General features: G+C 41.6%; 4 protein-coding genes across 8 annotated transcripts; 3 read left to right on the top strand and 1 right to left on the bottom strand.

The window, feature by feature from the left end:
- Positions 1-5,170: 5,170 nt before the first annotated feature.
- fgfr1a (fibroblast growth factor receptor 1a) lies at positions 5,171-28,435 on the top strand. Of its 4 annotated transcripts, none has more exons than XM_028415053.1 (18): positions 5,171-5,746; positions 9,335-9,515; positions 15,378-15,620; positions 15,829-15,918; positions 16,533-16,705; positions 18,481-18,604; positions 19,333-19,523; positions 20,628-20,772; positions 22,633-22,823; positions 23,123-23,268; positions 23,473-23,594; positions 25,143-25,253; positions 25,626-25,816; positions 25,958-26,080; positions 26,161-26,231; positions 26,326-26,463; positions 26,935-27,040; positions 27,125-28,435. In XM_028415053.1, exons 2-18 carry the CDS (start codon positions 9,362-9,364, stop codon positions 27,299-27,301), a joined length of 2,496 nt encoding a protein of 831 aa, XP_028270854.1. In that variant the 5' UTR covers positions 5,171-5,746; positions 9,335-9,361; the 3' UTR covers positions 27,302-28,435. The 4 variants fall into 4 exon arrangements, with proteins under 4 accessions (XP_028270854.1, XP_028270852.1, XP_028270853.1 ...); XM_028415051.1 differs by having other exon boundaries at positions 22,633-22,829; XM_028415052.1 differs by lacking the exon at positions 20,628-20,772 and adding an exon at positions 19,738-19,888.
- A 9,143-nt stretch (positions 28,436-37,578) lies between these two features.
- Positions 37,579-43,228, top strand: lgi3 (leucine-rich repeat LGI family, member 3). Its single transcript, XM_028414289.1, has 9 exons — positions 37,579-37,885; positions 38,497-38,568; positions 38,989-39,060; positions 40,326-40,397; positions 40,480-40,551; positions 40,673-40,842; positions 40,924-41,088; positions 41,794-41,884; positions 42,001-43,228. The coding sequence occupies exons 1-9, from the start codon at positions 37,689-37,691 to the stop codon at positions 42,728-42,730; spliced, it is 1,641 nt and encodes a 546-aa protein (XP_028270090.1). The 5' UTR covers positions 37,579-37,688; the 3' UTR covers positions 42,731-43,228.
- A 713-nt stretch (positions 43,229-43,941) lies between these two features.
- Positions 43,942-47,054, top strand: chmp7 (charged multivesicular body protein 7). Its single transcript, XM_028414262.1, has 10 exons — positions 43,942-44,508; positions 44,581-44,752; positions 44,825-45,010; positions 45,088-45,221; positions 45,435-45,483; positions 45,560-45,679; positions 45,757-45,855; positions 45,936-45,993; positions 46,061-46,276; positions 46,355-47,054. Exons 1-10 carry the CDS (start codon positions 44,246-44,248, stop codon positions 46,408-46,410), a joined length of 1,353 nt encoding a protein of 450 aa, XP_028270063.1. The 5' UTR covers positions 43,942-44,245; the 3' UTR covers positions 46,411-47,054.
- A 1,214-nt stretch (positions 47,055-48,268) lies between these two features.
- Positions 48,269-55,176, bottom strand: ccdc92 (coiled-coil domain containing 92). Of its 2 annotated transcripts, none has more exons than XM_028414733.1 (4): positions 55,014-55,176; positions 52,330-52,500; positions 51,759-51,800; positions 48,269-49,899 (listed from the first exon to the last, which is right to left on the bottom strand). In XM_028414733.1, the coding sequence occupies exons 2-4, from the start codon at positions 52,463-52,465 to the stop codon at positions 49,091-49,093; spliced, it is 987 nt and encodes a 328-aa protein (XP_028270534.1). In that variant the 5' UTR covers positions 52,466-52,500; positions 55,014-55,176; the 3' UTR covers positions 48,269-49,090. The 2 variants fall into 2 exon arrangements, with proteins under 2 accessions (XP_028270534.1, XP_028270535.1); XM_028414734.1 differs by lacking the exon at positions 55,014-55,176 and adding an exon at positions 54,261-54,415.
- Between the last annotated feature and the right edge of the window lie 16,032 nt (positions 55,177-71,208).

Raw genomic sequence — 71,208 nt, 5'->3', positions numbered from 1 at the left:
AAACCATGTAAGTAAATGGATCATGTTTTTCCTCCCCAGGGCTAAAACTAAAAAGGGCCAGGTTGGCTGAAAGATGTAATGTAATTACTTACATTACATTTTAAGTCAATACAGCTTATCATAATAAAGTGTGTGACATAAGAGCTCTGTCTAAATCAGTGATGTGATTATTTTTGAAACAATGTAGCCTACTATATTTATCTAAAGGGTGGAAACAGGTTTCCTAAATCACTTTTCAGTGTTTTTAACACAGAGAATATATTTAAGTGCTTTGAGAAAATTCTGATTGTAAAATGTTCCATTATTCTATTCTGCAGGTAAAGTAAAATAAGAGGCTTTATGAGGCTGATTACACACAAAATCATCTGCATATATAAATCTGATTAGATCATATAGATTCATAGTTGCTTCCAGGGGAGCATGGTGAGAGCAAACCAGGAGATCAGACTGCATTCAGTGGTGATACTCAGGCCCAACTGAAGCAGTGGAGTTCGCACCTCATTCGTTAAGAACTCCAGCATACTGTTCACAATGGTGCTGACAATGCTCCTATTCAGTGTGAATGACTGGGGAACGCAACACCGAGCTGCACGTGTAATTGAACAAGATGGTTACGCTGATGAACTAAGACTCATAGAGGCACGCCGTTTCTCTGTCAGCAGGTGCCCAGCACACACTAGCCCATTCATATGCGCATTCCTGTCTCTCTGCTCGCAGCCCAGCAGGTTCCTCCCCAGCCACGCAGGACAGGGGCTGACACACACAATGGGTCTTCAATCTGCCTCAGACAACAGCCAGCATAAAGGCCCGGAAAGCCACAACAGCATTATGTCAAAGAGTTGGCTGGGGGTGGTGAGCAGAGCTTGGGGGGCCCCGTGTAGAACAGGGGCACTGCTGATGGATGGATGAGGGCTGGACACAGGCAACGTAGTGGAAGGCCCGGCTGAGGTTTTTGTGCATAAAGGAAGATATTTGTACTTGCCCTGTAACAATGGAATGCAAACACAAAAAGGGAGGACAATAACGCCCAAACTTTAGGGGGGCGATGAAGAAGCTGCTAGGAAAATCACCATGCAAAGCAATGATATTGTTCACTCTGAGGATTGCATGACTCCGTGTTTGCTCTCATGCTGATATGTGGCTCAGCCAGCCTTCAGTTTGCTTTTGCATAAGGTATTCCTGGCTTTAACAGTGTCCGGCACATTTCCTTACGCTGAAAAGAAATGAGGAGTGATCAGAAATGCCCCACCTCATCCTGTGTTTGGCCTGAAGCTTTTGTCAGCTGCATCTAAGCAAAGGCCCAACTGACTTTGAAGACTACACAGATCTCAGATAATTTCTAATTACATTCTTTGTAGACAACCTGCAAACATTTTAGCATTACCCAAAAATAACTGAAAAATAATCATCTTCATGCCCTTATTTTTATAGCCCTTCTGTTTAGCCATGTCAGTAAACTCGCCTGCTTCTAGAGCTACCACGGCATGTACACATCATAAAGATGGGTTAAACATTAGTCAGACTTTTGTTTTAAATTAGCCCCTCACAGCCTAATATAGCTTTACTGCACTATGAGCAGTGTTAAAGCAACTATCTTCTTCATTTTGATCGAGTTTGCACCAATCTTTGGGACCCTTGTAGCCTCAGGCATTATTTCCAGTGTTTCTGTTAGAGCACAGTCTGTCATGTGAAAAACAAGAAGCAACCAAATAAATAAACAATAACCATATGTTGCAAATTCTGCCCAGACGTAGAAAATTAACAGCTCTGCGCCCTGCTCAGGGGAATTCTTTGTAAGTGACACAAAGAGAGAGAGAGATGTGTCTATAAAAATATCTGGTTCCACACTGCTGTAGCATCAAAGTTGTGTTTTCATGCTCAAAATTGTAAGATGTGGCTGATGGCAGCACATGCACGTCTAACTCTCACTATTAGTTACTCAATAAACATGCGTGGTTTTTCTCTGGTATGTGTGCGGTTGTCAGAGTCGTGCTGCATCTGCTGCATAGTTAGCAGCTCTCTTTGAGGATGAAAGTTCATTTGAGCTTTAAGTGCTTTTGACTTAAAGGCATTTTTGGAAAGTAAAAGTGTAACACAAAGTCAAGCTGTCTTTTTGGCCTCAGTCAATCACTGTAGGAACCATGAGCATGATTTTCATAAGATGATAGACATCACATGACAGTGCTGTTAGCAGGGCCGGCCCAAGGCATATGCGAAATATTCGGTCACTTAGGGCCCCCAAGAGCAACAAAAGTCCATGGTCAAATATATATTTTATATTTATATATAAATATATTTTATATTTTCAAAAATAACATTAATACAAACGGGATATTACACATTCAGTAGCGTGTTTTACACACAGTGCAGCCTATAGGATGATGAAGCATCTGAGGCTAAGGTGGTGGTATGAATGATTTGTATGATTTGGCTTAGGGCCCCATAAAGGCTTGGGCCGGCCCTGGCTGTTAGCAGTTGCAGTTCACAGATGACTAAAAAATAGCGACATATCTGTGACATTGTTTTGTCTAGTGATCAAAAAACAAAGCAAGATGCATTACCTTCCTTGTTAGAACCTGATGTCTTTATTACCCACAATACAGCTCAGCCACCGACTATAAGCTGACATTAGAAGCAGACTGAGGTCTGGTAAGCTTTCTAATGGCAGTCTTTTTTTTATTGTTTTTAACCGATATTGAAGCCTGATAAATTGCCTTAAGTGCCGCCCTTGAGGCAGTTTTATCAGACTTCATGCAGCTCCCTCTGGAGCCACAAAAGGTTTTATACAACTGTTGCACATATGGATTAGTACTCCCTCAATCCTATAAAGAGACTTTGATGTGTAAAATCAGTGGAGTGCCCTGTAAGAAAAGTTATTGAACTGAACATTGTAAGAAGTGACAAAGTAAGCACTGCTTTATAATATTCAGTCTGTTTACTGAGTGTTTGAGTATCAAAAAGATCATTTTAAGTCAAATAAAAACACACACACAACATACTGAAACTGCATTTGTGACTTAACCCTTGTGTGCTGTATTTATGTTACTCAGCCAGTGTTTATGGGTCGGGTAGACCTGCTGCATTTTTGGGTTTTTAATTCAACACAATCAAATAGATTCGTGTTTAAATACTAATTAATTACTTCATCCCAAGTCCTAACAATATAAACAGCATATGTTTAATATTTGCCCTTGTCCTTAGTGAATTAATAATTAAAGAGCTATAGTTTGTTTTTAATAAAATGTAAACAAAACCAACAAAAAGAAAGAAAAGTGGGGAAAAAACAACACATTTACAAATGAAGCAAGGTTTTTCATAACTTTTGAATTATTATCATATTGGAAATTAATTCAAAATGTAACCTATTACAGGTCAGTTTCCAACACAAGCTGAACATATACAGGAACGCCAGTCATGTACACAGTCCCATTGAACACATAGTTGATAAAGATTCTCAGTCATTCAGGTCATTTTCATTCAAGAGCTTGAAATGAGAAAACTGGACTCGACTTTTCATGAAGATGTTTTGCTGCTCCTCCAAGCTGCTGACTCTACAAGTCCAGTTTTGTTTTGAGCCCCATTGAACACATTGCCTTTGCATACCAGCCTATACAACACATGAGTGGCAGGGTTTTACAGTGTGTGTGTTGCAAATGTAATCCATGCACTAGATTATGTATTATGCATATGTATTGTGTTTTTCTGTCCATCTTGGGTCCACACACTTCCCTACATATAAGAACCCTAAAGGTCCATCTCCTTCGTCTAAATTAGTCCAATCCAGAATCTTTTTTCTGGATGAAATCTGGAATAAAAAACTCCAAAGGAGACAGAATTTGGCTGTCATATAAACTAATAACACAAGCTTATTTTTCTTAACCTCATACAAGGTTGCCATTGCATGGAAGATGAAAGGCTAACACATGTTGAAACACAAATCAGTTCTTTGTCATCCCATTCTTTAATCTAACTACCAAGCTGGGCTTCATGTGTCGGTGCAGCTTCAGTCGTCAATCATTTGTCCACTGTGACAGGAAATCAGAGACCACACGAACCCTTTAGATATGAACTATGTGTTTGATCAGACAGAGCAAACTTTGTGTTTGTGCTGAGCTGGCAGACACATTTGAAATTCTGATGCTCTTTGAAATTCTGCCAAAGCATATGATCTTCACAGCAGCTCGATAAAGTGAGATTTTATCATGGCCTTGAACAGGGAATTGATGAAAGTGCTCACTTTCTGGCAGTGAATTAGTATTCATGTTTGTTATCTGAAATAATGTTATCTTCTCTACACTGAAATCTTAATAAAGCATAACTAAAACCTCGACATTTCAGTTATGGTCCTGTGTCATCAAATGCACTTTATAGCTACAGATTATAGTGGATACGTCACCATTTTAAATCACAGCGCGGATGTATTCTCGTGCGGCCTGCGTGTGTTGTGATTGGACTCTGAGACTGAGACTGATGTAAACTACGTGTTTAATGGTCAAAAACAGGCGCGTGTGTGTAGTTCTCCGGTCACACAAAGAGCGCGGTGTTGGGAGTTGGTGGAGTTTTGCTCGTGAGGTGCTGTGGATGGCAGGGGGAGCCAGGTTCCAAAGAGACCCTGGCGTCTGGCATCAGGTTAGAAAGAAACAACCCAACTCATACCGGGACGCTGGGTGATTGACTTTCAAAATAAAACAGTAAAGTAAAGTAAAAGTCAAACAGATAAATGTGCAACAAATGTTCTAACTGTAATATGGTGCGCTGTATATTTCCGGTTTGCCATCTGATAAATACCCCCCCCCACTCCCATTCGTTTATTAGAAACATGCAACAAACGAAAATCAGTGTAAGCGCCAATAAGAGTAACACATGTTTTTTGTGTCAAGCCCTTGTCTAAAACATTTGGGTCAATCTATTTAAAAGCCAAAATTACACACTGTGTTCATCAACATATATGTCTATTTAAAGTAGAAACGTCAGATAAAGCATTATTATGAATTAAATATGCTTTAAGAAAACAATGGGCCTAAAACCGAAAACCACCAAACTGATGAATATTCAGCCCATCTGTTATTTTATTTGTCATGTTTACCTCCGTTTAATCCATGACTTTTATTTTGTAAGCGCACACCGGAAGTGGTCTGTGTCCTGCCTCCATGTGACTGTGGTCCGGAGGATGCGCGTACTCTCAGATTTAAGGGGGGAGGTTTGGAGCTGGACTCTCGGTTTACAGCAGTTCTCCGCCTGGAATAGTCATAGTACTTTCTACAATTGGTCTAAGTACGGATATTTGGTTGAAAACATAAACACTGGCCGACATTTGGTTTTCGGGTGTTTTGTTAGAGTCAGCTGACCAACTTTAAGTCTAGTTTTCGGAAGTGAGGAGACTACATTTCATCGCGAACGAAGCGGTTTGGGATAAAGGGACTACCGAAAACTACCACAGGCTGCAGTCGGAGTTTCAGACCAGTTGAGCTAGGTGAGATAAAAGAAGCTCGGAGGCGACAGAAAACCACGTAAAACCCGCTCTGTTGAACGTCTAGCGGCTTCTCAGTGGGACGAACATTCGTTTTCTTCTGTCTGATAAATTTGACAAAAAACATGCGCAGACCTGTTAGCTGAACTCAGCGGGTCACACTTTGAAGTCTGGATATACGGAGTTTTTCTGGAAGTTTTCCTGCATCCACGCTGGGCTCAGGAGTTCCTCCCTGTCGGCCCGACGCTGGCTGTTCCACAGCCTCCCTCCAGTGAGGTGAGCTCGCTGTATTCCTTCACTGTGGTTGGGCTTGTACTGTTTGGTGACATGTTAGAGGCGAGCTTCAGCTGCTTCAGGGCATTGTAGGGATTTAACATTGTTAATGAGAGGAAAACAAGGTCATTAATTTAACAGTTTCCCTTTCCACAGACAGATAAACATCATATTTTAATCAACCTCGTGTTTTTTTTCCTTTAATCCTGAGGATATACTGTTGGTGCTCTGGATTATTAACGCATGTTCCTTTCTTGAGACACAGTGAGTTTTGGTAACACCCCAGCCTCCGCCATGCTGGAAAATAAATGGGTAAAACATAATGTTACAGCACTACACCGGTATGTTTCCTGGCGTCCTGCTTTGGTTTTCTATATAAATCAGCAGGGATCTTTAATTCAAATTAGCTATAAAATAAAAATTCTATTAAGTAAAGATAAAACACATAGAGCAGCATGTGTAAGCTGCACGTGATGCTGTTCCTCCTTTTGATCAGGTAAGTCTGCTCATGGAATCAAAGCTCTTCTCTGAGCTTCTTCATTGTCTTGTTCTGTGATTGTTGACACATGTTGTAGTTCTTCAAAAAATGTATTCCCAATTATTTGTTTTAAACGTCATCAAATATTATCAGTAAACTCTGTCTTTATCTCTAAAGCTGAGGAGTTGGATCTTTAACTTAGTAGATGGCCCTCATGAAGACCGGGTCTAGAGGGGCCAGCGTGGTGGTGTCATCTAAAGCTCTAAATGTTATGTTAGGAGCGGTCAAGGAGAAGATGGAGGGTTTAGTAAAGCAGTGTGTTCAAAACTACTTCACAAAGGGAAACGGTTATTTTTTGCCTGAACCAAACAATGGAATGTGAGGACTAGTCCTGTCTTACATGTTATATGTTCCACTCCCCTGACAGAGAATTATTGTAAGTCAAGTTGTATGTAAGTGCTTTAAAAAATCGAAAATATATTGTGTGGAATTAAATGTTTCCTTTGTGAGAGTAAATTTGATAATGATTTAGGTTTTGGATTGAATTAAATTAGATTGTGTCTACCTCTGTGTTTTGGGAAACTTCAGACCAAGTTAAAGTCAGAGTTTAGTTTCTTGACTGCATGGGGGAAGAACATAAACACTCATACTGAAAAACACTTTGGGTTTAAGTGCCAAACCAAATGGCAAAGTGTCAGGTGGCTTGACATTAATTGTCTTCACATTTGACTGTAATCTCATGACACCTGATCTCCTGCCATGGTGTGCTAGTGGTAAACCACTGAATCAGATTGTATTGCTGAAAAGAAAAAAAAAGATAGAAGTGTCTGTTTTTGTGTAAACAGAACCCTAAGGGAAAATGGTCTGATGCTCTAATGTCCACTGAACTGCAGCCATATGCAGATTGGCCTGTTGGGAGCTGTGGAATTTTATGCATGGGTGGCTGTGAACAGTAATTATGGTGCAGGCCATGTTATGGGTCAGGCCTGTAACCTTTGTCTTTATATAATGGGAGAAGCTAAATGTGTGTTTCGTGTTCTTTAATCTGGTTTGTTTAGTTTAATTTCTGATGAATGCATGAAGCAAGTTAGAAAAGTGGGATTTCAATCTATTGTTGTCTAAAACATTTTACGCTGTAATTTACCTTTTAAGCTATAATATTCTGATTAGTGTGTTAAGACTGTTCTGCATCACCATTAACATTCGTTTCCATCAGGAAATACATTATAAAGTGGAATATTAGGGCAAAGGAGTGACTGAAAGGTGTGGCCTTTTTATCCTCCTGAAAGTTAGATGTAGCAGGATATAAGCAAGCAATTTATACACTATTCTTCTTTCAGTCCTTTGGGCCATTAGTTTGAATCACATTCTCTATGGTTAGAGTCCAAATTGCATGGTATTGTTGGGGCTGATGTAATGTGTGTCTAGCTATACTAAATCAATAAACTAAAAAACATAAGGCTGTGAATTTATGACTGTAAAACATCAGCCTGCCAATGTGTGGGCTACTTAATTCAGAACTGCTTCCAAGGTCAAGCAGGGAATGCCTGGTTTGTGGATAAGACATTCTGTATGTTTAACTTTTGCTCCCATGGGAGTTGAGTATGACAGAATGTCCTGTCACTCTTTGAAGAAGATACTTCCTCCTCCTTTTAAATATTGATGGTTGTTGTGGTGACAAGGGTCTGGGGGAATGTGGTCGGCAGCTCAGTGCGGTTCCTCCTGTCTGGCAGCAGAAGCACTTTGTTGGAGGCCTCCCAAACACTGACTCACAGCTTACAGAGTAGGGATGACCAAGCTTCTTTATCCCCTGTGGACCCCCCTGACCCAGCTCAGCTGCTGGAACACTAGGCCATTCTTGGAAAGTGAAATTGAATTGGTTTTGAGGAGAACACAATGACTGTTTCAGTGCAGCTGCACAGTACAGGACTTAATGTGAAAATGTAAACTAAGCTGGGTTTTCTTTGACTCTGATTGTTGTTGTTACAGAATGGATGCTGATTTCATATTTGGGTGCACTGAAGTCTTTATGAGGCCCTTAAATGTTTTTGACACTGTCCAAGACATGGGAGCAAATGGTTGCATAGGGGTCAGTTTGGGTTTTGGAATTAAACAAAAAACACTGTTAAGTGATCTTATAGCAGACACTCTCTACAAGGGTGTCATGTCACAGATTGTGGTTTGTTCGTTTGTTTTGTCTTTAAGAAATTGTGGTTATGGTCAAGTGATAAATTGTGTCTGGATTAGGGCTGCAACGATTACTCGAGTAATATTCGAGGACAAAATGCATCGACAACTAATGAAGTATTCGATGACTTATTAGTGACGTTGTTGAGAATGATTCTCTTGTGGCGCAGTGGGATGATCAGTATTTTGGGCCCACACACACACTCACACGCCTTTGGTGACAGGTATGGAGGCGGTCGCGGACTGAAGCAATGATGCTGCAGCCATATCTATGGGAAAACTATGACATTTACACGTGATCCGAGTACTCGAATAATCGGCGAGTATCCGAGTACCAAAATACTCGTTTGTTGCAGCCCTAGTCCGGATGCTGCAGATGTGAGGTTGACCCACTGCCCGCTTTGGGTTCTATACATCCTTCACATCTGACCATGAAGAAACGGCAAAAATAAAAACTTGTTTGGCTTTGTTGCAGCATGATGACAGTCTTTGAGTTTAAACTTGAAAAGTTACTTTAAAGTTTTGAAAACAAAATGTTTCATTCCTAAGAACTGTTTGTTTGTTTAAGCTATCAGAGCAAGCCTTGTGCTGCAGTTTGTTATCAGTGTTTTGTACAGGCAGGTTTAAATGCTGAAGTACCTACCCTGAACTGTGTAGACACAGAATATTCTCCTCTCTTTCGTTGGCTGAAGAATTTTTATGTCCAGTTATAGACTGCCATCAGTTTAAAAAAGAGTCAGCAATTATTACAGCAAGTTTATCTTACCATTTTGTCTCAGGGTTTTAGTGTTGCATAGTAGTGATAGGCGGTAATGGCTAAAGTGCTTATCCCAATAATTTCTGGCATATAGCCAAAAAAAATAACAAACTTTCAGGGTTCAGGCGTACTGATGTGGTCATTAATTTGTTTTTTTGTTTATTTTTAGTTGTGCACTGTGAATGACCTGCTGCTGATGCCCCAACGATCTGAATGGAGTTCCAGTCGCAGAAAAGCCAACAGTTGTAGCTCCCTCAGCAGGATGCTGATGAGGCCAAGTATACTTCTGTTTCTGGCTTTATTCGCCCAAGTGTTAAGGACCCAGTGCCGGCCTGCCAACACTGATGAAGGTAAGATTGCTTGATAACTTAAAGCTACTCAGACATTCTCATTTGTACAGTGCTTTTTCCCAGTTCTTGTTGCGCTATTATTAAATATCAAGTTACTGTTTGAACTTATAAACTTATTAAGTCTGACTTATCTTGACTCTTGAGAAACAGTCCATTGATAAGAAAAGCTTTGTTCTCTGTGCAGGAATGTAATCCTAACACACTCCAGACTTTGGTGAAGTCTGTCCTTTGTAGTGTTTGTTCTCCCTCACCAACCCCTCTTGTTAAATGTATTCACAACTAATTCTACTGATAGAACTTACTTGCAGTTTTTATTTGATTTTCAAGCTGGACAGTAGAACCATAAGATTTGCTGCAAAGAATTTAGGTCTGTCTGGCTGTTACACAAGTTCAGTTCTGAAAAGGGGAAAGAGGCACTGAAATCAAATCCTTAAAAATGTGTTTCTTGGATACAGTCCAGCAGTGTAATAGCTGCCTGGACTTGTGGGTAGATAGCTTTGGATGTTTACACTCAGCAGTCGGAAGTGGAAAACAGCAAAAGAATATGATAAAGCTCAGCATTATAATTGAAGTAATTAAGCAAGAGGGTCTCTCTTGGGCTTTAAGCCCTAAAATAAACTCGGTGCAGGGAGGAGTAAATGACTCCCATCTGTTGCCTCAGGGCAGCTCCACTACCTTGCAGTCCCAGCTTCTCCCCTCCTTTGTAATGAAAAGGTATTTGTTGTCACTGAGAGACGAGTTAACTGCCAGGGAACTATAAATTAGCCTGCTTTTGAAAAAAGGAAAGGAGATGCTACTTTAAACCCTTCCTTATCCTCAAGGATAGGTTTTCTGAGGAGAATGTTTGTCTTCTAAGGTGAGCCATAAATTTCCTCCCAGGGTGGGGGAAGTCCAATGCACTACACTCCACCCTGTTCTTGATTACCAAATGGCCAGGTACTATCTATGCGCCTCAGCCTTTTCTCTGGCTCCCCCACTGACTTTTTCTTGGGAATGCTTCACTTTCCCCCTGCTTCCCTGCTGGGTGACTGATAGCTTCAGCTGTCGACAAAACAATCGGAGCAGAACCATTTGGTTGCATTCCTTTTGTCTCGAGTGGAGAAACAAAACAGTTATGGAAATGGTCTTGTTTTATGCATGCTTCATTGTCTGTGTTGTTTTTTTTTTCTTGTGTGTTGTTCAAAACAAGAAAACGATATTCAGTCAACAAATTCCCTTCATTGAATTACTTCAGGAGGCACATGGGACAGCCATTCAAATTATTACAATCCCTAAACCTCTCGGCAGTGAGATCACTTGGAGTCTTTTCATTTATTTTTTGTATTTGTGTGTGAACCACTGACCTTTCAGAGGAATAAAATCGGAGTAAGACTCTTTTTTAGACAGAACTGGTAGGCCCTGAGGAGCAAAGCTCTGCTGACTTCAGACTGAGAATAAAGTTTCTTATGAAAGCAATTTGCATGTAGTTTGGCTTCTCAGGGCTGCTTTAGATACATTGTTTTATTGTTCAATTCCTTTACCGTTTACTGTAAACATCTGGTAAGATGAGGACAAGATAGCCAGGTATTATCCCTAATTGGGATTGTTGTCATTATTTCATTGTTTGGATGTCGGTAACAACTGTGTGTGAAATTAGCAATATATAAAATGTATAAATTGAGTTTTAACAAAGTTAAAAGTTTTAAATGCAGTAGTTGCTATAATCTTAATATTTTTTTCTGTAGTTAGTTAAACAAGAATAAAATGGTCATTACATCATAGAAAATAAACACACCATGCACTGAAGTTCTGAAATGTCCAGTGGAGCCCATGTGTAAAGATGGCAGGTCTGGAGAATTAACAGTGAGTAAGTGTGCGTGCTAATTTAATGTGAGTCATGTCCTACCTATATTACACGTCTTTTAGGTGCCAACGTTCACCATTTCCAGTTATTCCAATAGGAATGACATGTTGACTGAGGCAAGTCTACATGGGGAAAACTACGTCTAATGGCCTCTATACACCGTGCGAGTTTTGGCAATCCTTTAAGACCATTGCACGACACACTATGCAATGTAGATCTAATAAACTCTGGTACAATGTTAGGTTTGATGCTTGCAGATTGTACAATGACCATTTACTGAAACACAGGTGATCGCAGGTTTATGACAGATGTCAATATGCAACGTCATCAACATACTTGTACAATATCTGCAGCTGTCACACCGTGAGAGTCATCCTAAATTTCTGACACCACTAGAATTTTATCTTAGGTTATCCTTGGTTGCAACTTAAGGTGCTGATAACAGCTTTCGTTGAACCTGTTACATAAGACCACCATTTTAGAGCCACAACCAAAGATATCTCCATGTTTCTGTTCCGCTAGTCATATGGGACAGCCCAAAATCGCACAGTGTATACAGGCCATACAATATTATTAATTTTAGAGGTCTTGGTTTGTTCATTAAGGACATACAACAGAGCACCCTTTCCAAAGGGCTCAGACAGCTTTGCTGTCTTTAGAGCCGTTACAGGAAATCTTTCCTTCCTTAATGCCATATGACTTTATTAATCCTCATCTTTGTGTCACAGATAACACTCTTGACTGATAGTTGTAACCAGCAAATTTTGCACACACTTTAGCCTTCAGTTGCACGCTATTGGATTTTTACATATTCCTATATCTCTATGTTCTTGTAAATAAGGTTTATACTGTTTTCTTTACCTTTAGAGGTCTATGTGTGGTGTCCTTAGTACCTGTATGTTGCTGCTGTAACAGTGAAATTACCCAGCTTGGGATAAACAAAGTACTTCTGTATTCTATTTTAAATGTAGCTGACCTAATTTGCTGTGCTCGGTAGCCCTTGTAGCTCCCAAGTGTTAATCCATGCTGATTGTCAATGGCTCATTTAAGAATGAAAAGGTTCTCATTGGAGTGCTTTAAGGAGGGAGAGTTGCTTTGTGACTTTTTTTTGGCTTGCTAATGGGCATTGTCCTATTCTTTAGCTTCCTGTCAGCGTTGCCTTTTGTCTCTTATCAGTCCCCTCTGCACGTCACCCACCCCTTCACTCTTGTGTGGTCAAATCAGCAGAGGAAACTTGCCATAGCCATTTTTTCTGTGCCACCGCAGAGCCTCAACTATCCTGTCTTTCCTGTATTCAACCATCACTCTAGTGAGAGCAGGAAATCCCAGAAGTCATTCACAGAGCATATTGCTTCCTATGTTGAAGCAGGAGAAAGTTCCAAAGACTTGTGCCTCCTTTTAGCTGGCCTTGTACAAATGATCAACCCCACCCCCGACCTGTGTAACAGCTTTCACTGTGTTCTTCACTGAAATTCCTTCAGAATTTATTTAATTAGGCTGATTCTAAATGATGTCAATCAATTTTTACAGATCATTGAGACAACCCATGAGGCCGTACTCCATTTCCTTCTGAAACTCAATCCATTTTAATCCACCCCACTTGCAGAAAGATTAACTGGAAAAAAAAGTGAAGTAACACACATCTTCCTGTGAAAAGCTGAAAATAAATTTACTGTGAGTGATATGGTTGTGAAGCCATTTGCTAGCGTGACGTTTGTTTACCGAGTTGGCCAGAAAAACACCTTTAGTACATGATGGAGTTAATTTAAATGCATTGTGTTTTATTTTATTCTGGTTATAAGAAGGTTGTCACAGAAGCACAAACAGACCATTGAATATAGGCAGGCCGTTTTTACAGCTTTTATTGGCTTTTTATGTCCTCTGCAGTCAGATTAACAGCTGGGATGTTGACACAGTCTTATCTGTGGCATCTCTATTTTAGAGGGCATGGACAGAAACATGGCCCACACAGAGACAGCAGGGGCTAGAACTAACAGCATGTCCATACTAAGCTATTAAAATCCGCATGTCTTCTTCCCTGTTTCATACCTCAGTCAGTACCTACTAAAGCAGCATTTTTGAGTGTCTAAGTCTTAAAATGTTTCAGTATCTTGCTTTGCCCCAATGAGGCTTCTGCAAAAGGGTGGCGGGAGCCCTTTCAGTATCAGGAGTTGAGAAAGATAAGATAAGATAAAACTTTATTAATCCCGAAGGAAATTCTTGTGCCAGAGGTATCAAGTTACATTAAATGCAGTTAAGTACAGAGTATAAGAGTATAAGTGTCACTATAATCCAATCACAGTAAAGCCAGGAGAGATGAGAAGAAGATTTTTCAAAAATGGCACTATAGATAGATAGATATAGATAAATATAGATAGATAGATAAATAATGTATTCTGGTATTGTATCCTTTCTGTCACATAATTTCAGGATGTTAAAATCTGCTTAGTGTATATGGATTGCTGTAAAATCACAGTTTTTAGTTGCCTGACAACAAAAACAAAACATGTTAACTATGCATTAAGGCTATAGGTAGCTGAGACCAGCAGGGCACTAAACAGAGGTATACGGGGCATAGCAACATACTGTGTGAGAATGACCCACTGGAGTTGTGTGGCATAGGTTAATGTCAGCACTGCTGATGATACAGCACAGCTGTTATCATTGACATGTATTTGTGTGGTTTTATCAGACAACATCCCAACCATGAAATAATGATTTGGTCAGCTGGCGTTTTATTCCTGACCAGATGTTGGCTGTGATGCAGCTTTTTTATCCAATTTAAGAGGGCTAATCAAAAGTGATTTTTATGCTGTTGAGGCACATTACCATGGACAGATGTCCTAGAAAGCCTGATATGAATCCAAAAAATGTATATATGTATATATGTATGTATGTAATCAACTTGATGTAAGCAGGGTCTGAATGCCTCCTCTGCTTTCCCCCCTTTGGTTTTGTTTTTGAGGAGAAAGTTGATCCTACCCCCTGGCCCCCTTTCCTGCTGGGATTAAGGGCCTGTCAGACATATGTGATCCAGGAAATACCTTTACTAGGCCCAAGTGGGGTCACCATAGCAACTGGCACTAGAACCTGCCACTGCAGGCCCTCACTCGCTTGCTTCTGTGCACATGCTCACTGACTTGCTCTCCTTCCTCCCGCTTCCCCTTTTATTGTTTGGTGTCCTTTGTTGTGATGGTGGGAGGGATTAGCCAGTTTTGCTGATGTTGTTCTGAGCTTATTCTAATTTGACGTACTTCCTGTTCTGAGCAGAAGGAAAAATGTTTATAAACATACTACTTTGAGACCCTGACTTACTTTGCACTATATATATAGTAATGAAGATGTAAGATGGCAAGAACAACTAAGAAGACTGAATATCTAATTGCTCTACGCCTAAAAAGTGTACCTTTTTGTGAAGGAGGTGTAGTCTAAAACAAGAAAGTCAACCAAGTTGTACAGTGACAATCTTTACCCTGTATAACAAAACAAACACCACTGACGGAGAACGTGTCAGTGTAATTGGGTTACCCCCTCCCTCTTACAGACTATGTAGTCATTTAGAACAGGGGGCTCAGGTGTCCTGCTTCTTGACACCTCCCCTCTCTTCATTCCTTTAATTGAATTTCATCTTCCTTCCCAAGTAGCTCCTTGCCTGCCTGGCGATAGGTTCTGGACTAATTTGTGATGTGAGGTTAGGCAGGCAGTGTAGCGGAAGAAAAGACTTTTCTGATGTCTTTTGGGCCCTGTATGCTGTACCATTTTGACATGTTATTGTATAGATACGTCCCCAATTTATGCCCTCTATGCTGCATTTCTGTTGTCTATATAGCATGTTTAGCGTGCAAAATAATGCGTGGTAATACTACTATGAATGACTTGCAGTACATTATAGTTTGCACCAAATATACACATTTTTGGGCCTTTGAGTCACATCAATGTATTTTCAAGTACATAATGTCTCAGAAGTGTTAAATAGCTATTGAGCCATTAACCTAAACCATGTCCTTCTTATTTCGTAGTCCCTGTGGAAACGCAAGCAGAGCTTTTCACCCTTTATCTTGGGGATCGTCTCGAACTGACTTGCCCTGCCAAGGACTCCCTCCATGCTGTCAACTGGACCAAAGACCATGTGCTTGTGGTGGATGGAGAACACACACGGATCCGTAATGGCCAACTGGAGATTGAGACTGTAGAGCTGACTGACTCTGGCCTGTACACATGCACCACGTTTGGAAACCACAGCGTCTACTTTAACGTCACAGGTAATGCCATGCAAAACACTAGTGCTTAAAAACTGGTCCTTTAGTTCACTTAATTTTATGTGTAAAGTGTATAGTATTGTGCAGGACTGTAACAACTATTGGTCTTTTACATGTATACAAACATACATATATTATTAACAAAACAAAATTACACAATAAACTGTATATATTATAATTTATGTCCTCACAATTACTTTCTGTTCACTAGTTGATACCTTGGCCTCATCTGAAGATGATGATGAAGAAGAAGAGTCTTCATCAGAGGAAGCCAAACTCCAGGGCAGTGAAAAACTGATGCGTAAGTGTGCTGATCCCTTCGAAATTAGTAATGCCACTAAAACAGATGGTCATTACTGGCTCAACAAGTCAGAGAGGCTATAAGTAATGGTTATAATCTGAGAGCTTTATAATTCAATTATTGTGTGCCCGTCGGGTGTGTGGGTCACATCTGGGTAAATGATTTCCCTCTGAATCAGAGTTTTTACTACCTCAATGACAGACATTATGTGAGCAATGTCCCTGTGGTGACTAAGCGTGGTTAACCTTAGATGTCCTCCAATTTGTCTGTAGGGCAATTAAGACACTGTGGCTACATCATTTAGCTACTGCTGCCCACTCTGTCCACAAAGAATGCAGCAGCCCCCAAGGATAGCAAGCACGCCGACCTTGAACCAGTACTCAGTGCTTTATCTCCTTTGAAAATTTACACAACATGAATTTACTTAACTAAGACAATTTTGAAACTACAGCATCTAAAACTGATTTTATTTAAAGAAGCCTGAGGTCTTTCTGCTTAGAAATCTGCCAAATGCAAGCCCTGTGACTGTAATTTTTCTAATAAGTTTTGTTATGCTTTTAGACACATAATTGTATTTGTATCATCTAATGTCTTTTTTCTTCTTCAACTATAAGCATTGGCCCCACAATGGGCTCATCCAGAAAAAATGGAGAAAAAGTTACACGCTGTCCCGGCTAGTAAGACTGTGAAGTTCCGATGCCAAGCCAGTGGAAATCCAACTCCCACTCTGAAATGGTACAAGAATGGGAAGGAGTTCAAGAGAGACCATCGCATTGGAGGCTTCAAGGTTAGAACTAAAATAATTTGGAAATTTGTTCCCTACAGCTTTTTCTTTGTGACGCCATACTAAGCAATTCTTATTGAAACACACCAAACCTATTAACTACGAGCAGAGATGTGTCAGTGATCTCATCGCCACATTAGATCTCTGCTCCCTCCCCTGGAGTAAGAAATGCTCTTTGCAAGTAAAAAAGGAGAGGCAAGTTTCACATTTGACCTGAGAAACAATGCAAGATGAAACCTTATATCACAGAAAGGAACGTTGTGCCGCAGGTGGGCAATCCTAGCCATCTGTTTGGATGAAGGATAATATTGGCTGTCCTCATTCAAGGTATCAGTGCATCTTCTCTGTAATTACATCCATGCAGCAGTAAGTTTACCATGATCCCTGCTGTATTTGTGATGTGAACTTTTTGTCTGGCCCCTCCCATTTTGAGACAGCCTGCATGTAATAATAACTGCTGACATACTGTTAAGGTTGTAACAGTTGATAAGACTTTAGTCCTTAAATTTATTTAAGAGGTTCGGCAGGTGATGTGCATACACTAAATGTGTTATATACCCTTTTATAGTTGACTGTAAATGTCATTATGGCCCTCTATAAATTGTGATGAGTAATCTGTTTTTAAAAACTTACTTGGGGCAGAGAGAAGGGCTAATTAATAAAATTATCACCAAATATATGTAGAATCTGTAGATGGTAGTGCTTTAAGTACATTTCTTTATTGATTTCTTTGAAAATAGTCGCAGTCTGGGGAAGTTGTCCCACAGGTGTGGGGTGCATGTGCATGTTCATAGACTAAGAAATAGCCCTCCTTCCTCCCCTACATCTGCTCTCCCCATTAAGGTGTGGACTAGTCCAGCCTTGTTTCGTGCTTCCCCAGCACATCTCCCTCCTCAGCTGGGACACATTTAGGAGTTTCCTCCCAGCTGCCTGTTGCCCTCATACAACACACTAAACCATCTGGCTGCTGTTTTTTCAGTCTAGGTGCAAAGGTCTGCATCAGCGGTTGGGGACGTCTCTCTTCCCTCCAACACTCTTGCTTTTATGACCTTGCTTCTATTGTTCATATTGTCTGCATTGAGACGTGCAGGAGGGAGGGAATAATGTACACCATATGTATATGAAGCCAAGCACAACACATCTGGCAGCAGGCAGCTGTACTCCCTCATCAACTTTTTGAGTAAATGAAGGAAACTGTATAGGTCTGTATTCTGTGTATGTGCATGTTTGATGTTGCCATTGCCTTAGAGGCCCATTGGCTAATCACACACTGCCGGTCTTGGCAGATTTATGGAAGAAAAATTATAACATATCTTGGAAAAAAGAGCCAGACATCAGATGTTGCTAATAAGATAATATAAAACATGTACCCATTTCCCAATGGTCTTTGTTAGGTAGGGCACAGATCTGCTGTTAAAAACACTGGGTACTGTTACAGGAAGAAGGTGTAGTGTGTGATCTTGTTAGCATCACATCACACATCATTGACCACATTAGTTGTTGCTTTAAAATGAAGAAAATGTGATTCATGGCTATGCTCACTGAGAGACGGGAGATGGGAGAAAATGATCACATGTTGTTCCAGTAAAATATCCCTGTTGCCTCATTTAGAATAATTACATGTGTTAAAATTGACAAAAATAGATTTGAAGAGAAGTCTTAGGGGCTGCGAAGATTTACGTTTACTGTTTCTTTCTCATACAATAAAGAGATATATTTTCAGTTTTTGTTAAGTGCTATTGTATACCAGAACCTGGAACCTCTTTTCTCAATTTTAGGTCCGTGACCATATGTGGACTATCATCATGGAATCTGTGGTACCCTCTGACAAGGGAAACTACACCTGTGTGGTGGAAAACCAGTATGGCAGCATTAATCACACCTACCAGCTGGATGTTGTCGGTAATACTGTAATTGCATTTTAATCACCTGTGTAGTGTTATGATGGATAAGTTTGATCAAATTAGTGCAGCTAATAGCAATCAAATGTGACTCTTATCCCAAAAGCATGAATTTGGTATAAATTGGGTCTTCCTGTCACCCTTGATACATTGCTCCCATTTACTTGTGGCATGAGTCCATTTAGAGGAGAGAAGTGACTACTCCTGTAGGGCCTGGCCTGTGACTCGCTCTTACGCCGTTGGTCTTATAAATCACAGTCTCACTTCCTCCATCACTGTTGTCCCTTGGGCTCTGCTTGGCCCCAGCAGAAGATCTAGATCCTGGTGTGCACTGACAGCATTTCAGTTCAAGTGCTTACTAATTCCCTACAGAGATCTTGTTTTAAAAAGCCTGCACAGTTAACATTTTGCCAGAGTTGTAGCTTATAAGTTAACTTTGAAGTTAGTTATTAGAGTTCTTAGTTTTAAAATGGAGCTGCAATAACATTTCAATTGACATTAACAGAAGCAGTTACCGTAAGTTTAACTTGCATGGCCATCTATTGTGGCCCAACACATGTCTACAAGCAACGCAGTTTTCTATCAGGTTTTACTTAGCTTTTGTTTGAAAATCAGTCAGCCATATGTACATTTAAATTATTGCACCGTTTGCCTTTGATATTGTGCATTTGCTTCACTGAACATCAAATATCAATATTAACATTTGTGTGTCTTTTGGTGGTGTTGCAGAGCGCTCTCCCCATAGACCAATCTTACAGGCAGGTCTGCCAGCAAACCGCACTGCAGTAGTAGGCAGCGATGTGGAGTTTGAGTGCAAGGTGTTCAGTGACCCCCAGCCTCATATTCAATGGCTGAAGCACATTGAGGTCAACGGGAGCAGCCATGGTCCTGATGGTTTACCTTATGTCCGTATCCTCAAGGTAGGAGCTTTTCTGACTCAACAACTGTTGCTACAGTAGTTTAAATGTTTCTGTGATTATTTTTTTTATTATTATTATTATTATTTTTTACTCTCAAATTGCTTGTGTAAACCCTCTTCATTTTTACAGTCATTGTTTCTTTGTCATTGTTTTGATTCTTTGTCGGCTACTGTGTGTCTTCTCCGTATTGCACATAACTTGTTTTTATTTCCAGCATTCTGGGGTCAATAGTTCGGACGCTCAGGTGCTGACCCTCTACAATGTGACTGAGGAGGAGAGCGGAGAGTATATATGTAAAGTGTCCAATTATATAGGAGAGGCCAATCAGTCAGCCTGGCTGACTGTCACCAGACATGAGCCCACAGGTAACCACCTCGCAGCAGTACAAGGCCGACACAGTGGAGACTCTTCTAGGACCACCTGAAAAAACTAGAGCCATATAATTCGAGAAAACCTCAGCTGTTTCTCTCCTCCCTCCCTCCTTCTCTCCCTCGCTCCTCAGTGCTCCTGACTGTAAATGACGCTATGGAAAATTCCCAGCAGAACAGTTGAAAGTGTTTAGTCTCAGGTTTATGTTGAACCCGTTCTCATTCCGGCCCCATGCCTGTGCTATGCCCTCGTAATAAGGGCCTCTCCTGCCATCTTCTATTACTTTCGCTCCCTTGCGAAAGTAAGTCTTTTGTACATGGCTCACAAACTCTGTCATTTTTCTGTCATCCTCTGCTTATCTGTTTTTTAGACCTCTCTTCATTTGTCTTATACCAACTTAGTGTGTGTGAGTATGAGTGTGCCCTGTTCTGCTGTGGAGTTTTCCATGCCCATCTCTTGCATGTAGAGATGAGACAGGTATTTGATGTGGTGATGGTGTGGCCCATTGTGGGGTTCAGCAGTGCTCAACCTAACCATCTTTTCCACTAACAGATCCTGGAGGGCTCTTCCTGATGGAGTCCTCTGCAGGGGCTCTGCTGGCATTATTTGGGCAGATGGTGTTGGATTGAGGAGGAGAATGCTCCTCCATCCACTTTCTCTCTCAGAATCCTTTACTCATGGTTCACTTTCCCTCTTGGGCCTCTTGTTGGGTCTGCTTCCTTTGTTATTTTCTAGGCCGCTGGCCTTAACACCACGGACAAGGAAATGGAAGTCCTTCAACTGAGAAATGTGTCTTTTGAGGACGCTGGGGAGTATACCTGCTTGGCGGGCAATTCTATCGGGTTCTCTCATCACTCTGCATGGTTGACCGTTTTTGAAGGTATCAGTGGTTCTGTCTCTCTCCTATTTTTCCATTATTTCCCATTTCCAACCCAAGCCTGGCTATCCAGCTTCACATTTGCCAGAAAAGAGTCTTGTCTGACTCCAGTTCTAGTGAAAAAATGTGAGAGGAAGCCAGGGCACATTACAAGTACTAAAACTCCCCCCTCTCTGTGCTCAGCATGTCTCCTGCTCCATCTAAACTCTCTAGATGGAAGAGTATGGAGCCATGCTCTGCTGTTTCTTTAATTAAATCAGCAAACGCCAAACAGCCCAAGAGCTACCCATGACCAGGAGTATTTTCAAAATAAAATATCACACAGAACTTTATTGGCCTCAGCCAGGTAGAAACTCACATTTATAGAAGGGTTGTTTGGCCGCTCTGATCACATTTCACTTTGAACCGTCTCTTCCATACTGCTCTTTAATTGGTGTTTGCATTTGATTTGGTGTTAAGCTGATTTTCTTTGACAAGCGCTACAAATGACATGTATTGCTGATGTCATTTCCTGCTGTGAGCACAGCAGTTGTCTTTGATAATTGGCTCTCTGTAGTGGATGTGTCTCATTCCTGAGGATTGGAATGGGTATTTGTCCAATTATCAAGCTGCTTGTCAGTCAGCCTCTTCACACAAGTGTAGCTCACTTGTGTTGCTGGTGTTGTTAGGGGTGTAACGGTACACTTCATCAGTACGGTACCTTGGTTTGGGATGCATTGTTAAACACAAAGTTCCTACAATATTACATATTCTCTCACTAGCAAAAGGCAAAGAAAGATTTCAGTAGTAACACTTAAAACATGTAAGCAGTTCAGGCAATCCTGAAGAAACAAATGTGAAAACTACAACAATCCCTAGATTCATTAATTCATTTAAAGGTTAAACCACACTGGAATGATAGCAGTGTTTTCATTCAACATTGTACCGCATTAGATCTATAAAAAAATGTTAATTTCTTAATAAATATGTGCATCTTACAATTAACTATAGACTCCAGGCCACACAAGATAGGTGTAAAAAACTAATTCAGAACCAGAATCTCTTGAGATTTTGCTCATAATAGTGCAGCCCAAACTAAAGTGCAGTCAAACCATTTTTACTAAAATATGTATTCCATTACATCCCTACTACTGGAGTGAATAAATGTTGGTGTTTTCACAAAAAGGGAGGAAAAAAACAAGATCTGAATTGGACCATGTGTTATTTGTTATTTATCCTTTGTTGTAAGATATTTCATCACCAACACCAACACAGAAAAGCATTACAAATTAGATCAAAATTGTGTATTGATTGATCAAGTCAAGCAGTTACTAGCAACTACTACACTGAGCGCATGCTTTGTGGTATCCTGCAAGTAGACATGTACTATAAGACAAACCTGAAAGAAGGCTGTTTAATAAATATAAATAATATGCCTGTTGACATTCTATGCAAAAGTCAGGTCCTTTTCACACTGTTTGGGTCTTATGTACCCATTACCCTATTATAATAATAAAAAATAGATATTTGTGGTTATTTTAAGCATTTTCTGACAACAACACATTAGATTGTGTACTAGCTTGTTTGTCCAAAATATTTTCTCTTCTGGACTGCTTGTGTATAAAGTTTGGTTCAAAAGACTGTGGCTGTTTTTTGGAAAATGTATTTAAAGTAATTTTCTGTGCTTGGCAATTTGTATGCCATGTGGTGTGAAAGGCTCTGGCTTTTAGACATGGAAAGGGTGTTCATGTTTGGAAGGGTAATTTGTTTTGTTTATGTTGTTGCACACTTGAAATAGTGGGTGTATTCGATGTACTTGGGTTTGTACAGTCCGTTCATTCATGACAGCTGACCATGCCCCCTGTCACCCTGCCCCCAATCTAGCTGTCACACACTATCCTCCAGCCAGCCACACGTACTTGGAGGTGGTCATCTACTGTGTGGGCTTCTTTTTCATCGCCATCATGATAACCATCGCAATCATCATCAAGATTCGTACTTCCTCAAAGAAGAGCGACTTCAACAGTCAGCTGGCCGTCCATAAGCTGGCTAAGAGCATCCCTCTGCGCAGACAGGTAACAGAAAGTAGATAGGGGGTTTGGAATATATTTTTGCAGATTTTTTGATTCAATGTAAATGGTTATTTTGACTTCATGTTTTATACCAAATGCATAAGAGTTTTCAGGTACACTGTAGATCATTGAGGTTTATCTCATCAGGTAAGTATGAGTAAACATGGAGTGCTAACACTCTAAGCCACACCACTGCTTTGTACATTGCTTTAGTGGGATGGTTGCAACCACTGCTAGATAAACTACAACTACTGGTGTTTGTTCCACTATGAGACAAGTAATGTTAGTGTGTTTTACCTCAGGTGTCTGTGGACTCAAGCTCCTCCATCCACTCCGGAGTGATGCTGGTCCGTCCCTCCCGCCTCTCATCTAGTGGCTCTCCTATGCTGTCAGGAGTGTCTGAGTATGAACTGCCCCAAGATCCCCGCTGGGAGCTGCTTCGGGACAGGTATGTCACAGACAAAACCATCACAAAATGGAACAACAGCATAGAGGTGAATAATAGTGTAGTTTTACAGGGCTGCTTCTACATTAATATGTATTGCAAAAAATGATTAAAAAACTAAAGGCCACAGCCTATCACACAGTGCAGATTTAAAGTGAAACTCACTAACCGTTAATAACCATGTTACGTGTCCTCTCCCCCACACAGACTTTCTCTTGGTAAACCCTTGGGTGAAGGCTGTTTTGGTCAGGTGGTGATGGGAGAAGCACTGGGTCTCGACAAAGAGAAGCCAAACCGTGTGACCAAGGTTGCAGTCAAAATGTTGAAATGTAAGTTCTTCTCAGTGTTTCTTTTACAAAAGACTTGGGTGGATTAAAATGGAAAATATATCCACTTGAAAAAGTTTGAAAACAGATGTGCCATGTCATGTCTTCCACGTTAACACCAGTATACATTTGTATGTAAAAACAAAATCATATTGCGATATTTGCGCTATGATAGGACATGATGAAGTGTTTCTTGCCAGTTGCCTCTTGCACATCACTAATGCCATAGTAGCATGGCAGCGACGGCTTCTAATGAGAATTCAGTACCATAAGTGAGCTATCTCTGGTGTGGAAGTGCTTTAGCTACAATCGGTCAGACGTGCAAAAAAGTAAGATTTTACAAAATGTTTAAGAGAACGGTTGTTGCAAGTGGTGGAAACACACGTTTTACAACCTGAAACAAAACAACATGAATACAGCCAGTTTATGAAGACACATGAGGTGGAGATGCAAGCAGCCTGTGATGTGCAGCCTGACAGTAAACAGATGGCTCAACTGAAAATCACTAGTTGCACTCCATACCAGAAAGAAACAAATGATGACTGAAAATCATGGAGGTGGTTTCGTTTACGTGTTTTCCTGTGACCCCGGATTTACACCGCACGCGAAAGCGTAGCCTTTTACGGACGTAATAACGCACATCTTTCTCACAACATCAATTTACACCAGGAGCATTTCAGAAGCATAGCATTGTGTAGCGCTGCCTCCACACTCTCGTGAGATTCACAAAGTCACGTAGTAATCTGCCTGTTTACCTGAAGGTTAATGTCCTCTCTGAATGCATCAGGCTGGGTTACAGAGCACGTTACTGAAAACTCGGTGTACTTCATCAACACAGGTCAGACACAGGTCATCACACACAGGCCAGCTTCTCACCTTCCACTGTGAGAATAGCTGCTGATTCTCTCCCTGCCTTTTCTTTTATGATGTTGTCCTTATAAAAAGCATATTATATCATATGATATAATATGCTTTTTAAAAGGACAATATATATATATATATATATATATATATATATATATATATATAGTGCCGTTTCTCTAGTTTTCAAACTGAATCATATCACCATAAATATCATTATTGCAAATTTCCTTGAAATATCATGATATAATTTGGAGGTTATATGGCCCACCCCTAATAGAAAATATCTTAAGTTTATAGTTTTACAGATGCTTTAAGCCCAGGCTTTAGCGACAAGAACACTTCAAACAGCAACCCTGTGATGAACAGATTCAAAGAGACATCTGCCATTGGATCCCAGCCATTTTGCAAATGGGAAGAGTAGAGTAAAAATTTATGAGAACCCCTGACATCCCATATAAAATGGTGTTCATTAAACTATGCAGAGGAGTGAACATGTAGGGAAAGTAGCATTTATTGTCTCGTACTTAAAGTGCCTTTCTCCACAAGGAGCGTACTACAAATGCCAACCAACTCCTTAAGAGCTGCAGTGTGAGGTATACTTTGTAAGATTGAGGGCTTTTGAACCTTTTCACCAAAAGAACAAGGACTACTTCATACTAATATGATATATTTCCTTTCCTTTTACAGCTGATGCCACAGAGAAAGACCTGTCAGACCTGATTTCAGAGATGGAAATGATGAAAATCATTGGGAAGCACAAGAACATCATTAATCTGCTGGGAGCCTGCACACAGGATGGTAGGAGCAGACAGAGGGAGATCTGCAGAAAAGCATGCGTAAATGATTTTGACACCAGCTCCGCAGTTGTTGCTGTCGTTTCTTTCCAGTCATGATCATTTCAACTATGGAAACCTAACCTTTAATGACCCAACTTTGCACATCACACTACAATACAAAGTTCTTTGTTCATAGTACTTTATCTGCCTGCCGCGACAGATTTATTTCAGTTGCAATATATCATTTATTTTTATAATTAAATATATCCTAATAATTTATGTTTAATTATTTACCGATAAACTACAGAAATGGGATATAGAATTATGTATTGGCCCATAGAGGTTAGTTTGTAACTTACCATGTAATTTATGTTGCCTTTCCCATTATTTCTAGGACCTCTATATGTGATAGTTGAGTATGCAGCTAAGGGCAACTTGCGTGAGTACCTCCGTGCTCGCCGGCCGCCGGGTATGGAGTACTGCTACAACCCCGACCAGGTTCCTGTGGAGAACATGTCCATCAAAGACCTGGTTTCTTGTGCCTACCAAGTGGCTCGAGGCATGGAGTATTTGGCTTCTAAAAAGGTAACCACATCCCTGCATAAGGACCCATAAAAAGAGCAACTCCGTGTCTGGGAATAATAACAGATTATGCTTTTTATGTCAGGTATTTCAAGTTCCTGGCTTAAGTGCTAATATTGTTTACATTTTTGTTTATTTGTGCAGTGCATACACAGAGATCTGGCTGCACGCAATGTTTTGGTAACTGAGGACAATGTGATGAAAATTGCTGACTTTGGCCTGGCAAGAGATATCCACCACATTGATTACTATAAGAAGACAACCAATGTAAGTGCTGACATATGTTTAAAATCATTGACAAATGCAGGCACATCAGATAGCATAATAACAACATCCATCCCCCCCAGGGTCGTTTGCCAGTCAAGTGGATGGCTCCAGAGGCTCTGTTTGACCGGATATACACACACCAAAGTGATGTGTGAGTGTCATGTGCTGTTACTTTACCACGGAATGTGAAGAAAACATTTAGTCATGCAGAAACTCTAGACCCTCCTGTCTGTTTCTGTCTGCAGCTGGTCATTTGGAGTGCTGCTTTGGGAAATCTTCACCCTGGGAGGTTCTCCATACCCGGGCGTCCCAGTGGAAGAGTTGTTCAAACTGCTGAAGGAAGGTCATCGTATGGACAAGCCTTCAACGTGCACTCATGAGCTGTAAAGAAACCCTACATGTGTAACATTTACAAAAAAACATGCTTTGTATAGGTTCTGTTTGAATGCTTATCTATTCAGTAACCCCCCCCCCTCCCATATTCTTGCCCATAACTCAAATCAAGCTCTGTTTTTCTTTGTTTATAAGGTAGTCATAACCAGCTTTGCTCTGTATTTGAAAGCTCTGTTGTGTGTCTAATGCCTGGGCCAACACTTTGCATTAATATTTACTTTGCCCATGTTGTTATATATCAGACAATTTTCAGGTGCTGGGCAACGTAATAATGCGCCCTGCTCTGTTAGTATGATTTCCAATGAAATTAAATGCTCAAAGGTTGAGTGAGCTCCAGCTGGAACATGCTGTTCACATTTGTTTGCACTCGTCTACCAGCTACAGCTGCATGCCATTTTTAACCACGGCTCTTAGGTATTTAACATGATATCTGACAAAATTGAATCTCATGTCCTCTGCAGGTATATGATGATGAGAGACTGCTGGCATGCTGTGCCCTCTCAGAGACCCACATTCAAACAGCTGGTTGAGGACCTAGATCGCTGTTTGGCTATGACTTCAAACCAGGTCTGTCCTCCTCTCCTCAGCAAGCAGTTCTGTCCATTTTGGACGTGAAATGCTGACTGTTCTTTTTTTCATTTGTGCCCACAGGAGTATCTGGAGCTCTCAGTCCCTCTGGACCAATATTCCCCCAACTACCCAGACACCCGCAGTTCCACCTGTTCCTCTGGCGAGGACTCCGTTTTCTCCCACGATGCTGGAGCAGAGGAGCCCTGCCTGCCAAAGTTCCCTCCCCACTCGAATGGGGCAGCCATTAAGAAACGCTAATACCTCATCTTTATTCAGACAAACATTGACATTTCCTCCGCTCCCTGCCTCATGGGGTTGGACTCCTCCCCACATTCCCAGAGATGAAGCTAAAAACACTGGTGCTCTGTGAGAAGGAGCTTGGAGACACCTTTAGAACTTGTTGGATCACATGGACTGAAGATTGCAGCTGTTTCTCGGTTCTTGTTGGCAACTATTTATGGGGCACTTTGTATTAACAGGAGTGGCAGTTTGTCACAGTGTCAGAAAAGGGCAGACTTCCACTTTTCTCTCCACTTTGGGCATTCCAAAGTGGAATCAGGAGTATGAAAAGAACTGAGGATATGTTTTTTTTCTTTGTTTTTGTTCATTCCTTGGTCAGTTATCGGATGTGACGGAGAGCATTCTGAATTTCAGACCAAATCCCAGAGACATGCAGCACCACGGTCCACTGCATCATTCACTATCTTCTTGTAAATACAGTTAGAAAATTATAAATATGAATATATATTTACAGTGTACTCTTATTTTTATTACCATAATTGATTTATTTTCTTTTGTACAACAATGCTTTTGTTTGATCCATTTCTAAATATAGTCCCTAGGGGCAGTTTGTTACGTGAGGGTATTTTAAGACTGTTGAGAATTACATGGCCAGTTTTTTTTCACTTGGCTGTTTTACAGCTTAGATTCACATAAATTCAATGCATTAATCATGAATTGAAAAATATATATTGGTTTCTTTTTTTAAACTGTAAATGCTTTTCATGACGCAACTTTGCAATACGGTGTTTTGGGTTTCTGTCCAGCTAAAGAGATTTAGATGAGTGTGTGTGTGTGTGTGGTGGATATGTGTGTATGTGTGTGTGGAAATCTGTCTAGTCTCATACAAGATATTTCATTTCACTTCGAGGATGGTTGCGACTGTAAATATTCCTGGTTGTACACCATGTTTGTCAAACCCAGAGTTAATCGGAGTCTGTTTCAGTCAACATCATGCACTTCCACTGTGCATGCCTTTCCATGTGATGAACTTCTGTAAATGCTTAAACGGGAGTTACATTTGCTGCCATATAACTTCTGATGACGGGTTGCAGAATATGTATGTCATCGTAAAAAAGGATTACATTAAATAAAATACTATTGATAAACAAACTAGCAGGGCTTTCAGAATTTGAACTCCATAAAGCGCTCTATAAATTTAAAGATTTTCATGTTTGTCATATAAATTATCTTTACAGGGGTGGAATGACAGCCACTTCAATTCGTGGCCCATTTAACGCAGGTTGCTGGGGTCTGATTAGATATGATAATGCTGGCCAGTGCAGAGAGCTGCAGCCGGCAGTAAACATGTGATTTATGGCCATGTGAATGGCTTGGCAAGTGCTGGTGCTACACTTACATCCATCAGCCACACCAACCTTGATGCTCAGGTCTGGCTCTGGCTTCCTGCCATTGGCTGATGCATCACCTGGATTGCAGTCTCCATGCAACAGGCTAAAATCAGCCACACAGCACGACTCATTCTCAACCCTTTTTAAAAGCCAGCTCTTATAGCTCGGGTTAGCGCGGTTAGCCTTCAGTGTGTACTATATTACAGCACAAGGGGAAGAGCAGTTTACTTGCTATTGGATAACGGATCAACTTTATGCCAAACCTCCTATGACCATGCTGGGATTTGTAAATGGAAACCACAATACTATGTGGCCTTCAAGGACACAAGGTCTCAACTTCAGCTTTTCACACACACACTTTCAGGATTCAAAACAAACATGGCCTTTTTGTTTTCTGGGAAAAATGTTATTCACTCCTAGAAATGGGCACTAATGAAAGTATTGTCTGTGTGCCGTTTTGTCATGATGAGGAAGAGCTCCATTTAAGAACAGGCAGGACAGGCGAGGCCTTGCTTTACAACCTGCTAATGGGACAAGATGTAGAGCGCAGGTGCCATTAGGTGAAGGGTATTATCCCTTCAGACAGATGGCACAGAAAGACTTTGGTAGTGCAGGTTCAACAGCTATGCACCAGTATAGCAACAGTTAAATCGTCAGCACTCATCAGAGTGTGTATGTATTTTGCTCTGATGAGGGGACACAGGGAAAAAAGTGATTCCTATGGCTGGGGAATGTTACAGTATGTAATTAAATGGTTTCTAATAACAGACTAAAGATGAAGTGACTGCTATGTCCTGTTTTTGTCTTGGGGAAATTACTATCTGATGACTGATTGGGGAATGTAAATTGATCTGGGAATACTGGAATTTCATCCATCTAAGCATTACCCTGCTGTAATTAGTATGTTAAAGCTTCAGCAACACCCTTGCCCATTTTGTGGTCAGCTTAATGTACCACCACCCTTTATAATAGATGTACAATCTGACAAATGCTTAGAGCTGCAGAATACAAGATTCACATTTAGGACTTTTTTTTTCATTAAGGAACATTTTACATCAGATTGGAAACATTTGATTGGCTCATGCTGAGACACCAACAGGTCACTCATTTTTTGATGAGCATTATCTTGCTGTAGTGCCAGAGTCACATCCCTCTGGTGGACACCATGTGACCATAATTAAAAAGACAAATCATTCTTTAATCCTCCTCTCTCCAGCCTTCTGCACCACCAACAGGTCTAGACACAGGGGGACATCTAATGTAAGGACCTCTCCACCTTGTGCTCGGCTTTTTTGTTTTTGATGTTCCATGTTTCAAACAATATATTGCCCAAATACAGAGTTTCACATTTAAATGGAATGTTTATATTAAATACATTTTTTATATGTTTGTGGATCTCTTCCCAGTATGGTCTTATCATCTGGCAGTCCCAAAAAAAGTTAACGACAGAAAAACCTCCATGAACCCTGAGTCACTGTTTATTAACACCCCTTTAAGATTTTTGTAAAATAATGTCTTCCCTGCAGGTGCCTAAAGAAATCATCTTGTACCAGTCCATGATCTTTCTGTAGGGTTTCTCTGAAATGCCCCTTTGTGGACATAACAAAAAAAGTCGTTTTAAAAATCTGCCATCAATTCTATTTGGTGCAAAGTCTAAATCATAGCCACATCACTTCATCATTTTACATACATCTCTTAATCTGCACATTTTGACTATTTCCTGCCAGGACTTCAGAAAACTGCCTGCTCCTGTGTCTTCTGGGATCTCCTGTCCTCCTTGTAGTTTGAGCTGTTATTGGGATTACATGTTTAACGTTATATCTAAAAAATTATCAAAGTAAATCAGCCAAGCATCAGGCTCTGCTAGCTGTTTCATTGTGGTAACAAGTTATAGCTGATGTGATGCTAAGTTAAGATAACTATTTGCATCCTCATACTAGCACTGCTGAGCCTAATTGTAGACGTACAGACCAGCATGGCCGTATTGTTGAAATACCTCTCTTCAGGGTCCCATTGACAGAGCCTAATTCAACACTAGTAAATTTAATTTTTGATTTTATTGAGCCTAGCAGCATTTTATGCTAAACTTAACAGCATGCAAGGTCATACATGGTTCATGTATGACGGTGAAAATAATAAAAATAAATAAATAATAATCCTAAAATCTCGTTTTGGCTGCTCCCCCCAAAATAAAATGACATACCCCAATTTTTTATTTTGGGGGGAGCAGCCAAAACGAGCCCGGCGGCCCGGAAAGGCCCCTCTGTGTCTTGTTGGGGACACAGAGACTCTCCTGCGTCTCATTGGAGACTTTCTCTTCTGTCTCCACTGAGATGTAGCTGAACGCTCTGAGTTTTACAATGTTCCACCTACCATTTTGGAACAAAGAAGCCGGGTTAAACTGGATTAAGTTTGTGTTTGAAAATAGGTCTGAACGTATCCAGTTTAAAGGCTATCCGGATTAAATCCAGTGTGAACAGGGCCGTAAAGTTGCATTGAGTGGGGCTTGTTGAGGTGATTTGGGCATCAATCAGATGCTAATGAGTAAATGACCGAGTGAGGGCTGGGCGATATAACGAATATACTCGATATTATCTCCCTCAGCTCTCTGTGTGTGAAAACTGTATACGTTTTCTGAAAGTTGTTAATAAGAGAAAGATGGACCTCCTGGGTGTTTTCTTGGTGGCCTGTTAGATGAATTGGTTTTGGTTGTTTACCAAAGACAGTTTGATTTATGCCAGTCCAGGATTATCATCTGCAGTTCTAGAAAAAAGCTTGATCCTCTCCATTAATCTCCACCCTGTGTTTCCCGTCAGTGCTGACAAGTGACCTGCCCTTCAACTCTCTGCCACCCCCGTGAAGGAGACGTGTCGTCAATCAGAGATCCCTTCTCTGTGCTCCAAGGAGAGAAGGTGCTGGGTGGATGACGCCGGTGATGATGGTGATGATGGTGATGATGATGATGATGGCACTGGTGATGGTGTGTTTGTGTGTTCTTGTTTATTTGAGCCTCCGGGAAACTAGGAGTGGTGACATCAGCCTGTTGTTCTGTCTCCTCACAAATGAACGGCTTATTTATGGGAGCGGGGGAGGAGAGTTTAGTGCAGGGGAGCTGAAGGGCCACAGCAGCACAACACTGGAACGCATATCATTTTGGCCAGTGTCCATGTAGAAGGTGAAGGAGAAGTGTCTCTTGTCCTCACATTCCTTCTTATGCCAAGTACATAAAAAAGGTGGCACAGAGTGTGTGAGGGACTGCAGCAGACAGTCGACTCCACTGCACCACAGATTGCTGATTTCAAAACAGAGGTGGAATTTTAATTTTCTGTTGTTTGCTCAGTGTGACAGATTCTCCACCCTCGTTAAGAATAGTTAAGATGATGTACAGCTGTTTTGGGTATAAATATGGCTGCTGTGGTTTTGGGTGTATCTCAGTCTTTTTGCTGCAGAACCAAATATCTAATACTTTTAATGATGTAAATATTTTGAAGTCTGAACATTCCGTTGGCCTCTTCCCGTCGGAATGACAGCCTCTTCCCTGCACCAGTCGGTGCACTCTCCTCATCCCTGCTCTTTGGTTGTTGATGTTTCGGTCTCCGCGGAGGGGACGGGGCCCCTGTTTGTGAGAAGCCTGTCTTTATGACAGGTCCCCAGCGCCCTGGATGCTCTGTGGGACAGACATGACAGAAGGGGGGGTTGAGCCCGGGGCACGCCCTGTCACTCACTGCTTGTCTCACCACTGTCTTTCTCCACATCAAACAAACCAGAAGTTCACTGGGAAGAATGTGTTTCTGCACTGTGACAATGTAGAATACAGGCTGGAGTGCCAGTGTGTCATTTGAACTGAAGAAAAAGTAAAAGGCCACATAAACAGGTGGCCTTCTAAGAAACAGCATTATCTTTGTGTCAGGTTGCATATCTGTACACATGTCTGGTACTTTATACACATTTGTGTGTAAAATAAACAAATCTTAGTATATGTGTTCGTCCTTGGTGAATCAGCAGGTGTACAGAGCACAGTGGAATGTCTGAAAAATAAAAGAATCAAGGTTTTGGAATGGTCTAGTCAAAGTCCAGACCTCAACCCAACTCAAACGCTGAGGCGGGACCTTAAGAGGTCTGTGCATAAGTCAATATCTAAAAACCTCAGTGAACTGAATGAACGTTGTGAAGAAGAATGGACCGAACCTCCACCTCAACGATGTGACAGGCTGATGAAGTCATACAGGGAACCATTACTTCAGCTTATTGCTGCTAAAAGTGGATCTACAAGCTGTTGGGGTTAAGGTTACATAGTATTACATACAAAGTTGTTGTTATTTGTCTGAGGTTGTATTTATCTATTCCTAAAACCCATTAAAAGCAGATGGTTTTTATGTATTTACACAAAAAATAGAGAATTAAAAGATGGGGTCCTAACCTTTGACCATGGCTGTATGGTATTATATTATCATGTTCTTACATAATAGATTGATTTATGAATGCATGAGTGGAGACTTTTCTGTGCTGGTAGTTGGCTCTGGGTCTGATAACACTTCTCTTTTCTATTCAGAGATGCAGAAACAAGGAATGACTGCACATTGATTGTACTTTATTATAAACTTATAAACTGATGTAATTTATGTCCAAAAAGACAAACGTGTCCTTTCATTTCTCTACTTTTCCTTTGTTACATACTGTAATACTGTCTAGAAAAACTGTAGCAGACGAGACTGTAAAGAGGAGCTGAGGCAAAGGTTTCAGTAATATGTATCTGTCATAATGTGTAGAAAGAGTATTTATGGCGTCTGGAGGCACGGGTGTGGTCAGGTAAATGAGATGGGTGAGGGTGTTTGTTTGGTGTAGGGCTAGCAAAAGGGGGTGGAGAAGAGGGTAGCGGTGTCTGCCTGACAAGGTGTGTGTTGGCGTCCATACAAAAACTGACGCCTACAGGCAGGGCCCCGCCTCTTTCCCACCAGATCGACTTTCTTCAGCATAGGAATGAGACACAGACACCTCCTCCAGGCTGAGACATCTAATCTGGGCCTGTCAGGACCTTTATCAAACAGGATCAACTGGTGCACTGGGCCTTTCTCCGTAGTCCCCACAGGCGGCAGGATACCTGCACACACATTCCTTCGACACATCCCTGTCCCAAGAGGCGTATCGCTTGTCTTTTATGGCAGCTCAGCCTGACGGTGTGGTGGATAGTGTGAGGGGTGGCGGTGGTGCTGGGGAGGGGATTGTGATTGGGGGTGGACACCGGGTTACAGTTGCTCCTCTTCATTGTCCAGACTGAAAACTAAGATAGCAACTCTGCCTTCAGTTTGAAGGATTTTCCTGATCCCCCCCGAGCCTTAAAATGTCAGCATCAAGACAGACTTGGAGAAAATAAAAAGATTTTTGCATAATCTTGTGTTTCACTGCAAAGATAGCACAAGATGATGAGTGAGGACATTAAAGATCCAGCAGCCCACCTAAGGGAGCCTCACTCAGCTCAGTGCTGTCCCCCCTTGTGCTGTGAGTGACCAGATAAGAGTGGGTATGAATCAAAGCAGCAGTGTCGTGCACAGGACTCTAATCATATCACTTGCCTCTGAGCCATATGTCTTTGTACTCTCTTTAATTGAATTGCGCCTGGGATGAGATTGGCTGACATACCTTCCAGGGACTGAGCTGCACTTAGAGAGAAAGACAAAATGAGAGCGATTTGGGGTGGTTGTTTTCTTGGCACAGTTTAGTGTAAAGATCCTAAGGGTATCCTTCATTTCATACTCTCCATGCCTCGTTCAAGGCTTCAACCCTTTCTATGAAATGATGATGTATTTATCAGGATGTTTGCAACACTACAATAGCTTATTAAAGATACCTTTATCCAATGTGATCCATGCTCTGAGGGATGCCCGCTGCCACACACACTTACCTTATTGAATTCTTGGTCACGTGTTCCTGACTCACCAGGTCTGACGTCAACTTGTCCTCACACTTATGGGCTTCCACTTGCTAGTGGCCTCACAAAGACACGCTCAAGATTGACTTATTGATTTAATGCCTTACAATCACTTGTTAATTTGTCCACCTTTGTTGAGTACAAGGCACAGCCATGTCGACTTCACGTGCAGTATAGAAACGCCATGGCGTGTATGTGCATGTCTAGATTGAAGTCTCAACACCTTTGTAGCCTGGAGCAGCTGGGATTTTCCCTGAAAAGAACTGAGGTGAAACAAATTCCAGCTTTCTCCTTATTTTGTTTTTTTCCTGTTTCCTGCAGCCAGGAGGCCAAGCTGTAAAAAAACCTAACAGAAATGGAAACAGGCTGACACAGAGGTCTTTTCAGGCTGCTTGGCCTATAATCAGAATAGGATGTGGGTTTGAAACTGAAGAGAACGCTGTTGAATGTAGCTGTGACGTAGAGTTGAAGTTGTCCAAACAGGACTGATTCCTGGAGGTTTTAGAATGCGTGCATGCCCAGACAGCAGAGGATACGGACATGTTGAGAGTCTGGCAGGCAGCAACGCTTGTGATGTTTGATGACTAATTTTTGCCAAACTCAGCATGGCCTAATGCTGAGCTGTCTGAGTAGTGAGCATTCCTTTATCACTTGAAGGGTTGAAGGCAGTTCAAGACACACAGCTGTTTTAACATAGTATTTCCCTTGAGAAGCCTTAAACACTTTCATTTGCACAGAGTAACAGACTTTTTTCAAACAAACAAAACAACCAGAGTCAATATTATTAGCCCCTGAACTGTCCATGTTTAGCCATAGTACAAATCACTGTTATACGTCATGTGACCCTGTCAGCATCTGATGTGCACTTAAGGATGGATCGGTATCTTACATTACACACAGTATAACAAGTTAACATTTAGCCTTAAGACTTGTGAAAACATCATAAAATAAAATAAATGAGTTTAGATTTGAGAAAATGTCTACAAAGCAGGAGAAGGAGATACACGTTTATAAAAAATAAGAAGTTCAAAGAGAGTCAAGAACAAGACTGGCAGAGGAAGAGATACCAGTGAAGGATTTAACCAAGTCTGGAGCTGAAGTGTCAGAACAGACAGTCCTAGAGTCCTGCACAGGAATGGACTGTGAGCTACTAGACTGCACTGCAGAAAAAACACCTTCAAGTCAGACTGAAGCAGGGACAACCTGGAGACAGATTACACAGACTGGAAGTGATGAAACAGCTACAGCTCTCTGGTCACAGAGATGTTGTCTTCGTTTGGAGAAAGAGAGGAGAGAAGTAAAGACCAGGACGAATGTTATTTTTACATTTTTTAAAATAACTTCTGTGTACACGGTAAAATCATGAGAGCTGCTTAAATAAAACTGTATTAGTTTGTAAATGTCGAGAGAATATTATATCTTAATCTAAGCCACATTGCTCCGTCCTTCTGCCTCACACAGAGCATGTTGGGGTTTCCAGCTGCTGTTTCATGCTCTCTTCTCTGTGCCATGCAATTATGCTGGTTCCCACCGGAGGTTTGGACTGGGTGGAGCTCTGCAAAGAGTAAGCTCAGGCATTAACTGCTTCTCACTGAGCATAACTTGCATAAATCCTCAGATACACTTAACACAAAACAGCAGCAACAAGTGCAAACACGCCGCACTAAAACACAAAGGGAAATAAACTGTAAAAATAGCTACCAGACAGGAAATGGCAATCCTTAACTTGATAAGGCTCAAAGGGAAGCCACCCACCCATAATTTTGTAGATGATTCATGTTTGATTCTTTTAGGCCTCACACAATTGAAATACACAGAGTCAGCTGACAGCAGAGAGCACAGGCCAGAAAGACAGAAGAAAAATCCAAATATTTTGCACAGTATTTTTTTCACAAAGGATTTCTGCTTTGGATAGTATGATTAAAACCACATGCTGCGTGTCTGGGTCAGGGGACCATGTGCAGAGACCTGCAGACAGTGTGTTGCACGGTGTCTTTATTTGTCACAACAGAGTCGTTGTGCAGAGAGCTGGTAATGCCTGGCACAGAGGTTGCAGCTCTGCCTGTGGACGTTCAGCTGCTCTCTGCGCCCTGGACTGACTTATGGACAAGAGCGACATCTGGTGTCATGAATTGGTACTGGCAGAATGGATGTGGTAGATCTAATTATTATTATTATTATTATTATTATTTATCTAAAATACATGCATAGTCAAAAAGAATTAAAAGGTTCATAGAGAATGGCCAGTATGACTGTGCAATGGTGCAAGAAGCAGCAGAAGTATTTTGATTTCATATACTGTATTATTTAACTTGTTTTTACATAATAGGAGCAAATATCCTAAATGAACAAATCGTCATGAATGCAACTATACATGTAGTACTTCAATGTGTTTATATTCATATTCATATTAGCTCCATCAAAGGACGTTGGTTCTTATTCCTCATAATAAAGTGCGTTGCAGCACAGAAACTGCCAGAATAAAAACAACCTCCCACACACACACACACAACCACTCACACATGACACACACACACATATTCCCTGCATTCTTAATGCCTTCTTGTCATTTCTCATGAATGCAGCAGCTTGTGACAGCACATCCACAGAACACGCTGCCAATACTTCCATAAAAAGCCCCCTGACACCCTCCACCCTAGCTGCTGTTGTTTTAATTTTTTTTTTTTTCTGCATGTGTAATAGTAAATAATTCAGCGTCAGCGACATTGCCTACAGGTCCCGGTGGGGAGAAAGCAGCCTCATCATTCCTGCAGTGTGCATCCTGGCAGCAGCTCCTGACATGAGACACAGAAAAAGATTGCACTGATCAAGAGGAGCTGCAGAGCATCCACACCCACCGAACAGTGCACCCCCCCCCCCCCACACACACACACACACACACACACCTCCCTCCCTCCCTCCTCCCTCCCCCCTCCCTCCCTCCATGCTGTCTCTCTTATTCTGCGCTCAGCTGGAACAGAAGTGCTGGGGTCGTAGGCAGGCTGAGCGTCGCCTCTCAACAAGCCACTGAGGAGAAACTTCAAGAATATCTCTCGCACAGCTCTTCCTTTCCTCCTGCTTGAGGATGCTTGAGCTCGGATCGAGATGGATGAGGCTGGTCTTCTTGTCAGTTCTGTGTCTTTGCCTGTCGAGGGAATCGACTGCCAGGAGAGCCCCAAAGATACCCCGCTGTCCTGCAACCTGCTCCTGCACCAAAGACAGTGCCTTCTGTGTGGATACTAAAGCTATCCCCAAGAGCTTCCCCCCTGGTATCATCTCTCTGTGAGTCCAGGATTCATGTGTGTGCCTCTTCATAACCTGTGTGCGGTCTGCTGTATGCAGGCTGGTACAGATGGCTACATCACTGATGTCACCCTCCATTATGTAATGATGCATGAAACCCCTGCTTGTCTTTACTTAAAAGTGAATATAGGTGTGTTTGAGTAGGCCTGTCAAAGGTGCCAGGGGAGGCAGACTAACAATAGATCCTATCTCACTGCAGGAGACCTGGTTCTCCTTGGGGAGAGCCAATCTGGAGGAGGTGCGCTCAATAAAGGGAGCGCACACAATGAAGAGGAAAGCTTAACATTTGGCTGGGGCGAGGTTATGTTATGCTGATAGAAACTCCCTTTTAACATATATTGACTCCCATCAGTCATGGATTAAATATTGAGATGAATGTGTCCAGGGAACATTGGAGCACAGGCTGGCCTCATTTTTTTTTTACAATAGAAGAAGAACAGAGAAGAAAGGGAGTTATGTGTCCTAGTTTTTAAAGGATGAAGCCACTGTTGGGAAGAAGACATTCACATAATCTCAGGTCCCTCCTATGTAATCTGTATGCTGACATCGAGGTGACACTTGTGATGATGTAATGTTTTCTCTCCGAACAGGACGATGGTGAACTCAGCCTTCACCACAATCCCAGAGGGAGCTTTCTCACACCTTCATCTGCTGCAGTTCCTGTGAGTACTCATCATAAACTCTTCAATCCTTCACATCACACATTAACACGACCTGACAGGTGCTTCCACACAGCACACGGACATTGATCTGTTGGCTTGTGACAAAGAAAGGACTTGAGCTACAGTACTAGAAATGAATGGTTATTGAAAACAGTGGTGACATAGCAGTAATGAGGGTAAAGTGGCTCTGTATCAGTGTCATTGCCAATGACTGACTCCCTTCAGCTCTGCTCTGCACACAAAAGCTTGATTATATCCTCAGATGCAATCATGAGTGATTGTGTGTGTGTGTGTGTGTGTGTGTGTGTGTGTGTGTGTAGGTCTGTGTTTATTGTTCACAACTTTTTTCATTATGGTTAGCTTTATGTGCTGTGAATGGGTCATTTTATTCAGACTTTAACCAATGTTTCCTCCTTTCAGACTCTTGAACTCCAACACGTTCACATCGATCGCTGATGATGCTTTTGCTGGTCTGTCTCACCTACAGTACCTGTGAGTGTGCAACATGTTACACCTTGTAAACCAGAGTTAGTTTTAAAGCATGGCTTTGTAACTTGTTGACACATTCTTCCTCCTGCAGACTGAAAGATGTCTTTCTTACACCCACCCTGGGGAGACAGAGCTGCTTACAAGCACCTGTACCCTAACATTTGCTTGTGCGGGCAAATGAGCCAAGAACACCAAGATCTCAGACTGGAGCTGTTCTGTGCTGCACAATGGGCTAAAGCTCCTCCTAGCTGTTGTGATCAGCAGTTAAAATAAACCTCTGGTGGTTGTTATTACTGCACAATAACAGCTTGTGTGGATAATGTTGAAATGTAGAACATTCTGAAGGGGACACGTGCTTTTAAGTGCTGCTGTATATGTAGAAATGTGGACATGCTGAAAAAGGCTGCTGGCCTGCATTAGAGCGTACGTCTACAGGTCGCTAGCCTAGCTTTTAATTACCAATTCAGAGGTCTGTCTTCATTGTTCTGTGAGAGAGTTAGTGGTGGAAAACATGTACATACTCACCCCCCAGTTCTCTCATGACTCTGTCTTTGTACTTGTGTTTATATTTAGGATCAGATCCCCAAAGTCAGACAACCTGCAGAGAGGTGACAGCAGTAATAGCCACCCTTGCTGAGCTAAGCATATTTTATACCTGCCTATACAAACCTTAGGCACATTCACACAGATCCCCAACAAAATAAGAGATGGGAGCCACTTTCATTCCACCTCTGTGAGGCAAATAACATTAACAGTAAGATTTCCAGGCTGATCACTGGAGTATGGGAGAGAATGCCAAAGAGTAAAGTGGAAATAAATTCTAGGACAGTGAGCTTTTTTGCCTCTGCAGTGTGATAAATCTGATTGTGCCATTCTGTGAATTGATGGGCTTTAGAGAGTAGTTAGCTGATAGCTTGGAGCCGCAGCTTTCTGTGACGGCCATGCCTCATGCTGCTCACTGTGTGGCTTTGGCTGCAGCCCAGACACCAGGCCTCTGCATCGCTGCCATTACCGTCGCTACCCGCTGTGAATACTAATAAAGTTATATTTTCATAGCCAGCCACCTCCAGAGAGTCTGCACATGCTGTACATCCTCAACAGACCAAACAAAGGCAGGATCAAGTGATGCTGACACACAGACATCTGTAATATGTGCTGCTCTGAGTGTATCATTTTCATCACATTAACAGTGTAACTGAACTAGAACAGTATCGGATTAAATTCCAGAGCAACAACACAATGTGACATGAGTGATTTTCTTTCCTCAGGTTCATTGAGAACAATGACATCCAGACTCTGTCCAAGTACACATTCAGAGGACTCAAATCCTTAACTCACCTGTGAGTATTGTTGCTTTTAATACTGAGGACCTGTCATCATCAAAGTTACTTATCATCATAAACAGTTCCTTTAATTTTTCAGCTCTCTCTCTAACAACAACCTGCAACAGCTGCCCAGAGATCTTTTCAAACATCTGGACATCCTCACAGATTTGTAAGTGTGCTACCCTGACCATACTCAACCCTACAAACCCGTGGTTCCTGCAGCGTTCAGTGGCCAGCAGGTCACTTCTACCTGGCTGATTGTGTTGTTTCTAAATGTTTCTGTGACTCAGAGACCTACGGGGCAACTCCTTCCGCTGTGACTGTAAGATAAAGTGGCTGGTAGACTGGATGGAGAAGACCAACACCTCTGTTCCTGCCATCTACTGTGCCAGCCCCTTTGAATTCCAGGGACGCAGAATCCGTGATCTTGCACCTCGAGATTTCAACTGCATCAGTGCAGGTTTGATCTTTGTGCTTCTCTCTTTTTAATATTTGGCAAAAGGGTCTTTGTGTTTAAGTGCATCTGGATCTCTTCCTGTAGATTTTGCCGTGTATGAAACCTTCCCCTTCCACTCTGTGTCGGTGGAGTCATATGAGTTCAGTGAGGATCAGTTTGTGGTCTTCGCTCAGCCTGATTCAGGGTTCTGCACCCTGTATATATGGGATCATGTGGAGATGGTCTTCAGGAGGTTTCACAACATTACTTGTAAGTAATGAGCACAAAAGCATGAAAACGTCTCCCTCCCCTCAGGGAAAGAGTCTGGGTGTCATCATTCTACCCTCACACATTAATGATGTCACCTTGTCTACATAGTTCCATCCACAAAACACTGATCCCTTCCTCCTGTTCCTCACACCCAACAGCAGCGCTATCCTCATTAACACCCCCGTAAATTGCAACTCTGCTGCACGCATCGCCACCACCCACTCCTTTCATCACATTACTCGTCACATATTGTATGGATTTCATAATTCTGTTACTTACCTTCAAGGCCAGCCATAACCTCACTCCTCCATACCTCTGTGAATTCATGCACATTAACATGCTCTCTCACACCCCCAGGCCCTCTTCCTCCATCCTCCTCACTGTCGCATGCCCCCACATTCCATGATCCTGCCTGCTAGTCCACTATGGGAGCAGGAGCTCTCTGCCCTGGAACATTCTGCCACCACATATCCGTAACATCAAAACACACCTTTTCAAACTATTTACTCGGTCTGATTTTATGCATTATATAATGTTGCATGTTTATTTATTCTATTTATTTACCAAACCATGTTTGTTGCAAACTTTGTAAGGAGACCATAGGTGTCCAGAAAGGTGCCTATAAATAAAATGTATTATTATATATAATATACTCTGTTAGGCAGTGAGTCCTGGTGATCTTGTCTTTGTGTGTCTCTCGTGAAGCTCGCTCTGCTGTATACTGCAAACCCGTGGTGATCAACAACACACTTTACATGGTCGTGGCTCAGCTTTTTGGCGGATCTCATATATACAAGTAAGGCTTCCAGTTCCAGTACTGTGCTATGATAAGAGACTATTCGTAGAGATGTCTACTGCTATCGTCCCTTATCTGGTCTCTGTATTGTTTTGTTTACACTTTTTGTTACGCAGGTGGGAAGAGGACCCCCAGCGCTTTGTAAAGATCCAAGACATCGACACCAGTCGAGTGAGGAAACCCAACTTTGTGGAGACCTTCCAGCTGGACGGAGAGTGGTACTTTGTAGTGGCAGACAGCTCCAAGGCAGGCTCCACCAGCATTTATCGTTGGAATAGCAATGGTTTCTACTCCCACCAGTCACTGCACCCTTGGCATCGGGACACCCATGTGGAGTTCCTAGATGTTGGGGGGAAACCTCATCTCATCCTCTCCAGCGCCTCTCAACCGCCGGTGGTTTACCAGTGGAACCGAAGCCAGAAGCAGTTTGCATTCCACTCCCAAATCACAGAGCTAGCCGATGTGCAGATGGTTAAGCACTTCTGGGTGAGGAAAGTTCTTTACCTTTGCCTCACGCGCTTCATTGGTGACTCCAAGATCCTTCGCTGGGAAGGGCAGCGTTTCATAGAGATCCAGACTCTCCCTTCGCGGGGTTCGATGGCAGTGTATCCCTTCACTGTGGGCCTCCGCCAGTACCTCATTCTTGGAAGTGATTTCTCCTTCTCCAGAGTGTACCTGTGGGACGACCTCACTCAGCGTTTTCAGCCCTTCCAGGAGCTCAATATGAGAGCCCCGAGGGGGTTCAACCTGGTATCCGTCGACAACAAGGACATTCTGCTGGCTGCCAGCTTTAAAGGCAACACCCTGGCCTACCAGCATCTAGTGGTGGATCTCAGCGCCAAGTAGACATGTCTAAGGGTGTCTGAGTTATATCGACTGTGCCAAATAACTCAAAGACTGTTTAAGCCATGTAACTAAAAGTCTGCTGTTTCCTCTGATGTTTGAAGTGAGGCAACTAATGAAATGATTGTTTAATCTATTTTTATGCACTACTTTAACACTGGGACGAAGTGATGTGCTGGTTAACATGTCATGTCACTACTGCATCACCGCTTCTACTCAACTTATGGCTGGGGTAATATTATGGTTTTTGTATTGTTATGATGTTATGTATATTGAATTATACTGATGTGAAAATAACATGCATGCACATCTATTCACTGGCTGTGAATTATATGGAGGTTTTGTTAACACCTTTTTGCATGTCACTGTAAACTTGTCATCAAGCATGAGATCTGACCGACACTCACCTGTTGAAATCTCTCTGGAATTTGCTACATCGACATTATAATGCCAACAACAGTACAAATGAAATGAGAACACAAAATAAAAGATAAACTCTGATTCCAAATTATTGTGTGATTCCAACTCACAGTTTTGTTCATCAACTTTGAATTACCTGCTTTTTATAAATATAGTACCATTAGGGCTGCAATCCTGTGCAGAAGATGTTAAAAGTTATACTGCGCACTTGGAATAACTTACTATATCTAAAATAAGTTAGAATCTTCTCTATCTTCTTATTTAATATTTCACATAAATACAACAAATAATTAGACCACAAAAATATTACAGAATGTGAACCTACATACTTACAAAAAGTTATTCTATCTAATTATGTTATTAAGAAGTTTTTGTACACCTAATCTGTGTTAGTAGTTGCAGTGCAATAATTACACAAATATATATAATTTCCTAAGAACATGAAAATTGATAAGCACAACTCCTGCATTTTTCCCTAGTCCTTATGAATAACCTGTTTGCAGTAAAACTTCATAGATCATTTCTCACTTTACTTTCTTACCTAAAATTATGCTTAAACTGAAAAAAACACTGACTCTCGATAGGAATATAAGCAATTTCCCCCTGGGATCAATACAGTATTTCTGATTCTGATTCTGAACTGGAATGTTCATGCGCATAAACAGCGCAAACAGGACGGCACCGAATAGACTGAGAGGTGCGCTTGTTTTGATTTTCAGGGTGTCTGAGTGGGTGGGACTGACGATCAAAGACGTGAAACCCCCGTGACCGCCTTTCTAAGGTGTAAAGTATAATACATGCGGCCGCATGTTGTTGTTGTTATGTGAAACCCTTCTAGTTTGCATTAGCAATATTTTAAATTACGAGGTCAGGGTTTGCTGTGATATAACAATGACAGGCTAGCTTCAGTTCTGTAGGTTTATTCCGCGGACGCTATCTGAACGTACATGCCCACATTGAGTGGTGTTATTGGCTTATTTTTGAGTACTGGAAATGGATGTCGCTAGCTAGGCTAACGTTACCTTAGTTTTAAGCTAGCTGCCAGAGCTATCTGCTCCATAAAGTTGTTGTGCTAAAGCTTGTCCTTGGATATTACAAATGTCCATCTCGGCTGTAACGACTCTGCCACCTGAGTGGGATGACGACGACCGGATGGAGTTTATGTTCTCCGACTTTAAGGAGAACCGAGAGGTCAATACGACGGACTGGGACAGTAAGATGGACTTCTGGACGTCTCTTATGGTGAGGACTTGCAGGGACCGCGGCACTGTGTGTGTCAACCTGCAAGACCTCAACAAAAGCTTCAGGAGGAAGGACAAGTCACCGCTGGGTTTGGGGACCGTCATCCAGTCCATGGCTAGGTAGCTGTTGCTGTGTTAGCTCTGTCACTGCTGACTTCACCTGCTCACAGTCTGTGTTTTACCTCCTGCCAGGTCTGGGAAAATCCAGAGGGAGTCGGAGTTCGCTGCCAATGTGGACTGTGGCTGGCTGTCCTGGGGTGTCGGCCTGCTACTGGTGAAGCCTCTGAAGTGGACTTTCTCCACTCTGCTGGGAAGCAGCCGGGTGTCTTTGGAGGAGTCTTTTGTTGTTATAGAACTAGTAAAGGTTTGTCAGTGTTTTTCATGTCATATCGACCTGCACCTGTACTCGTACACAGATGCATCATTTGTTTTCCAGGAGAAAGCAGCAGATTTACTCAGAGTCTACCAAAAGAGTGAATTTTCAAACTGCTCCATCGTATCATTTCAAGACCTCTGCGCCCTCTCCTCTGACATCTGTGCGGATGAGAGCACCCTCTGCATGGCTCTGCTGCAGCTGCAGAGGGACAAACAGGTCACAGTTTCACTGCATGAAGAGGAGAAGGTAAACCATCGTCAGCCCCACCATTCTACAGGTGCTGTTTTCACTGTCTCAAGTCTGTGCATGTCCTTTCTCTACAGATTGTTAAGTTCTGTCAGCCTGGGCAGGACCGTGTGTCTCCAGTTAGTGATGTGGATATAGGAATCTACCAGCTGCAGCGCAGTGAGAAGCTGCTGGGAGAGCGGGTGGAGAAACTGGGCCACGAGGCTGACAAGTACATCAACTCAAACATAACCTCTTTTTTTGTTTTGTTTCATTTAATAATGATGTGAAATGTAAATAGACTGAAATGCTGCTTGGTAAAGGGGGCAAAGGATGTTTGGATTCCTCACTATCATATCAGCCATTCTGATTGTGTCAGTAGCTCACTGAACTATGAGGGCACTACATTCAAATAGATGATAATTATTTCTTGTTTTGCATGCAGGTGCACAGAGGAAGCAAGGACTCTGCTGCGTGAGGGGAAGAAATCACAGGTTATTAGTAATAAAAGCTGTAACATCCAATTTCAGCAAACACTCCAGGTGATTATATCCACCGTCTGCCCTGCAGGCTCTGCGGTGTTTGAGGGGACGTAAAAGGGTAGAGAAACGAGCCGACAACCTGTTTGCCAAACTGGAGTCAATCAGGGGAATCCTGGACAGAATAGCCCAGTCACAGACGGATAAGATGGTCAATGCCACAGTACACACTAATGCCAGTTGTGAAGTTTGTGTTCAGCACTTTGAGGTGTGTGTTTGTATCTGTAGGTTATACAAGCATACCAGGCAGGAGTGTCTGCTCTGAGGCTGTCTCTTAAAGATGTGACTGTGGAACGTGCTGAGAGTCTAGTGGATCAAATCCAGGAGGTATGTGTTTACCATAAAACAACACATTGTATATTTTCTATTTCATTTAAACTTCATGTGTTGTTTTTTTTATCAAACAGTTATGTGACACTCAGGATGAGGTGAACCAAACCCTGTCTGGTGGTGTGTCTACTGGAGGTATGTGATTCTCCCTGTCTGTATTATTGGTTAGAAAAGCTCTAAGCTCATGTGTTTTCTTCTGTAGCTGAAGACATGGATGAGTTGGAGGAAGAGCTCAAGACTTTGTTGGACGAATCAAAGCCAGATTCCATCTCAGGTTTACCTGCAGTGCCAGCACACGGTCTGCAGCCCTCCCATGATGAGGTGCTCAGCTCTCTTCCCACGGTACCTCACGGCTCCCTGAATATTAGCACTGAGCAGCTGGAGGAAGAGTTAAATCAGCTGACACTAACAGAATCAGGTTTGCACTTTTTCTGCTTTTCCTTCTCAGATTGTATTAGAAGTAGTTTGAAATAACTTCAGGTCAACGTCTCCTCAGGTGTTCAACAGAAGAAACGAACAATGCAAGCTAGCAGGATGGAGGCAGCCCAGTGAAGGCGCAGGCCATCTGAGCCCTCAGCAACATATCAAGGCAAACTGTATCTTTAATGTGAACATGAGTTCATACAAGTAAGAAACTACACTTGTTCCATTATTTAGCAACTAAACTGCAAAGTAATAGAATAATTGGGGACGTTGTGAAATCAGTGTCAAAATAAAACAAAGCACTTTCCTTCATTTAAAAGATGATCCACATCCTTTGCTGTGGAGGCATGCCAAAAAGGATTCTCGTCTTATAAAGTAACAAGTTTTAACTTAAAAGTGTTGCCTGTCGTCATGATGTGAAGGCTCTCATATCCAAAGTGACCATTTTAACCTTTTGGAATTTGCTTTTTGGTATGTCCCCACCAAGAATGATGAAGAATGAAGAATGCTTTTAATTGTGTACCATTTCTGAGATGTTAAAGACCGAACTTGTGGGTTACAGTGTATTAATGTTTGTAAAATGTCCTTTAACGTTTATTAAGTGGCCTTCTAAGCTGTAAATATAGACCTTAAGTAAAGAGAATGTTATGCCAAATGATTTATTACACCACTATATAGTCTCAATGCAACATACATACCTTGAGTTCTGAGAGGCCTATGTTACGTGAGTTTAACCAAATATGTTTCTGAAAATAAAATTTATTTTAATCACTTGTCGGTTGTGGTATTTCAGATCAAGCAGAGGACACACACCACAGGTGTCTCACTGTCAAAAGGGCTGTTACTCCTTTAAGCCTGCTAATGCCGGTTATATGGTGCCAAGTATGAAAAAAGAGCCGGAGAGGACTGTATGCTGAAAATAGTTTCAAATAGTATTTACAAGCAAAGCACACGTTTTCTAATGACTAACACCTGAGGTGTCAAAAACCAATTTACTATATAACTAGTTTCATACATCATGTTCAAAATGTAATGCCTCCTTGATCTTGTTTTGCATGTTTTTTGTAGTAGTTTGCCTACTACTAAGATCCACTACAATCAAATGATTTTGTATTATGCTTTTACATAAAACATATACAATAACTTTTGAACATGATGTATGGAGCAAAGCCAAGGATAAGAGTGAAATGGCAGCTCTGCTGTCAAATAAGTGTTTAGCTTTTGCATTAAAAAGCAGAAAATATTTTTAGCCATTTAAATAAAATGTGATTTGACTTTATATATTTAGTGCTTTTCCTCTTATTTATCTACCAAATGCAGCCAGCATACGTTGGTATTTACCTTGTTAAGGTATGGGAAGCAACATGTACATTATACTTAATAGACGTTCCTTATGTTAATACACTTCAATGCTGTTGCACTCTGCTTGCCTCCTTCATTAGGCACTTAAAGGGTATCAAAGGGTGACGCCTAGTGGCTACTTGGTTGAACTACATACATGTGATTATTATTTTGCCCAGTGACTCACTAACCTTACACTGCTGTGAGTAGTGAGCTTGTGGTTGCTGCTGTGACACATTAGTCATTAACAGTCAGTGAAATCATATGTCAGTCATACAGTGATCTCAACAACCTTCATCAAACCATAAAATATGAGAATATATCATGAAAGAATGGACCTGAAGTGGCCCATCGCCTAATTAAGGCATATAAATGTCACACATATATTCATTGAAACCAAGTAATCATTTGAAAAAAGCATTATTTTATTGTACTGACTTATATAATTCAAGAATAAGTGACCGCAATGCTAAAAGCAGGTTAGTAAGTGAATTTAAATACCATGTAGGTGGTGCTACTGTGAGGATCTGCAGGGTTGTACTTTCTATTGTGTTCTATAGTAGACAATAAAGAAAAAAAATCATTACAAATGTACAGTCTTTATAAAGTACACTTAATGATATCACAAAATCCTAGTACAGCAGTGTTTTTAAAAATGCCCTTAAATCACAAATATTATCAATGGATGTAGTTTAAACCGAATTCAAAAGCCGTCTCTGTCTTTCAGTAACAGTCTCTCTCTCTCTCTCACACACACAGACAAATGCACGCCCTGTTAACTATCATTTCATACTGCATTTAACGTGTTTTACCAGAAAATGAAAAAGGTGAAATTAGTTTTCACCTCAGCAACCAGCAGACTTCCATTGCACAGAGTGCAGCTAATATAGTAATATTGTTACGCTGATATCACAAGCAGATGAAAGACATTGAGGGAGTAGTAGTTTAATCGTTTCAGTTCTATCCTATGCAGAAACAGACATTTTGTTATATAGGTTGTTGTGATATTTCCAGACTGATGCTGACAAGATGGAGCAGACATATACTGTATGTGAATATGACTAATAAGAATCATGACTACACTCCACAGCTTGTGTGTGGTTGGACCAGTTGAGCAGGCACTGATGCAGATATTTGGCTGGGAAGTTGTTGTATGCACCACATAAGACAGAAGGAAGTAGAAGTATAAGCAAAAAGTCAAGATGTGTATAATACAAGGTCTCATTGGGATGTACTGGAAATAAGAAACATTTGGCATGCTTTATAGTAGTTCATTTCTACTATATATTAAGAAATGTCCTTATGGTATACCACAAACAAAATTATTTTGTATTTTTTATATTGCAGTGTTACGTAGGAAGCAGGCTACACAGTGTGTCAGGCTCCATCCTGTTCTTGTTCTTGCAGTGTGGAGTGTATACAGCAGATATGTGTGCGTTTACTCTATGTGAACTTTAGCATTGCAGTGTTAAACTGTCCTGTCCGCTCCTGAGCGCTTCCGGACCACCTTATCCTCATTCACCTGGTCCACTGCCAGCGTCTCCAGCTCTGCTTGCGGTGGGGCCAGGGGAGGGGTGCCATGCGGGATGCGGTGTGCCACACCCACATGAGCCCTGTACTGACGGTCCCGGGCGGGGCTGTGACGAGGACTGGCCGTAGCACCCAGGGCCTGAACAAGGGAGCGCTCAGAGTTGATGGGAGGGAGAACGGCAGGTCGCTCACGGACTACCTGCGGTTCTGGGGATTCTCTGCCCGCCTGCAGGAAGGGTGTGGGGTCTGGCATGGCATCAACTGGCTCCCGCAGAACCAGCCGTCTGCCATCGGGGCCGAGGCGATACACCTCTGTCAACTCTGGGTGAAGGGGCTGCGAGAGGCTCTTCTTCATGCGACGACGTGGAGTTTCAGGCTGCCTGTCCTTTGCCGGTGGAGGCGTGGGCTTGTATGAGGTGACAGGACTGACATTAGGACTGGCCTCAGAGGAGCTGCCAGCCAACAGCTTTTTCTTAGTGGCATGAAGTTGTGAGGTAAGATATGCAATGGTGCTTGCTCTCTGCTCCAGTTCTCCAGATAGAACAGCCAGCTTGTGGCTCTTCATCTTAAGCTCCTCAAGGTACTTCTTCTCCCGTTCTTTGATGGTGTTTTCCAGGACAGAAATCATGGCATTCTTTTGTTCCAGGTCCCTCAGCAGCTCTGTGTTCTCCTCCTCCTTCTTCTTTAGCTGAGCTTCCAGCTCCTCACACCGCCTTTGCAGCTCCTTGCAACGAGCTTCACTGCTGTCTGCATGCACAATAAGAACAAACACATTTACAGTCATGTCCAAAACTTACTACCTCCTCTCTTAAACTGCTTTTGTATGAAACCATAATACAAAATCATCTGATCTTAATGGCTCATAGCAAATGCAACCTCTGACGAATAACATATAACTGCCATTTATTTAGCTGCCATTCCATTTGCTGCTGTGCTTTAAAACATTGTCCTGTTGCACGATTCCATTTCCAAGTTATAACTAGAATACTCTGGTATACAGAGGAGTTCATGATCAATGACTACAAGCGGTCCAGGTCCTGTGGCTGCAAAACAAGCCCAAATCATCATGAGCATTAAGACCAAACAAGTCCACTTTGGTCTCATCTGTCCATAGGACATTGTTCCACAAGTGGTCTTGTTTTTGTAGTGTGAAGATTGACAGCTGTCTTGAATGTTTCCACTCCAAATAGTTTGAAATGGTTTTATAAGTCTTTCTGGTTGATGTGCAGCAACACCTGCTGCTCTAACACCATTGTTTCTGTCTTTCTCTCCTCTCATTGTGTTAACACACACCTGGATGCTGCAGAGCAGCAAACTGCCAAAACGTCTGTTTTTATAGAGGTCTGTAACCTGCTGATGATCAACTCATCAAGGACTGATGATCAGCAGCACCTGCTGCAGCTCAACTCATTAAATCCTATGGAAGCAGGGAGAGGGGTGTGGTTTATTTTTGCCTTTTTTTTGCTAATAATAATAATAAAGACGTTGTTGTTGGTCTGAAGTTGTATTTGCCTAATACTAAAACCCACTAGGACCTCACGAAAATGCTTCCAGTCAGACACATCATAAAAGCCGACTAATGATGTACATTAAGTGCAGTCAGTCATTATGGGCAGTCTGTCTCATCTGCAGGCAAATACATCCACTCTCACATTACATCTCAGGTAGAGGGCAACGGTGCTGCTCTGGTCTGACCTCCATCACCACTACCCTACCACTGCCCCACCAGGTTGGAACCTATTCATATACAGATGTGTGAAAAAAGCACATAATAAACACAACAGTGTGTTATCCATATAAACACTGTATTTAAAGGTCTTGCATTAATATTTTTTACATTTATATTCCCAAAACTCAGGGTCCTATCAAACACAGAGGTAGTTGAAAATATGAGTATTGCATTCCCTTAAATCTGTGAAGCAGCTGTGGTACATTTTCACCCATTGGGAACAGCTGAGCAGGCTGCAGGCCGTGCATTAGTGCTCTGACAGATAATCTCATTTCCTGCACTTTATTCTCTGATGTGTCCCACAGTAACATGATAGTGCCTTGACAATATTGATTTAGGTCTGTCATGTCAAAGACCTATTGTGGTAACATGTAGCATGCATCCTGGTCATTGCTGGTCTTCAATAAATTAAACTACATTCAGACTAAGCTGGATCAGAACAGTGCTGTGACGTCATGTCACGTCCGTGGTTTGGGGTGGGGGTGGGACAGTTGGCGAGGAGCATTGTGTGCTCTAATGAACAGCAGGGTGTCCCACAGTGCAATGCTTTCTGGGTGGGACTTTGTAACCAGGGAACAGAGATAGCCCTCTGCTCCCAGACCTTTTCACTGACACAGACAGGCTTAAAAGCAGATTTATAGCATTGACTGTTGAGTTCAGTTGGCTGCTACTCTGCATTTAAACAATTGTAATCAGTTGTTTAAATATGCCATGTACATGCCTAATACAGAATATTTACACCAGATAGGAAACATTGAGAGGACACAGCACTCACAAAATCTAGAATTGAACATTCCCTAGTGTTAAATCTCTCTCTGACGATAAAAGCTACTGACACTAGAGATTAAATGCTGCTGGGAAAATTGATGTGTCCTACCTGAAGGATCGGAGCTTCTTACACAGAGCTCATGTGTCAGGTCTGTGGAAAAAAAGAAAAGAAGAGGGTTACACACGTCTGTGTTACTTGAGGTTACAACACAAGCAGCTATCAAACAGTATGCTCTGCACACAGACTGGCAGCAAATCATGTTTGGAGAAGGCATGTCTGTGCTTTCCATATGGCTGGGTGTTCATTTAATAAGATTAGAGAGAGTGTGTGTCAGGTTAACCGAGGATACAGGAAATCAAGGATGAATTACAGTGTTCTGTATTTCTGGATGAGCATTTTTATATTTCTCTTGATATGGAAGAGTATATCTATTACTGGCAGTGAGATCAATACGGGTTCTGCTATCAGTACAGCACTGATGCCTAAGTGCATTTTGCACAAAACACCATATTCTGCACCAGGATCCTGTGGTGCATCCGGTCAATGCACCACAGTCTATGGTCATAAATATCCACAACACTTATATATCTTCCAAGGACGTTTCCAAGTGTTTCCATAAGGTAGCAAATTACAGAAGCATGAACAGAAAAAATATGTAGCTACTTGTGGAAGTGCTCACTTGTGCACTGCTGTTGTAATCTGTGGATTTCTGCATGTAACCCTTTCAGTGTGTTGGCATGGTCCTGCTGCAGGAAGAGTAGGTTATTCTGTGCACTGTGCAGCTGATTTTCAAGTGTAACATTTGCTGACGCCATGGTGGATTATTGTTCGGACGCGGGTTGCCTCCAACCTGCATGCAGAGATGACAGAAAAGGAGAAGAGGCATAGGAAGAGAGGAAGGAAGAGAAAGAGAGATGACAAAAAAAGGTCACACCGTTAATTCCCACCCTTTTGCCTATAAATATCTGGGTTTTAGTACAGGCTCCAACTTCGCTTTGACAATCAAGTCAAGACTTTTTGCTTTCATTCAACAGCTTTGACAAAAGTGTGGCATTAAGCATTCAGACAATACAACCACTTTGCATGCACACACACATGTTTATGGCTTAAATCTAATGGAACAAACTAACATAAGTCATTTGACTTGGATTGTCATCAAGTATAAAATCTGTATGTTTGTAATTATGTTAGTTTGTCTTATTATATATGAGCCACAGAAAATGTGTAAGTGCTTGCAGTAACTAATCACTGCAATGAGGCTATTGATTTAGAACCCAGAGTGAGCAGTGTGTGCTTGCTTCAACCTTCTGAAAGTGTGTGCCTTCAAAAACCAGACATCTGAGAGGTAACACTAATCTAATACACAATAATCTAATCTACACTGTGAATTGTAATGATATTAGGATGTGCCATGGAAATATTCTTCTAACTAGCAACCCATTTCTGTTACAAAATAATCTCAATGAATGTCTACCACTAGCAACAATAACAACAAAAACTAGAGAAAGCTGACTTTATTAATGGTCATCACATAGACACAGGGTGTGGCATGCCAACCTTCAGGCGGCCTCATCATCTCTGCCTTGCCCCACCTTCCTCCTCTCTCTTCTCACTGGATGTCCTTGTCTCCAGAGCTGCCCCAAAGAGAGCGAAACAGTCACTCAGCCCCAACAATTCTAACCCTCTGTCTGTCAGGCAGTTGGGCTGAGAGCACATTGATCCCAGCAAAAACACCCTCCTGAGCACAGAGCAAGCCTCTTACTGCATACACACAGTAAGTACACTTCAATAAAACATCCCTGAGCTTCCCACTCTTACATCATCGGCATGAATAATATATGTCAGTGGACCCCTAACTACACACAGTCCATCCTTTTTTAGCTGTTGTTGTCTATGATAATTTCGTTTATTTTCATGCGTTACAGAGGAAAGCATGTGGTTACATGCCAACAAATACACTCACAAGTGTGTCATAAAGGCTGAGCAGATAATCTATTATTGATGAGTAATGTGGAGTCCTTCCGGTACACCCTGCACTGCAAGCATATCTCATCCCAGCTATTTCCTAGAATAGCTCACATGGCTTTCCACTTGCAAAGACTTTAGTATAAGCATGGCTCATGCCATAGCATGAAGTGACAACACAAAGAATCCAGACTTTAAATGGAAAAAGACAAACAACATAGTTGATCTATAGAACACAATGATGTCATTATTTGTCTATCTTTCCCTAATATAGGAAACAGCGTTTCCCCATACAGAGACTATAAATAATCAATGAACTGCAGCAGCATGAAACATTAGCAAGTAGCTTCCATCCTGAGCCACAACAAGAGCTTAGCAGTCACTTCCTGTAATGAGGTCCCATCCTCGTCCACACCTCTTCGCGTGTCTCCTCTAAACCTCCTAAGCAACATGCGTTTAAAACACAACGATCAACATCGTTCGTGCAGGCTTATACTTCCACCACCACAGCCGTTCAAAGAGTGCGAAAACACAACAGACAGGGTTAAATAGCATGAACCGTGCAGATGTAACAGGATGCAAAGCTACGTGTTAGCCGGCAGGGACGCTGGATACTTTGTTCCACGACACCCTCAGTTTCAGCACCTGCATTGCGGACAGCACCCCAGAATGGACCCGCTGCAGCTGAGACCGGATCAGTCACACAGTCTTCAACATGGGGGACACGGTTCAGGACCTGCTTCATCCTCATCATCAAGACGGTGGTCGGGCCGGGCCGGCGGTGTGAAGAACAGCCAAACATTCACTTTACGCTTTGTGTTATGACCTGATGCTATCGCTGCATTCCCCGGGTCATCACAAAGGCTGTCCTTGTAGCCAGCGTTACTGCTGCTGTCCAGTTCCATGGACCGCAATCAAGCTAGCTCTGGTACCGTTAACATCCAGCTACACCCACAATTTAAACATCACATATCAAACGTCAGATATCAGGCTGAAGGAAACATGAAGCGGTGGTTTTTATGTATGTTTGTAGATGGTTTCCTAAAATAAAAACATGAATCAGGCTTCACTTCACACTATTTCCAATAAAAGAAACACGGCACATATATCAGCAGACAGCACCCGGTTATTAACTGATACCTTGTGTTTGTCGACGTAGAAATAACGAGCAAAATTCTTCCAGTTAAATTTCAATGAAGTCAAAGAGAATGAGATGAATGAATTTGAAACGACTCGTGCAACATAAAGTGCAGACGAGTAAATATCTGACTATACATATTTTCATGTCCGATTTAAAGTAATCTGTGAAAGCGAACTGCGTACGCTAGTAAGGTTTTATTGGTGCTAGCCTAGCCGGCTACATCACAGCATCCTAACGTTGTCCGGCGGAAAGCTTACCTTACGGGTAAATATACGCGGCCGTCGTGTACCTCATAAAAGGTTAGAAGTTGTCGGTAAACTGACTTGCCACCGCGGCTAAGCGCGTTCCGCCCTGCTGTGCATGTCACAGGCTCGCCTCGGTCGGGTGAGAGCGGAGGGCGGCTGTGTCAGTCCGCTGTCAGTTCCCTGAGCTACTACACAAAATAAAGCGATGCATCATGGGAAACCGGGGGAAATCTAACCTAAAGGTTCAATTACGACAATTACTGACAATTTCAATCAATAGTAGAGAAACAGTAACAGTAACTGAATTCACAATATGAAAACAATAAGAACAATATGCTTTACTCACTTTAAAACCATTAAATTCAAGTAGAGGTTGTTAGGGACGTGCTACTGTTTGCTGCGACCAGCGTCATCACCATGGCAACAGAACGTGTCACCTGTTCATGGCTGATGCTTTTACGCCATCTAGTGACAGCATCGAATATAGCATTGCTGCAATACGTGAGATGTTTTCTTAGTGCACATTACGCCGTGTTTAGCTGCGTCAAGCCGGGTGAAGTTAATGAATGGAAACAGATGGAGGAGCACTGGGATTCAGTCATGGAGCTGAGAGAAAGTCTGTGCCTATATCTATATTACTGGGTGTCATTCAGACATTGATATGAGTAATAAACATATAACAGGTTTCAAAATATTAATATTGCCAGAAAAAAAAAGCTCACACATTGTAATCTGCAGTTAGGTATTGATTTATTTCTCTCAAAGTAATAATGAGTTTATCAATGTTGTGGCAAATGCGCACATCTCCCTGCTCATATGGTCATTGCAGTCAAACACTACAGAAAAAGCAGGGGGTGCTATAGCACCCTCATGCGTTCATAAGCTGTATGTGTGCTTTACTCAGACTTCTAGTTAATAGCAATAGAGTATATTTTTATGCCACATATCACTATCAACAGTCACATCCAACCACACAGTGGAGGAGCACTTTACCAAGCAACTGGCAGCACACTGTGTTCTTATTTCATGAATATTTTAAGACTGAATATGTTATATAATTTGTTTATGGATATTAATGTGCTTTTATTGGATGTTTCAGATTGATTTTGATTAATAAAGAGTTTGCTATTTCAGCACTTTGAACATATTGTTGCCTAGTGTCTACAAGTCAGATGCCATACTGTAGGAAACAGATTAAATTACAGCATATTAGGCATTTAATACAGAAAACATATTTTAGCTTTTGCATATTTTCAATTTTGGTGCAGGTCTACCCATGTGAGAGAAACATGTATATGTAACTTGATTATTGGATTGGTTTATGATATTCATTTAAGGAATCTGTATAGTGGCATAGATATCAGATTTAAACCTAATCTCACATTCCACTTGAAAATGCAGTGTTCATGCTAAAATCATGTGTGTAAAAAGCCTCATTTATTTTCACTAACATATTGTGTGGGCTAAACACAGACACATTAATAATGCTTATTCTAGTAAAACCTCCACAGATGTTCAATCACTTGATTTGTAAATACTATAGTTTTTGACTGCTCTGGATGTAATTTTCTAGAACAACAACTAAACTTGTCTAATCATCAGCGATATGCGTCGATTTCCTTCTTCGTGCTGTTGGGAAACAGTAGCCCTTTCATTACTGACCCAAAATATCACTTTGAATTATTTCTGGCTGGAGAAATTCCTCAGCGACACGGCTACTGCGTAAAATGATACCAACCAAAAACAAAAGCATCAATTTTCATTCCTGACCTGAGAATGAGTCTCACATGTACAAAAAGAAAATATAGTGAGGAATAAATGGAAATATTGTGCACTTTTTGCAATGTTATGTTTTGGAAGCAGCCTTTAATTTATCCTTGACTTTGGCTTGTTTGTGATAGGGATTAAATTCTTCTCATTTCTGTATTTTTAGTGATTCTGGCACACTTCCAAGCTGCCCACAGAAAGCCACCAGCACAGGAGAAGGTAAGTTAACCTCACACCAGCAAGAGTGAGGTGAAAAATAATCCCCCAAAAGAGACCCCTACCTTCTGTGTGATTTGTTTTACTTACACACTGTTAGAGACCTCAATATATCATAACAGGTAGTAAAGCAGCTCATTGAGAGGAACTAACCAAATAAAACAGGCTGGATTGATTCTGGGCTCCTCCTGTGACTCTAATCGTCTTACAGCCAGTGTTTTTTGGCCTTTGCCTACAGGGTAACTTGGCACTTGGTAGAGTCCATCTGAGAAATGTCCATCATACATGAAGACCCAAGCCTCTCCCCCACCATGAAGCATCCGCAGACACATTTCCTTTAACAATCTGGCAGCCCTCATAAACATGTCTAAATATATATTTACTGCAGAGTCCTTCTGTAGATTGAAAACATAAGGAATTACATTCTTTCACTCACTGCCATGCACGGTGAAATATTCCAACTGATGCAGCACAGACGGTGGCAAGGCTGCTGGATGTGGGCCCGAAGCATCTGATGGAAAAGCAATAAGGTGGAACTATTATGCTTTTCTTACAACTTCTGGGCATCAGTCAGAGTGCGGGATCAAAACATCAAACTTATACTACAGTCACTGGTGCAGTTGTTGGATTCAGAACAGATAGAGCTGGTTCTTGTCATAGAATAACAAGTGAACTATAAGCCCATGGCAGCCTGTCTCAAATGGCACTATTTTACTGCCCCTGCTCTGACAATCTGCCAATACCAACACTTCTCAGGTTGTAATAGTTTTACAGTTATTATATTGAGGTTGGCACGGCAGGATGGCTTTAAAAAACTCTGAAAACCTAATTTAATTTTCCAAGAAGTTTTTTTTGTCTACACCCCCCCCCCCCCCCAAAAAAAAAGTCAGTTATGAATGTGTCGTTTATAACACAGGCTTCAAAGGGACAATTTTATGATGGTACTGCATACAGTATCATCATGTAAAATACAATGGACAATAACATTTTAGCCATAACGAAGTTATTTATTTATTTATTTGGTTATTATTATATTTTAAATAATTTACAGAGTGAAGAAGCAAAATTGAAGGTTCTTTCATGAGGTTATGTTTTAGCCAGATGTTGAGTATATTAAATACATCTGCATCATCACTCTGTCCAACAGTAAATGCGAGATCTTGCATGTGCAGTATGGAAACTATTCATCCTTTCAAGCACCTACACGAAATGTATGTATGTCTGTCTGCATGCTGGTGGCACCTGGATTTTATAAGAGACCGTTTGAAAATAAAGTGGCAGAATTTGTAAAAACGAGTGCTTAAAGTAAAGGTTATTTCAACAGCAATCAGCTTCTCTGACACAGTTTTGTACCCTCCAATTAATTTATGACAAATTTACTAGCTGACAAAAAGTAGGTGAACACAGAGAGGAAATTACAGCCAACATGTTATATAGGACCCTCATGGAAAGCACTGCTATGGAATTATCACACAGCCACTGCCAAAATGTCTCAGCCTTTACTCGGGTAATGAGGCTGGACTGCAGGAAACCATGTTTTCTATGCAGCTTTACAGTCTAGGGAGAGCAGAGCACTCTGTGCCATTTAAAGTGACACTTTAATCACTAGTGGTTAATGGAGCGCTAACATCACACTTTGAAGTGGCTGTAAGTTAAGGTGCCAGCTCCAGCAGGATAAATGTGTGCCATAGTGTGTACTCTTTCTCAGACACACTGTGATAAGACACAATCAGCTATTGTAATGAAAGAAAAGCATGACAAGGGGACCACTTGTGGTTTGGAGTGTCTCTGCCGAATAGTACAGCTTATGTTTATTATGGCTTAAAGCAATATACAATCATTTTTTTTAATGGTCTGACCACCAAAATTAAATCAAATATTACACCCAACTTTCATCTGGTGCCCTCAAAACTTTGATAAGTGGCAGTTACACACATACAATACACAGCAGTGGTATAACATGGTATTTCTATTATTAATATACAATATATAGTATGGGTCACAATGCTGATCTTGGGTGTATGACCATTAGCCTAATGTTTGTATAAAAATGTATAAATGCTATATTAGTTTTAGCACACCACAGCCTGAAAAATAATAATAATAATAATAAACATAGGTAAGACATAATGGAAGATTTGAGTTAAAATGTTCAAATCAACAGCAATTCAATTGTTGATATTGTCAAGCAACCTGAAAATATTGTGTTTATATTAAAGTGGATGTATCATGAGTTAATTAATAATTAAAAGGAAGACGAACAACAGAGACTGGTGCAGGGTATAAGCAGACTGCAGGTTAGAATGCAGGTCTGGAGGCAGAGAGAGAGAGAGGGAGAGAGAGAGAGAGAGAGAGACACAAACTAAGAGGAAGACAGTAAACACAGTTTATGACATGAATCACTAGTATGAACCAGACTAATGAGAGTAGAGGAGATGTAAGATCGTCAGAGGCGGATTTGAGGGGACAGGGAACTGCTCAGTGGATCATGTTTGTGTCCCCCAGCAGTGTAGGCCTACAGCAGCATAACTGTGTTAAAAGTATTAGCCATCTGCTACCTGTGGCTGAGGCCACGTCAACAAGTGACTGTATCTATAACTGTCAGTCCTAAACACACTATGTTTAGGGCTAACTGTATGCGTTAAGTTTTAAGTGGTGTCTGTCTCTCGGACCCAGCTTGGTAACTGGTTCCATAGTAGCGGTGCCTGATAGCTAAAGGCTCGTCCTCCCATTCTACTTTTATGAATTCTACAAGTAAACCTGCTGATCTGAGTGTTCTATTAGGAACGTGTGGTACTATCAGGTCCTGCAGATACAATGGAGCTAGTCCATGAAGAGCCTTGTAGGTGAGGAGAAGGATCTTGAAGTGTATTCTTGAGTCCACTGGGAGCCAGTGAAGAGACGCTAGAACAGGAGAGATATGATCCCTTTGGCTGCTTCCTGTCAGAACTCTAGCCGCTGCATTCTGGATCAGCTGCAGACTGTTGATGGAGTAATGTGGACATCCTGACAATAAAGAGTTGCAGTAGTCCAGTCTTGAAGTGACAAAAGCATGGATGAGCTTTTCAGCATCACTCTGAGAGAGGATGCTCCTGATCTTAGCAATACTACAGAGGTGAAAGAAGGCGGTCTTAGAGACCTGTTTAATGTCTTTGTGTTCTTTGTCTGAATTTAATAGTAAAACCTTAGAGGTCATCCAGTCATCAGTGTGAGTACTGACTGGAACCAGCCAGAGAGGTCACATTTCTCCTGTTCTAGCTTTCAATGGGTTTGTGAGTGAGGCACCACCTTTATCTTTAAGAATCGACTTTAAACCTTTCTGAAAAAGCCTAGAGTGAGCCATAGTGTGATAGGGATCGGAAGGTTTCTTCCCATTAACGAGGAGCTTTTCTTTGCCACTCTTGCCTGTCTGAGTTGTTGTAAAGCCGCAATTCTGTTTGCACAAGATGCTATGAAAATACAATTGAATTCGATGTAATTAAAGAATGTGTTTTTGGAGAATGTGGAGGTGTATAATAAATGGACAGATGCTTAAGGTTGGTTTGTTTTGTTTGTTGACAACATATCCCTCTCAGATTATCACAGTTTGGTCAATGACTAAAGGAGAAGAAGCAGACGCGATTTCCTGGATTTAAAACAGTCCTAAAAAATCCTCCAGGCTCCTATTTCGACTACCTCAGCCATTCAGGCCGCACCACCATAATCACTGCTCCGGAATACTCAAAGCTTCTCTGTTTTTCCAGAGACACAGGAGACTGGTCGTACGTGTTCCCTGTTTTCAATAGGCATATTTCATCCTGGTGTCTAGTAACAATAAAGATTAGAATTCTGCTGACTTCTAAATTGTATGTGCCCACTTTTATCCATCCTCAAACCACAGCCGGAGAACACAAAAAGTGGTCTTAGAACACTGGAGGATTCTTGCCTGCGCCTGAAATATAATGCATACCATCAGTTTTAAATAAGCTATTTTTAAATAACTGCTCTATTAAACATTGGCATAAAAAGGTAAGAAAAAACACTTGCTAATGTTTAAAATGTCCTTGTGGTTGTTTGTGTCCTCTGAAAGAAGAATCTATGCATATACATGAGATCTGTGGTGCTGCCTCTGGAGGGTAATATCTTGAACTCTGCTGTGTGTCTGCTGCTTAATTCTGTTAACAGAGGCTTGAGCATGTCCAGTTCAATCAAAGGAAGGCTATAAAACTAACCCTAAGACAATCCTATCCACTCACCCATTTACACTGTTAAAGATCTTATTTGTTATTTTAGAAAATGTACTTTCTAAAATGCATCATGAGTTAGAGTCAGTCCTTGAAAATAGAACATGTCAGCGTATTTCTCTGGCTACATCTTTACATGTTCATGGGGAGGGGACTTATCATGGTAGTTGCCAAAAAAATGGCGATTGCGTACCGGCAGCAGTTTTTCTTGTAAAATATGTTTAACCTTACCTAATTCCTTACCCTGTTTTATTGCCAGTGACATTAACCAGTGGTTTTATGACAACTCCTAGCACAATAAAAAAAACTTTACCAGAGGCCGAAAATGATGCTTATCAGAGTGAAAACAACGGCTCACTGTTTTTTTTGAGTGTCACATGGATCTAACCACCCTTAAATTACCTCTTTTCTCTTCATTGGACTTTTGTGGCTACATTGGCCATGTTCAGATGGCATTGGGCAATACAATCTATTTTACGTAAAGACGATTTTGATATACTTTCATGTGTTTGATGAAAAGATCGATGCTACTCTCACACCTGAATGCTAATCATCAAGCTATTACCATCCTTTTTTCTTAGCTTTGCGTAGAGACTGAGGATAGATAGCATAGTTCTTCACAAAAGACACCTACAGGCTTCTCCAAAGCTTCTCCAAAGCCCATTTATTTGATGTAAACAAAAGAGAAAAGATGACATAAGGGCTGTGTCATATAACTGTAGAGAAACTCCCCATCCCAGACAGTAAAAGAACCTACATACTCCTTTTAGAGATTTCATTTCTGTCTGGTGCATTTTAGGCCCCGTTCACACTGGGGAAAAAATGTGGCTTAAGCAGGATTTGGCCGCATCCAGATCAATCCAGATGTGTTTTTTTCCGAGTGTGAACACCTCCAATCCGGCTGAATCCAGTTTGATTTCAAGCCGGCTAGATCCACCCTCGAGAGTTGGATCTAGCAGGATTGGCTCAAATGTGGCTCAGGTGTGAACGCAAATGTGGCTAGCGAATCCGGCTAGCCACATTATTAGCCATATTACGAGGCGCCACCTAGTGGTTTGGAGAACAGCAAACACGCTGGATGAAGCCGGATTGAGTGCGGACACAACTGTGTGCTAGCCAGATTTAAAAATAGGTCTGAACGCATCCAGCTTAAAGGCTGTCTGGGCTCAATCCTACTCTAGCTGGAATGACTTTCTCCAGTGTGAACGGGGCCTTATGCTTGCTTTTTTAATTGGCCTTCTGTCATGCTGCAAGTGGTACTCATGTTAGGATAATGGTTAGAAATGGGGGTTAATGGGGGCTAAAGCTATCCTGACATTGCCCAGAGGTACGGAAATCCATAAAAAAACAAAAATGTCCTAATTATCAGTTTATGTGGGGTTTCTTATCTCTGTGGCCTTACCAAACCAAAATAATGCCTCCATCAAACATATTCTTTATGGACACTGACCACAATGGGCCTCCTTGAAGTCCTTAACTGTGAATAAGAAGCTAATGATCATTTGTTTTTTGGTCTGGGAGAATAGAATGATGTCTGTAAAACTTGCCACACTGGATTCTATATGTGCCCCCTGACCCAGGTATACCAGCTTTTGTTTTTCTAAAGTGTAGAGCAAAGCATGCAGGACATATGCTGAAGGATTAGATGCTGTAAATAAACACTGGCTGCTGTTTATATGTCTCACATATGGATTTTAGTGCCTGTGTGATCTCCAAAGGCTTTGGGTCTGCTCCAGTCAGGCTGGGCTACTCATCCTTTAGCACAGTACTCCAAATAAAACAGAGCTGCTTAGCCAAGCAAAACCCACTACAGAGCTATTTTCCACCATCTGTGTGGCCAGGCAAAATACAAGGAACCCATTTACCCAGACCTTCCCAGATCAAACAACACTAGATCAGTCAGATTGACGAAAAGGCCCAATCAACACATTGTCAAGGCCCTTCCTAAAGTTGTCCACTTCCTCTGTGGGTGTAAGTGAAAAGCTTCACCTAAACCCTGCGCCTCTCCCAGCAGGAGAGCTGTTTCACAAGCTCCACACACCCCACCCTTCCTGAACTGAAAACATTTGCTTTTTAACTGTCTTTTATTTCTTCCCACCCTTTGAGTCAGACACATTTCACCCATATTGACAACATCCTGAGTTCCCACATTGGTTCAAGTCATTCCAAGTCCTTCACACTGCTGTTGCATTCACCTGTTGCCAATGTGTCCCAGAGCCTTCCAGCTGCTGCTCTGTGCGGGCCTGTTGTCTTCTTACTTTGCAAGAGGGACATCCCTCCTTAGCCACAGTGGCAGGGTCCTCAGGGCCTCATGGAGGGTTAGGGTTAGCTGCTATCCTCTTTCAAAGACGACTGAAGAAGACCACAAAACACCCTTGTCCAGCTTAGTTGGAAACCCAACACCAGCAAGGCTCTGCGAGACCGGCCGGTACAGGAAAGCCATGGATTACAGCTGTACCATCTTCAATAATGCTGCTGTCATCCGTGTCCACCTCTAAGGTGAGGCTCCTCCACAACAAACATCTGAACTTTGCAGTGTGGAGTAAACTCTAAGATTAAAAAAAACTTCATTTTCTTATTCATGCAGCTGCAGCACATTCTTCTTGTCTAATTTTTAATTGTCGGGCTTCTATTCTATAATTTTCAAAAACAGGTTTAATAAGCCTCTCAAATTCCAAACTCTGCAGAGGATTCCTCCAGTGCTCATTCTACTGTTTAGTGGCAAATGTGATTGAGTTTCATTTCAGGAAATTCTTTCCATGCTGTATTTTCATTCAGGCAGGGGCACAGCTCTGATGTGAAACTCTATGACAGCCCTGCTCCAGCGCCCCCAGAGTGTGCAATGAAAAGAGCCTTTATCTGCCACTCACTCAGACTCATTACCATGAGTGACAACGTGCCAGAATCGCTCAAATAAGCAATCAACAATCTGAATGGAGTGTGTATGTGCCTGCTGGACTGATGAAATTAATGCCTTTCCTTGTTTAACACAATCTTTTCTTTCATATTATTCTATGTATTTCCAACAACTTAACCACAGTGATTTCTGGTTTAATTGCACACACAGTGGTTCCATATGGACCATTACATTTTCCTGGAGCGGTATCACTGATAAACACACCTTGACATAAATTACTTCTTTAACAGTTTTGTTTTTTCTCCTTAAGGAACAAGCCTTGGCAGCTTGGCAGCATTTCCTGGCTTTGATACCAGCAACATCAGATGACACAGTGTTCTGACTTGCATCTGTAAAAACCCTGCAGTAATGGGTGACTTTGTTGCAGAATCTTATCAGGAAGCACAAGTTAAAATGGGTCAGGTTGACACATGTGCGGCTGCAGTACAGATAAATAGTACAAATCTCTCCACAAAGGTGCACAGCTGGGACTAAAAGTCAGTTGGTGCTGATGTGTGTGATGAAGGAAATTACACTGACAAGCATGAAATAAATGGCACAAACTGTGCAGAGACATTAGAACTGGAGGTTGTGTAAACTACGTTGCTGTCTGTGCTGTCGGCTCTCAGCTGGTGAGCCGTCAAGGTGAAGTGAACGGGGCAGCAGCATCAACATGCTGCAGTCACAGCTTCTGCCACAAGAACAGTAATCACAAGGTTAGACCAAAAGTTTGGATAACATTTATTTCAGATTACTGGCCAGAGTGGTGTTTATAGGGAGTTAAAACTGAAACTGCCTAAGTAATAATACATGTCTTGTGTTTTTACCTAAGAGGCTGTTACCAAGGGGTTTTCCCCTGAGGACACTGAGATGAAGAATTGTTACAAAAATCATGACTTGTCATGATCCTTGGTTTAGTTCATTCAGTTTCCATTAAACATTCTGTTGCATTTCAAGAAGTTTGGTATATTTGTGTTTTTTCCTGGTTTTGGTTTATTTTTCCTATTTTTTGTCTTTCTCTCCTTGTTTGTTTGTTTTTTAGTTTAACTTCCTGTGTTATTTTGAACATGTTCCCAGCATTCCTGACCCTGTAGTTGGTGTTTTGCTTTTTGAGTCCTTCAGTCGTACTTTGTTTGTTCCAAGTTGATTTGGTTTTCTTGATCTTCTGACCTAAATCTGGAGAAAAGAAGCTAACATAAGAAATAACTCCTTTGAGATTCCAGAGACAAAACGTTTGGCTAAAACATGTGCATTCAGCAGGTTTCAGCTGAAAATACCAGCTTTATCTTTCAAGCGTCAGCAAGTTGCAGGTGAGACAGACAGACAGAGAGAAAATGGGAGCACAGATGATACAGAGCGCAACAGAGAGGCGGTGTGTTTGTGCACATTCCTGGAAGCCATAGCTCTGTTGGCAGGTTGTCCTGTTAGCCGTCCCAGCTCCATGTGTTTGTGTCTTGGGTTTCTCTCCTCCTCCCTCCCTCTCCAAATATTTTCTAATGCCACTGAAGAATGTTCTAATGTTGTTGAAGCAGTGAAGCGGTTATATTCAACAAGCAGGATTTTCTTTCTTCTTCCAATCTGACAGATAAAAATGTCAGGATTCACTGTTTTTACCCTGATGTAACACACACATGCCTCACCATGCAAAAAGACTGGACAGTAGCTGTAAGATGTATAGCTGTAAATAAACGACAGGGTTTATTTCTACAGCTTAGTAAGAAATATTTACTTCTGGATTAACTTGAATGACTTCTTTGTTGAGTTGAAGAATGTCGGCTGTGGTGTAATGGAGGGTTTCTGCCCAGTTGGTTCTCCTGTCGGTGGGTCAAAATGCGTCCGCAGGGCCTCTCTAATGCAGCTTATGTGCCTGAGTTTTTTTCATACATAAATAAACACAAACCACACAGTCTAGCCACGACGTGACAGGGAAGGTGCAAACTGCACAACCGCAATGTGAGGGCAAGCCTCTTAGAACTTTAGTATGCCACTCCAGTCCAATGAAGACTTCACTTTAGCAAAAGTAACAGTTAAAGGATTCATTTCACATTTTGGAAGACAAGCTGCCATTACTGACAATCAGATCAGAAGATATATTTTGCATTACTTTGGAGAAAATTGCCTAATTTAACATGCTTCCTGTTTAACATGAGGAAACAGTGAGCTTGCCACATTTATGTTAATGGACATGTGATTGTATCGCCCAACATTATCCTAGCATAGGACCAATTATGCCACAAAAGTCAGAGCGGAGAGTAAGGGGATAAAGTGACTTGAGTACTAAACTGTTATTGCACATGATGATCTGGTATGGTGAAAATGAACCATGTTGTCAACAGTATTTAAATGATGTGCGCAAGAGGGTGAAAGTTCAAATGACTATGTTGTGCATAAAATTTGTATGCACACTGCATTCATAGTCATGTAAATGTACATAATTTGTGAGGACAGCTTAAAAGAAATGTTCATTGACATGTCATGGAGACGGAGTGCTAAAATACAAAAGTAACTCAGGGTGTATCAGCGTGGTCATTTCTGCCTGCTACTCCTTCATCCCTGTGTGTACACATGGACACTGCAGGGCAAGACACCATGCTAAACAAAACTGGTTTGTCTGTCAGAAGTGGCTTTTGAGCTACACCACAATGGGGCTTTTAAAAGTTATACACAAGCATCAGTGGCTTCTGACTCATCATTGTAAATGAGGTTAATGGGATTTGAAGGCCATGATTTTATTTTCCAGATGTGCTCATTTGTGTGTTACACCTGTTAGAAAAATTCATATCAAAGAATACATGGCATGTTTAACCATCCACCAAGTTTCTGTAGTGTTGTGCTATTTAAGGACAGATGTCTTCTCTTCAGACAGGTTTCCTGCTTTCCCACAGTAAGACTGTCTCCGTTGGACCCAGCAGGGGCGGGGAGGACACATCTGCTGCACCCGCGCAGATACACAGCTTGCTTATTACTGCACCTAAAATGAAGGGCTGCAGCTTCCAACGGGGACACACTGGTTTCAACATCTCTCTGATAAACAAGGCATAAATGTTTCAACAGGAAAGCATATTGAAAAGTATATAAACTGTGAACGTGAGGGTAACATGATGTGTGTGCACAGCTGGCACTTGGAGTTCTCCTCTTGGAGATCTATATATAGTTGGCAAACTTTACATTACAGTGAACAGATCTAGGATTGAAAGGTGCCTGCTCTGCACAGTTTCAGCTGCAGTCAACATCCTGAAGTGAGATATTTGCCTTTCACTCTAAAAGCAGCCAAAATCCAACTTGTTTGTTCAGCAGCTGTTTAGCCAGGTGAACAAATCAGGTCTTTTTCTGCTTGTTCAGTGCACAGCTGCTAATATTATAGAACAAGCCGCCTGTAAAAGCTGTGATTAACAGCCAAAACAAAGTGTATGTGTGTGTTATTTGATGCAATATAATTAACTTTACTTTCAAAAAATAAGAGCAGCATACTTACAGTGAACCTCTGTACGAGCTTCCCTTAATGAGAAGAAATGTCAAGACTGGCCCAGCATTGGAAACATCCCACAGAAATAAAGAAATATTTTATGAGAACAAGCAGATTCATAACAGACAAGCTGTCAGGGATATTTTCCACTCTAAACATGCAGCCATGCAGGAAACAGCCATGAGCAACAAAACAGCTGTTAAAGTTTACAGGCCTGCAGCAATTTATTCATACATTAAAAGAGCAAAACTTTGAAGGTTGTTTGCTTGAGGTCACAGAGGACAGCCCATGCTACGAGACAAAGACAGACATGGGGGAGGGACAGTTGGGGCAGCCACCTTTTCATATTAGAGATCACAAAAGTTCAGACTAATGGTAAACTTGTAAAAAACATTTACACACTGAGGTAAAGTTGTTAAATTTCCAGCACACTGCCAATCAAGACACTGGCATACAAGCTTCCACTTGTGTCTTTTTCTTTCCTTAAAGCAGGCCAAACAGGCCCTAATTCACTTGCCAAAGAAAAATATAGCCCACACTGAGATTACCTGAACTTTAAACTGCCCCACACTGGCTGTTTACAGTTGAATGATGCTGATGACTGACCCCAGATATGAACGTGACCCTCTTTCTAGTTTGATCCTCTCCAGACTCACAGTCTTGACAGTGACGCCCATCTTTTGTTATATTTTCTTTCAGCGGTCTGGAATTCATCAAGCATTGTCTTACACAGCCTATCATTTATATCTTCTTGTGACATTTATAGTTATATAAACAAGCATTAGTCTAGGAATTCTAATGAGTCACAGTTTACAAGAGGGCACAAATGTTACACAGATATTCAAAGAATTTAATTTGTACAGTGCTTTAGTTCTATTAAATTAATGACCACACTAAGGACAGACTCTTTTTGGGTTTGACAGTGGACAACATGGGGTCCACTGATGGTCAAGACAATACAATAAATACATACACATCATACACATACAACAACAATACATGTGTTTCCCTTTTTGACAGAATTTTTTATTTGTCTACATTAGGCTGCTGTTTTTTGCCACTAAAAACATAGAGAGAAGAATAAAATGAATGCTCATATCCTCAGTATTTCTGCATTTGGTATCAGTAAAGAGAATACTAGCAATTTGGGGGGGGGGTGTCAAAAAAACAACTGTTTTTCATATCTTCATTTTCTTTATGTTTCCTTTGTACAAACAAACATCAAATAACACATTTTCCATCCCATATTAGCTTCTTTAACAAGTTAGACCTTTGACATAAAATAACACCCTGCCCCTTCAGACATGCCTGAACATACGCTCACAAAACCACAGAGGCCATTTGGCTTGTCTGCATTCATCTGTCCTTAGGTTGCTGAATCACACAAGGCTATAGAGCCTGAACTATAAAGAGCTATAGCTGACAACATACTGTAAACTGATGCATGCAAGGCTATAAAATATACTGCAACTGCGGTCTTGGCTTTCTTACAAGCAAGAGTCGTTCTGAGTCAAACAAACAGAACACTTACCGCAGACACACATTACAAAAATGTAGAGGCAACATGCAGCAGACATTCTTAGTAAGTTTATCATATAGTAACTAAACCTGGACCCTTGGTTATGGAGCATATTTGTGCCTAAAAATTAGCAGACAATATAAGCTTAGATTTAAAAATAGAAAGTGTCGCTATTCCAGGTCTGTTTTCCCTCCCCCTGTATGTTTGTACAGGTGCATGCAGCCACTGTGCGACTGAGCACTGACCCACTTCCACCGTTTGGCACACTGGCGTTGCGGCCTCTATCCTGAGCAGAGAGACCATGAGGCCGAGCAACAAACAGCCCTCTGTCGTTCAGAAGACGATGTACAGTACTCAGTTTTAATGGTCCAAACCTCTTTGATGAATCCATACAAAGTTATTCATAGCTGTGCATATGTATCAACAGAGAAGATACTGAATTTGCACAGAAACTCGGTTCTTATAAAAACCTTGCAAGAAGATTGTCAAAACAATGTCAGAGCAATGGGTTGCCACGGTAACCATCAGCATGAGGTGGGTCTGGTAGGAAAAGGGGAGTAGGGTGCTCAGTTTGGAAGCAACATGATAAATCCTGAACTTGGGTTAGCTTACATTACCTCCTGTGCCAATTCAAGCATATTAAAAGCAGGAGTGTCAACAAGCAAGCCTGTCCCTGAGTGTGCCCCCCAGCACTGAGTCCCATTCCTCAGAGCAGACCCCTGCCATGTTGATTTCCTGCTTTTAATTATATCAAGGAGTATGAAGGCATTGACAAATGTCACAGCGTGAAAGATAACATTACTGTTCACATGCTGTATTGTATATTATATGTCAACAGGCTGACCAGTATGAGGGAGATGCACTTTGTTGCAGGTTTAATTTGTTTATTTGGTCAGTGTGTTCAGTGACAGTGCACAAAATCCAAACAGGCCACTAGGTGTCTCCTGTCACTGCTGACAAACACACTCGGCCTGCAGCCTAAGACTGCTGTTATACTGAAATGCAGAAGGCCCCACCATTCTATAAAAGGAGTGTCAATGCCCAAAGGGGAAAGACTTACACACAGGGACAAATAAGATACATATTATATGTGAAAGCACAGAATTTCAGTTGCAATGACCTATGGCCTAATCAAAACCATTATTAGGCCAAGCAGGCAAAACTGTTGATTTGAATGAAGTCCACTCAAATCTCCACAACATTACATTTTCTGATTGATCTTGTGTGTTTTCTATGACTGTGGTGGATTTTGTTCATATCTTGGTACGAGCTCTTTACTGTATGGGGCTAATTTTAGGGCTCATGGGCAGGCTTTACGAGCCTTGGAGCACATATTCCATAACTTTAAGGAGCAAAAATAAGCACAGACTGACATAGCTGAAATTGATCAGTATGGCAAATGGACAAGGAAAAAAAACAGACCAAAATTGTAGTTGTAAACCGAAGCATTCAAAACACTCTCTCACTGAGTAAATTCTGTTAGCCGGTCCGCTGCCCAGCCATCCCTTTTCCTGGCCGTTTTGGGAGTGGTGTGTGAATCTGTCCTCCTGCCAGCTTCCTGTACGGCAGCTCTGAGATGTTACTGCATTTTAATGGTCTAAATTACAGCACTGCATTTGATGGCTGCCTGGCAGAGATGGGTTTCCTACACCTGAAAGCTGACAGGGCTACGAGGCTGATTGCTCCTGGCAGAGGTTAAACTGCCACTGCCGGCCATAACTGAGTGGAACTTATTCTGTCCACGGCCACAACTGTCGCCTTTCTCTGTCTCAGCCAAGTGTTTTGGGTGTGCGGCGGTGGCACGGAGAAGCAATATTCTGACAAGCTGGCATGCCTGTCCAAAAACAAGTGACAGCTGAAGCTCCGGGGAGGTTTTGGTGGTGCTATAGGTCTGTCTTTGACCTGAAACTGAAGGCGTAGTAGGGAAAAGCAAGTAAAAAAACATGACGGGGCAACTTCAGCCGGCGGCCACGTTAGAGAGTGAGGCTGCAGTATATCAAATATAGCAGTAACATCTTAATGCATGTCAACATTAAAAATAGCCTCCTTTAAGTAAAACTTGAGCTTAAAACAACTCAGTTGCTCTTTTTTGACTTGCTGATGCCTTTGTGGGACATGAG

This window comes from Parambassis ranga, chromosome 9, assembly GCF_900634625.1.
Source record: "Parambassis ranga chromosome 9, fParRan2.1, whole genome shotgun sequence".
Lineage (NCBI taxonomy): Eukaryota > Metazoa > Chordata > Actinopteri > Ambassidae > Parambassis > Parambassis ranga.
This window is presented reverse-complemented; position numbering and strand designations above follow the sequence as displayed.

Coding starts and splice junctions, on each gene's coding strand:
- fgfr1a (XM_028415050.1), top strand. CDS start 9,362: ATGCCCCAACGATCTGAATGGAGTTCCAGTCGCAGAAAAGCCAACAGT. Junction 26,232..26,325: donor TACACACACCAAAGTGATGT/GTGAGTGTCATG, acceptor TTCTGTCTGCAG/CTGGTCATTTGGAGTGCTGC. Junction 26,464..26,934: donor TCAACGTGCACTCATGAGCT/GTAAAGAAACCC, acceptor TGTCCTCTGCAG/GTATATGATGATGAGAGACT.
- chmp7 (XM_028414262.1), top strand. CDS start 44,246: ATGTCCATCTCGGCTGTAACGACTCTGCCACCTGAGTGGGATGACGAC. Junction 45,222..45,434: donor CTGGGCCACGAGGCTGACAA/GTACATCAACTC, acceptor TTTTGCATGCAG/GTGCACAGAGGAAGCAAGGA. Junction 45,856..45,935: donor TAGTGGATCAAATCCAGGAG/GTATGTGTTTAC, acceptor TTTATCAAACAG/TTATGTGACACTCAGGATGA.
- lgi3 (XM_028414289.1), top strand. CDS start 37,689: ATGCTTGAGCTCGGATCGAGATGGATGAGGCTGGTCTTCTTGTCAGTT. Junction 40,398..40,479: donor CTCAAATCCTTAACTCACCT/GTGAGTATTGTT, acceptor TTAATTTTTCAG/CTCTCTCTCTAACAACAACC. Junction 40,552..40,672: donor CTGGACATCCTCACAGATTT/GTAAGTGTGCTA, acceptor TCTGTGACTCAG/AGACCTACGGGGCAACTCCT.
- ccdc92 (XM_028414733.1), bottom strand. CDS start 52,465: ATGGCGTCAGCAAATGTTACACTTGAAAATCAGCTGCACAGTGCACAG. Junction 51,801..52,329: donor ATTACAACAGCAGTGCACAA/GTGAGCACTTCC, acceptor TTTTTTCCACAG/ACCTGACACATGAGCTCTGT. Junction 49,900..51,758: donor AAGAAGCTCCGATCCTTCAG/GTAGGACACATC, acceptor TTGTGCATGCAG/ACAGCAGTGAAGCTCGTTGC.